The sequence below is a fragment of the Rhipicephalus microplus genome, chromosome 1, assembly GCF_043290135.1.
Source record: "Rhipicephalus microplus isolate Deutch F79 chromosome 1, USDA_Rmic, whole genome shotgun sequence".
Taxonomy (NCBI): domain Eukaryota; kingdom Metazoa; phylum Arthropoda; class Arachnida; order Ixodida; family Ixodidae; genus Rhipicephalus; species Rhipicephalus microplus.
Window position 1 is genome coordinate 265,541,180 of NC_134700.1, and position 72,089 is coordinate 265,613,268.

The window sequence follows — 72,089 nt, forward strand, 5'->3', positions numbered from 1 at the left end:
CGGCGACCGAAAAAGCAGAGTTGACGACGTCAGCAGCGACGATCACCTTTTTGGGTGAGCGAGGGAGATCTATGAATGTCGTACTGAATGAAAACAAAACGAGTTGAGCACGAGCGCAGTCGACAACCGCATGATTAGCGGAAAGAAAGTTCCATACCAGGATGATTTCATGAGACGCATGCGGAAGGACGACAAATTCAACGATGTAAAGCACTCCTTGAATCACAACACGAGCAGTGCATGTGGCGGAAGGTTGGAAGTGTTGCGAACTCGCTGTGCGTAAAGAAATTTCAACCAGCGGAGTCGTCACTTTGTTCAGTTTGCGGCATAACACTTCACTGATTACACAAATAGCGGCACCTTAGTCGACAAGAGCAGTTGTGGCGAAACCGTCCACAAACACAGCAATCTCGCTGGGGAGCGCAAGATGAGGCCTTGGAAATTTCGTCGGTGGCGCAGCTTTTGCCTCAGGAACTGCGACTGTTAGTTTTTTTCCTGGGCGTGGTTGGAACGGCGAAGCATGGGGGAAGGAGACCGAAGACGGGGTGAAGGAGATCGACGTCGGCTGAAGTCTGGTCAACGTGAATGGGGGTCATGTGCATCAGGTATCGCGTGCGATTTTGATTGCCGATTTATATTGCCGGAATGCTCAGCATCATTAAAATAGAACCCACGGTGACGACAGCAGCGCGCGACATGTCCTGGAATACCGCGGTTGTAGCAGACGGGCCGGTTATCTGGAGTATGCCAAGAGTGTACAGGTGCTCGAGGTGATGGAAGGGGCCGATTTACCGATAAACCGAAACTGGTGACCTGTAGTAGTTGGTGGCTGGACTGTATGAAGGGAGCGGCGGTTGGGCAGGAGGTCGGCGGACGGCTTCTGCATAAGTCATCGGTGCAGCAACTGATATTGGGGGCGCGGGCGAAGGGAGAGCCTCGGCAACTTGCGTCTGAATAGCACGGCGAAGTGAGTGGTCCAGTGTTGTGGGGGTCTCGTTGATGGTGGCGACAAGAGAGAGCTGTCGAGCAACTTCCTCCCGGATGTACTGTTGAATGTGAGGCATTAACACGCTGTAGTCGGGGCCCCTGCTTTTGCACTGCAAAGCCGAAATATCCGCTGTTTGCGTATCAGCGCGATGAGTAGAAATTCGCTGCTTGAGCAGCTAATCGAAACTTTGACATAGCTGAATCACGGCCGTGACGGTCTGTGGGTCTTTAGTCACAAGCATATGAAAAGCGTCGTCATCAATGCCGTTCAATATATATTTATTTTGTCAGCCTCCGGCATCCGCGCATCAACTCGCCTACAGAGGCTGACCACATCCTCGATGTAGCTCGTGAAGCTCTCACCATTTCGCTGAAATCGTCCCCGCAGGCCAAGTTCAGCACGAAGCTTGCGCATGGCTGGACGACCGAAAAACGAGGTCACGGCCTCTTTGAATACCAACCAGGTGGGGATGTCGGCTTGGTGGTCGGTGAACCATAGGTTGGCAATATATATATATATATATATATATATATATATATATATATATATATATATATATATATATATATAGGAAAGCACCCTTCGTCCCGCTCTCCACGCATAAGCACCGATACTCAAGGTCACAACTCCCTTCGCGGTAGACGAAATAAACACCGAAAAAAGTAAAACAGAGCCAAATGACTCTCAATCTCTGGCCAAAAGAAAATAAAAACGTAAAATACACATGAACACTTGAAGACGAAACACTGGCAGTAAATTGGGCGGGGTCAACTTCTTTACAAGAAAAGGTCCTAAAGAAGCTAACCTATACCGAAGCTAGACAGTAAACTGAGGGCCTCTGGTTACGGAGAAGTCCGCCGTCCGGGGCGAAATCACAAAGGTGACCGCTTCCTCATATTATACCGGTGCGGGGTCCGAATGCGCTCCGCCGCCCCGGGTGGGCCCCGTCGCTTGCGTGAAGTGCCGCAGGGCGCTGGCGCGAGCTCGTCAGACCATGACACAAGGGGTTTCAGGTCTGCGATATGGGCACGGCTGAGTTTTCCCGAATGGGGATCTTTCAGCAAGTACGCGAGTGGAGTGCAAGCTTTCTCCACTAGGTACGGACCAAGCCACTTAAGAGCGAGCGAGGTTTAGAATTCTTTACTGGCATCGCTAAGAGCGTGGTTATGCTTCAGGACAAGATCGCCCACCTCAAAAACTAGGTCGCAATGCTTGCGGTCATATAGGGCCTTCTGCTGAGCCCTGGCCGACGCCAAACTTTGCCTGGCTTTGCAGAAAGCTCGACAAAGCCTCCCCCGAAGTGTCGACGCGTATAGGCAGAGCGAGCAGTCTGCCGGCGTCTCCTCGTCCTCGAGCTGGCATTTATTGACGCTGGTCACCGGATTTGCCAACTCCCTTCCAAAATTTAAGAAGGCGGGCGAGAAACCAGTTTAGCGACTCTCGGATGTTCGAATAGCGAACGCGAGTTCACTCGAATGGTCTGCCCAGTCCCTTTGACTTTGGGCAAAGGCCGCCAACAAAGGTTTGAGCGTACGATTGACGCGCTCCGTCAAATTGCACTGGGGATGGTAGGGTGAAGTGGTGAAGTGATCGACTCCGAGGGAACGGCGCGTGACACCAAACACCCGAGCGGTGAAATACGAAGCATTGTCTGTGATGAGCCTTTCCGGGAAGCCGAACCGGCAAAACACTTCCTGCAGCTTCTCAAGCACCACACGCGCTGTCACCTTCCGAAAAGAGAAAAATTCCACTCATTTCGAAAAGTGATCAACGACTATCATCAACTGAATGTACCCCTGCTTATTTCTGGGAAATGGTCCCATTAGATCACAGGTGGCCACTTGCCACGGACGCTCACTGACAATCGGTTTCAGAAGACCGGTGGTTTGCCACCCCTTGATTTCACCATTTGACAGACATGGCAAGAACGGCAATTGTGAAAAATGTCACGCTTCATGCCGGGCCAGGTCTCAACGCGGCTCAGTTTTGCAAAAACTTTCGAGCCACTCAGGCGACCGGCCATGGGTTTGTCGTGAGACGATCGCAACCGTGTGGCTCTCGGGGTTTTGGGCATAACCAATTCAAACGGATCGATGGACTTGCGTCAGAGGCTATATACTTCAGCAGGAGCCTGTCATGGTCCAGCAAGTATGCATCCGCCGGGGACTCAGCGACATACGCTGGTTCGAGCCCCCTATTTGCGCCCGCTGTAGGGCAAGCAGCGTCACGGGCCTCCATCTCTCTGAGACTGTCGCACATTTCTCGACAAAACAGATCACTTTGCTGGGCCTTCAGAAGCTCTTCTTTGCTGAAAGCGATTCCCATTCTCCCAAAATGGGGGAGTCTGGTATCGCGCCCACTCAAAACCGCAGCAACTACCGCTTGCGTCGGCGTCACGGGTTCGCTCTCGGCATCGTGGCCTTCGAAAAACTCCCCCGCTCGGCCACTTCGCGGTGCGTTGCTTACCTGGTTAGCAGCCAAGGTTTGTCCGCATGGGAACTCACCCTTCTCGCCGAATGTCGGCAAAGCCGCTGTTTCGCCCCCGACGCTTTCATGTGCAAAGGCACTGCTAGCGGCTGTCGCACCGGGATCAAGGTCCTCGGCAGACAATGGGGCACGGGATAGCGCGTCAGCTACCACGTTGGTGCTCCCCTTTCGATACTGCACTCAAAAGTCATAGTGCTGTATTAGGAGAGCCCAGCGTGCCAGCCTGCCGGCAGGCTCATGGGGCCACATCAGCCAGCTGAGCGCACTGTGATTCGTTTGCACCATGAACTTCGTCCCATCAAGATATACGCCAAACTTCCGCAGTGCAAACACGATGGCGAGGCACTCCTTTTCGGTCACGGAATAATTTTTCTCCGCAGAGACCAAGGAGCGGCTGGCAAAGGCCAACGGCTGCAACACGCCGTCGTATTCCTATAGGAGAACAGCTCCTAAACTCAGATCGCTCGCATCAGTTTGTACAACGAACGGTCTGGTCAGGTCGGGGAGCTTGAGCTGCGCTGTCTCCGCTATGGTGTTAGACAGTCAGCAAAACGCCTCCTGCTGCTCAAGTCCCCATTGCCACTCAGCAGACTTACCCAAGAGCTTGCTCAAGAGAACCTGCAGTAGGGCACAGGACGGAACGAAGGAACGGTAAAAGTTGACCATTCCCTAAAAGCGGCGAAGGCCACGTACGTCCTTGGGCACGGAAAAATTGAGGATAGCTCGAAGTTTCCCCCGATCCGGCTCTATGCAGCCTTCACCCAGCGTAAACCCGAGTAACTGAATACGGGTCTGCGTTAATTGGACCTTAGCGGGATTTAATATCATCCCGGCGGTCCTCACCCTCTCGAGTACATCGACAACATGGGCCAAGTGCTCTTCGAAGGTTTGTGAATAAATCACGATGTCGTCGAGGTAGTACATGCAGTATGACCATTATGCTTCCCCGAGGACGCGGTCCATGAGTCTTTGAAACGTCGCAGTAGCACTGCAAAAACCAAAGGGCATACGAGTAAACTCGAACAACCCTCTGTGGGAGGTGAACGCAGTTTTACACTGGTCATGGTTACCCATCCGGATCTGTAGGTAACCTTTAAAGGCGTCAAGCATGGTAAAGTACCATGCATCACCCAGGTTTCCTACGGTGTAGTTCCTCGTGGGAAGCGGATAGGCATCCTTACGAGTCACTCCATTCAGACGGTGATAGTCTACGCAAATGCGATGACTGCCATCTTTCTTAGGCACCAACACAAATGGAGACGCCCAGGAGCTAGACGAGCGGCGAATAATGCCAGCCGCAAGCATGTCGTCTAGCAACCCATCGACAATCAGACTTTTGGCGAGACCGACGGGCCTGGGGTTTCACTTCAAAGGAAGCGCGTCACCAGTTTCGATCACATGGCTCACTAAATCGGTGCAGCCCGGTTGATCGGTGAATAGCTCGTCGCACTGACGTAACAGTGTCGACAGACGAGCCTTCTGTGCAACATCCAACTGAGTCGCGCAGGCGACCAAAGGATGTAGTGCCTGTTCGTGTCGTGTCGGTCGATCCACACAGGGGTTTCGAGCCGACGAGCGCGGAACGCCAGAATACGACCTCGAAGTTGGCGTGCGACATGGTTCGTGCCGCGCCTCTCGTTCCCGAAGGGGACCGTGAGAGGGTAAATGCGTTGAGCAGGGTCTTGGCCCGAGCTCTGCGCAGGGCACGTTTCCGACACTTCTGCGGGAAAGGCAACGGTAAACGCCGATGGGCTGATGAACGGCTTGAGTTGGCAAAATGGACCATCACGATAGCCGCCATTCGCAATGTCTACAACGATACCGGTTTTAAGAAGAAAGTCCCGACCGAGAATCACTGGAACATCGAGCCCTGGAAGATGAACAAGACGGAAGCGTCTCATTCGATCTCCCTATTTGACAGTCAACCTTGCAGCGCCTGCCGAATGGGCCACGCCTTTCGCAAGGGTGAATGTCGTTCAGCTGTCCCGCAAGCGCACTGAGTGCTTCTGCAAGTGGGACAACACCCGTTCGCCGAACAACGAGGCGCTAGCGCCCGTGTCCAGCAAAGCCGAAAATTCACGGCCGGCAATAGTGACCGGAATGAACGGCGCATGCGTATCAGCAAAAAAAGTGCTTGTCCTGCGCGCAGAGGGAAGAAGCAAAGGTTCGGTGGCTCGTGCATTCACGAACAAACCACGAACCCGTTTCCTTGCTTCGCAGGAGGCTTGGATCCGATGCACTCCCTTACTATGTGCCCTCGTTCACAGCAGCGGTAACAGCGCACTCCATCGCGGTCTGTTTTTCCAGACGGAGCAGCCTCTAGCTGTCGTGATGCCCCGCCGTGGTGGTCTAGTGGCTAAGGTACTTGGCTGCTGACCCGCAGGTCGCTGGTTCGAATCCCGGCTGCGGCGGCTGCATTTCCGATGGAGGCGGAAATGTTGTAGGCCCGTGTGCTCAGATTTGGGTGCACGTTAAAGAACCCCAGGTGGTCAAAATTTCCGGCGCCCTCCACTACGGCGTCTCTCATAATCATATGGTGGTTTTGGGACGTTAAACCCCACATATCAATCAATCAATCTAGCTGTCGTGATCGGCTTGCTACGTTATCGCAGGACACGTTTATGCGAGCATCATTTCCCACATTACATTGGGTCTGAAGGCGTCCCTGTGTGGAGGGTTTCTGAGCACATGGGCCTACAACGTTTCCCCCTCCATCAGAAATGCAGACGCCGCAGCCAGGATTTGATCCCGCGACCTGGGGGTTAGCAGCCCAGTAGCTTAGCCACTAGACCACCGCGGCGGGGCAGGATTCCATTTGGAATACATTACGTGTAGGTTTACAGGCAACGTTATCGAGCAGTTTTGTGCGGCACGTGCAGACGCTAAAGATGCATTCGACTTAGTTCACTTCATCTTTCTGGACGTCTACCAAAACTACAGAAAGTTTGATTTACTTTTTTTAGCCTCGTATTTGATTAGTGCTGAATGTCAGCCGGTGTAAAGGCATTTCATCTCCTAAGGTCTCACCACACGTGTTCCTGTCCGATCGATTTTACAGCTCCGCTGGTTCGATCCGAAAGGGACTACTTTTACATCATGGTATCGAAGCACTTTTTTCTTCGTTTTTCAAAGTTCAATTCGATTGAATACATCTCCGGCAGTGGTGCTCTATGCACTTTACCTGCACTATGGAAATGCGTTTCCCTTTCAGTAAATGCATTCCCGTTCTCGTACGTTTCGGGAACCCGCACACAGTGACAAATTTCATTTGTTCGTATCCTTCTTAGGCAGGCAAGGGGATGCCGGTCTTACCTCCGGTGACAAGGCATTTTCTATCACACAGTGCTGTAGTCATCCGTTCGTGTAGTCCATTCCGAGCCATTTGTATGAGGCTTACGGAAACCCGCTGTTTTGCAGCGACACGCAATTCGATCCTTGTATGTGTCTTTTTTGTCAGCATGGATGCGCATATTTTGGGCTCCCCGATTAAAAAAGAATGGGGGGGGGGGGGGGGTTCCGTTCCACCTTTTTCAATGGTCATGTCCAAAATACAACATGCTTCACAATCAACAGAAACGATGAAAGTAAAGCGACGATGGGTTCCCTACGATGGTCTGCCTTTGGACCCTGGCTAAACAGTTCTTGGATCGCGACATCAGGGTCCCCCGGCTGGCGTTGTCTTCAAAAATTTGAGTGGCCATAACATTGCTCTTTCACCAATGGTGGAACTGACTCGACTGAGTGACCAAAAACAAAGAAATGGGCTGATGTTGTATGCGTTACGAAAAAAAAAATGGCCGCGTGTTTGCGTGTTTCATTGCATTTGTCGTCAAAAGATGACATTTGGAGATTTAGAATACCGTTTGCAAGCGCTGCGGGCGTTGTGGGCGTAGCGGGCGCCATATGAGTTTTGGAAAAGCGTTTGCCCTACTGCGATCCACAATGCACGATCGCAGCGACACCGTAGCCTCGAAACCCGCACTTGAGGGCCACGTGCGGGCCGCCATCACCGCACGCAATTTCGGATTTTTCGCGTGCGGTCCACGAACGCGAACGCCGACTCATGTTACGACGCATGCGCAATGGCAGCGACCGCACCGCAAGGGCTCACGGTGCGCTATTCTAAAGCTCCCTATAGTCTTGTGGTGGTCTTCAGTGCATGGCGTCGCATTTAACGTTACATCCAGTGCTGTCTAAGAAGCACTATAGGGTTTTTAGAATTACGTGTCTATGCGTTTTCTAGTAAAGAAACACATCACACCGAATACGGTGAACGCAGACACTAGATCAAGATGGCTGGGGTGTGGCAGTTTCCGATGGAGGCGGAAATGTTGTAGGCCCGTGTACTCAGATTTGGGTGCACGTTAAAGAACCCCAGGTGGTCTAAATTTCCGGAGCCCTCCACTACGGCGTCTCTCATAATCATATAGTGGTTTTGGGACGTTCAAACCCCACATATCTATCTGGGGTGTGGCAGGCTGGCAGGCAGGCCTGCCTGCCTGCCATATTTATATTTTACATAAGGCTACTAGCCCAAACAACGAGTTTACCTGAATTACTGATAACACTAAAAACATTTCACATGTGTGCAATATTGTATTGGCACCATGTTTACCATAGAGATGCATGCGATTGCTTATAATTTTGTGGCACCTAGTAAAACTATTTCTCAAAGTGAAGGTGGACATAAAATAAAATTTAATCATCAACGGCCTCCAAAAAAGAAACGTAACTCAACTCTCAGCACATTTTCTCTAATTATACGCCACGGTTCCGCTAGCGTACGAAACATATGCGTATATCTTTTAGGAGGAATACAGAAATCTTTAATTTGCACAGTCTCAAAAAAAAAAAACCATTTGCAGCGCTAAATTACTTTAGTCTTTTAACTTCCATAATTGCGTGAAAATTGAGAGTGGTTATTCAAAGGCGTTCGAGGTCAGCCTCTCTGACTCAGAATTTCCGGAGCCCTCCACTACAGCGTCTCTCATAACCATATGGGGGTTTTGGGACAATAAACCCCACATATCAATCAATTGCTGACTCACAAATTCAACAACCAGAAACCTGCATTTAGAAGCAGATCGATGAGGGTTTTATTTTGAATGCAAAACTGATAAACAGTGCTATATATTGTACTGCAGCGAACAACTTTCTAACGACTACAACTTGTAGAGTTTAAGCACCAGCTTTACGTATATTTAAACTGTCATCGTAATGCATGTCTTGCTTTTTAAGGAATACGTCCACAGCCTACGGTAAATGGGTGCTCGACAAATGGATTAGATGATGCTCCTGTTACTAACTGGCTGGCCGATAGCAGTCCGCCGCCCCGACATAAGGCGAGCTCTAGGACAACAAGAGAGTGGAAAGAGAGAATAAAATGGGGGAAAGGCAGGGAAGTTAACCAGGAATTGGAGCATCCAGTTTTCTATCCTGCATTAAAAGAAGGGAGAATGGGGAAGAAAGTTGGGAAAGAAAGCGAGGAGTGAGATAGACGCGCGAAAGATGGCGGAGTTTTGTAAAAAGACAAGAGGGATAATTTGGAACAAAAATAACGAATAACGTGACACCTCACGTTACCGAAAAATGATAACGTCTGTTCCCATCACTGTTACGAGTGAAAATGAGTACGTTGCCAAATTGCCGAAAAATTACCGGTACGTTACTTGTAAAATGTCGCTGCCAACACTAATACGGGGAACTTTGCGCCTCTTTGGTGGTTAAGAAAAGGGATTGAGGGGGGGGGGGGAGGGAAGGTGCTTACCGACCACACGCCTATTTATTCGATGTACTCGCCAAGAAACTAGCGTAAGGCTGGATTGCATGCATCCTTGCTCACTATAGTCATCCAGTAACTACACCCTACCGATTTCTTCTAGCAAACATGAGCTGCCACAGAATCCAAAGTGTAAATGCGGTTTCTAAAGCACATACTCTCGCCGTCACCTGTCGGAATATTCCATATATACTAAGACAGCTGCCCTGTTTAATTCCTTTTTCTAGTGTATTTTTTTAAAATGCGAAGCAGCTTTTGGACTAGCCTGTATAGCGCTGTCCCTCTATGCGTCCATACGAACACGCCGCAACGCACTCCCTTCACCGCAGACGTTAGAGCGGTGCCAAGTAGGTCACACTGCAGCTGCACGTTGACGTCATGCTCCCCTCGCAGTGCGCGCTGACGTCACTTTTTCCCTCGCCTGCCGAGCAGTCATCGCACCACCCACAGCTGCCACCTGGTCCGTTCGCACGTAACACCTGGTGCTGCAGCTGCTCGCCATTATTTCAGCGTTCGCCGCAGCATCCCTGTTGGCGCCGTTCAACCCGTGACGCCACCCGTGCGCAACACTGCTGCTTCGCATCCCATCAGGGTTATCTTTGGGAAGATGGTGTGAATTTGTTTTTTGAGTGCATGCAAATAAAAAAAGCTCACTTGGCGCAAGTCAGCTCAAGAGTTTTGTTTAGACCTTGAAACCACCCACTTGCCTGAGAAACTGTTCAGAATATCCATAACTGTTTTTTTTGCGATATAATATCGTTCAATACCCACAGTGTCGATTTTCTAGTACTTATTATTGTATTCTAGGCGCATCTATATGAAAAGTTTATCAGGCTCCGGCAAGATGAAAGGCGTGCTGAAACCAAAAGTGACTTTCGTGTAAGTGGCACTCACTGACGGAGCAACTACAAACTAATTGCCACGTGTTTTTGATGATCGCAACGCACTATCTCTTGAGCAGCTGCTCTAGCAAACTGGCACTTCTGGTTAATTTTTAGCTTTATCCACGAATTTCCAGCGTGCTTTTGGGACCGTGCTGCAGATATGTTTCTATATTTTGCAAAAAAATTGCAAAGCTTATCAAGTCACGTCGATGTGGGCGAAAGCTCACGAATGCTATTTGCACATTACTAATCTAATCGAAGCCACTGATATTGGTTCCTCTTTTTTTTGCAGACCAACTGCTATCACGACGAGAACGTGTTGAATCTACGAGCGTCCAAGATTTGTGCGGTGCACTTTTGTTGGCGTCGAATTTACGAAGCTGATCGTTTTCGACGTATTACTGATAAAATGAACGCTTTTCTTTTGCGTTCTCCGGAGAAATTTTTAGCTTGTTTATTCAAGCGCTGGTAATTCAGGAAGTGTACCGAACATATATTCCACGGAATTCATGCTGCAAACGCGAAATTAAACAGGGCACGAAGGGCCATGAAATTTATTCGAAAAATGACCGAGTTCCTTGTTGCGCGGCGTTTATATTCCTGCCTTTATTGTGATCGAGGTACCAAAAGCCATGACACTAAATAAGAGGCTCGTTTGACTTATATATGACATAGGATATATTTATAATCGCATATGTTCATTTATAATCGCATTCATAGGCGTCCGCCACGGTGCATAAGTGGCTACGCTGCTTGGCTGCTGACCCCAAGGTCACGGGTTTGATTCCAGCCACGGCTATCGCATTTTAGTGGAGGCGAAATGGCGTGCGATTTCTGTGCACGGTAAAAAACACCAGGCACTCGACATTTCTGGAGCCCTCCACTACGGCGTCTCTAATAATAAAATCGTGGTTTTGGGACATAAAAATGTAGATATTATCTCATTTATCGGCTGGGAACAAGGCAACTTCATTCAGACCGACAATGCCTGGGACTTATTATCTGTTGATTTATTAAAGCGGAAGCGTCAGATGCTTCATCATACGCGAAAATTCATTGTCGCCCTCAATACGAGGTATGAAAAAAAAAATGGTACCAAATCTGCATGTTACACCGCAAATGTCGTCGAAAGACAATAGTCTTGCGTCTGGAGAGAGTGAACAACATTTATTTGACATTCTGCGCAAGAAAATTGGTGAGTGGTATTCTGGAGGCGCTGCGTTAGAGTGCCTCGAGCGTGTAGTGGAGGCGAACGAGCGCATCGAGGCACGTTAGACGCAAGCGCCATCTGGCAATTATCTTCGAAAACGAGGACGTGCAGCCGGCGGAGAAAGATGCGAGCCAGTCTCAGAGGTGATAAGGTGAAGAACGCAAAGCGATGGGCAGGTGCCACCGCCGTGACGTCGTAGCAAAGCGTTAGAAACAGCTTTCTGAGCATCGCATGCACTGTCAGCCAGCGCTATAAACGCTACATTCTTCAAAGTTACTTGTGTGTGCCTTTTCTAGTATGAAAGCAGACATATAAAACATAGACGTGTTGTTATGGCACCTCAAATATGCACAATATTTGCTTTTTTAATTGACAATCGCACAGCTATGAGCGCTAAACCTGGAGCAATATTGGTGGACGCTGCGGATGGGGTTGGCCCTTTGGTGCTGTTTGAGGTATCGTTAGGGCAGACAAACAGACTAATGTACAGATAGACAGACAGACCAAAATTTTTCCGTCAGAGGCCCCCAAGATAGACTATCGTCTTAAAAAAAATAGCGTGGTAAGGTAATGATGACTTCACAACGTAGTAAGGTCGTGATTACTTCACAATCAAGGATTGAGGCGTAATTATGACGCCAATCCATGACGTCATCGCAAGACATTGTCGCTTGATTTAAAGTCTGATCACGGGGTACAGTGCAAGACCAGCCGGGGGGTTGGAAAGCTCTATAGGAGGGGCATGGGAGAGGGGTGGAGAATCAGTACATCGACTGAGGAGTAAAGATGGTGGCTTTATTCTTCCAGTCGTGTTATAGGCGGATGCCTAAGAGATCCCATATATTTTATTTATGCTGTCCGAGCTGGAAGGCATAAGGTGATACGCACCCGCAGGCGAAGCTGCGGATGGCCGTCTTGGTGTCGGTGAAGATGGATGTGGCAGTGGTGAAAAAGACTGCCAGTGCCATGACGATGCGTGGTGAAAAGCTTTAAGGAGACCAATTTTCTGCAGGTACCGGTGAAGAAATGATTGACATTAGTACCGATTTTGCGTACCTGAAATAAGCGTACAAAATGCCTAAATTCGGTCGTACAACCAATTGGTCACGAACGCAATGCTTTGGAGCGAAGCCACGTGGAACGAACGGAATTCATTATTGGTGTATTTGTGTGGTTTACACCGGCTGTTACTTCCCCGTCACTATAGTGCATTCGTTAAAGGTACGGGCTCCTTAATTCGGTTTCTTCAAATATTGACAATAAAGGGATTAGTTAGAGACGCACCGGTGTGAGTATAATAAAAGAAAACAACTACCTTTTCTCGTGACCAGTCGGCGAAATGTTGTATAAGTATCTTTTAGGACTATCAATGTATACCACGTAAGACCGTCTAGTAAAAGCAATTGAATTATCGATTGTGTATTTGACAATGCTTTATATCATGAACAATTATGCGCGGGAAATGTTTTTCAACTTGCTATGCACCCACCATAAGGCAATACACGTAGCAACATGTGCGCCTTTTGGAGGCAATGGACGCTTGTACCATGCAATATCACTGCGAAATGAAGTTCACCAAGGTGGATATCTGGGCACGTTCGTATTCCGTGTTTAAGAACGGCAAAAGCGTGCTAAAAACGAAGACATACATACACAGCGCTATTTTCATTTTGCAATTCCAAGGCTACTTATAGGGCCAAAAAAATAAAATATGCGCACATCTATTGTAGAGTATAGAACCCGATTATTATTAGGCAGCAAAACGAACGCAAAGAAAATGAAATCCTTTACTTGTCACATCGATAAAGGGCATGCTAATACACTTGTCAACCATCACTCGAATCTCCCCTGCTTCTATGATTTCACGTGTAAGCTGATTTCTATTTCTTGCCCATATTCTGCATTTGCCTAACAGAGGAAAACAGCTACACCTCTTACAGTGGACTGCTAAGAAACCGCCTGCCACGCTTCTAACATTGTAATGATGTTCACTCTGCCGTTCATTTAGACAACGACAAGTTTGACCGAAGTAGCATCAGCCACAAAATAGCAGCCGGCAATACACGACACACATAACAGTCAACAAACTTGTTTCTGTGCTTTGTTTGGCACCCCCTTCCCTTTAGTTTTCATTTCCCACCGTGATCTTGCACAGCCTTTCCAATTTATTTGGTGCTGAAAAAAGCACACGCACTTTGGCCCGCTGCGCAATCTTTTTCGGATTATGGGAAACCACGTGTGCGTAAGGAAATTACCCTTGTGCGATTCTTTTGCTCAATTGTTCTCGTAGCAGGACGGCCTTCGTTTCTGCAGTCCTTCAGGATACATTCAGCTAGGGAGACTAGCAAAGGCTGGGAAAACCCTGCACTCAGCAGTTTCCTTCGTTGCTGGTGGAAACTGAATTAGACCCTATTGTGGCACGACTTCTTTAGAGCACTCTCAAAATAAAGATTGGCAATCCCTCTTTTCACTAGTTTGAAATTCGCTGAGTCGTAGGAGAGTAGAGGTTTACTTGCACGTTGGTCAAACTGGTATTTGCTTAAATGAACGGCTGCTTGAACATCATCACAATGTTAGAAGCGTGGCAGGCGGTTTCTTAGCAGTCCACGGTAAGACGTGTGCTTGTTTTCTCTGTTTGAAATGCAGAATTTTGGCACGAAATAGAAGTCAGCTTACACGTGAAATCACAGAAGCAGGGGAGATTAAGCAGGGGTGACAAGTGTATTAGCATGCCCTTTATCGCGCTGAAAAAAAAATTGGCGTCGATTTTGGAGTATTTAGTAATAACCTTGTTCTACAACGCAATAGAAGTGCGCATATTTATTTTTTGACCCTATAAGTAGCCTTGGAATCGCAAAATAAATCTGTTGAAAGTAGCTCTAGTGTGTCTCTGCGCCTTCTTTGTGCCCTCGTTTTTATTGTGCTTTTACCGTCCATAAATATTACTGGGATATTACACGTTATATGGAAGGACGGTAAGTATCGCAAATTGTGATGCGCTAAAGTTAAGAATCGCCAGAACACTGGGAAGGCAATGACCGGTTCTATTTTAACATGTTCGTGGGAGGAAGAAATCTGGCAGCTCCGTGTACTCTAAAAAAAGTCATTTTACAATTTATGGAGTTCTGGCTTTCCACATACGTGACTGTGTTTTAAAGAAAGAAAATTGTACAATTTACAGCTAAATTTTTTTGTTAGACACAACATTAATGAAATCTGACAGACAATCATGCTAAGGAATGTATAAATGATGTGATATGAGGTAATTGCAGTGTAAATGTGAAGAAAGAAAAGTGGATGAAAAGATAACTGAGCGTGGGTAGGAATCGAAACTAGGATCTTCGGAAACGCGTTCGGTGCTCTACCAACTGAGCTACCATGGCGGCTATGCCCCATTCCCACTATTGGGATATATATGTGAATCAAACGTGGGAGCGTCAGTAAGCGCCACCTGTTGCCTTGGCGGCGAGGGTGAAACGCTCTTCTTGCCTGTTTGGTGACATGTCAAAGAGTGTTTCCCATTCCTCCTGCACGCGGTGTTATTTCTCTGTACGCGATTATTTTTCTGTTCACGATGTTATTTCTCCAGCGTGTCAATATAAATGGACAACTAAGATGCGCATTTTATCGGGGTCTATGGTGAGCAAATAACACAAACTGAGTTCATGACTGCTCAGTAGAAATAGTGCTTTACGAGACGCACAAAATTTCTTTTATTCGTAAAATACGTGTACGATACATTGCACGGCCCAGGGCTAAAATAATGAGCAGTGTACAGGTACAACTCGATGGTGCTTAGGCTCTGCTACCGACAGACGTAAAAAAAAAAAAGACTGCAAGCGAGTCATTTGGAAAGAACGTTAAACTATTTCATTACATAAGCACGCGGTGAACATCAATAATCACACGATTTTCATTCAGCATTCAATGCCTGAACCCGTAAATGATGACAGTTCTTTGACTGCGCACTAGAACGCTATGACCACTGGCACGGAAACTCGGTCGTGGATTCTGAAACGCATAGCATTATGCGATACTGCGCAAGTGTTTCATGCAGGCGTACCCAATAAAGTGAAGCTGTGCCGGGAACCCTGGCACAGATTAGGGTTTGTCTGAAACAAAATTCGCGTGTATCAACAAAACTGTCTCAGAAAACAGCGGCTGTATAGAGCACACTGGTGGTGCGCTTTTGCTCATTTTGTATTACTTTTGATTTCAAGGCTGGTTTCGAGAATTCCGTCATTACGCCTAAAACTCAATGAAAAGCGAGGCGCCACATATTGAGTATGTCGGATTGGTATTGTCGGGAGTCCGCTGAAAAAAGAAATGTTATTGATTAGGCCACTATATGATTCATTTGGAGATTTTGAATTAAGCTCCCCCCTGCGTCGACGCATCACTTTCAGAAATATTTCTAGGTGTCAAACGCGTCGCGCTTATAGACCTCCTCCGAAATGTCCTCCAGAGCCGAATCTATGCAGGCCCCTTCTGTCAATTGTCCCGAAGTGGTGTATTTTCATGGAATGTTAGGCATCCCGATAAACCACCAACTCCATAGGACTTATTTATGATAGGACGATTTGACACCCCAATCTTGCAGAAGTTTCACATAAAGGCTCGTTGCAGTCCTTTCGCAAACTTAGTTCGAACGCGGCTACGTGTGAAGCTTGCACGGCAAATAAAAAAACGAGTTCTACGCGAAAACCTGTGCATATTCGTCAGATGGTAGCATGCCACCGAGCGACTGTGCATGCACAAGTGACTATCATCTTCAACTAATCCTAACCATCCCTGCCGTGCTATGATGTACAGCCATTTTGCAATATAATCATTGGAATTTCTTTTTGGACATAATCTGTAGGTGGCCTCCATGAGAAGTAAGTCACTGGTAATTAAGAATTTGTGTAATGTAAGGCTACACATTGTACGCTAAACATGTTCAACTGGTCTATATTTCAGGCTCTGAGAAACAGGCTTTGGTGGCTAGGGTACTACTGGCGACGCTTAATTTCACTGGTTTAAAATCGGCAAATGCGGGAAATTTGCACTGGATTTTCGAGCTTACCTGAAGACAGCTAGTATTTCATTGGGTTCTTTGACACCATCTCTCAATAGGTCGGTGAAGCTGTATTCTTGAACCTTTAATATATACCTATATCGCAAAACATCTCAGTAGAACGACCAGATAAAAATTTTGACTAGGCTAAAAGCCGATAAGTGTAAACCAAAAACTTTCAGTTTACCCCATAAAACTTTCGTTCACTCATTTATTGAGCACGAGATATACGTCTATCAAAGTTTCGCATTTCATCTCTGTAGAATTGTTTTTACAACTAGGTGATAACCAGAAGACTTCATGAACACTTGCGCATAGACTCCGATCTGCATGTACTTCGCTACCATGCATGTACGCAGCGCGATTGTGAATTGTGAAGTTCTGTAAGGCTGAATATCTACAAATAGGCCACTGTTGGCTCTTACTGTGCACTAACTATAACCGTTGATGTGCTGAATCTGACGATTATAGATTCACTTGATGATGTGGCTTTTAGTTAAGTTTGCCTCACAAATAGTGGTGACCTTCTCATCTCCCTGCTGCCAGTGAAAGAACAACCAAACACGTACTACGAGTAAGTAGCTAAAGGCATTCTCCCAGTGGCGCCATCCCGTCTATTTCTGGGACTTTTCGCTGCGATTCGCCGCACTCGTTTTTGTCGGGTGAGGGAAACATTTTGACCGTCGGCGAGCGCCTTCTGTTGCGAGTCTGCAATGTCGACCAGGCAGTGCGAAAAGTGCCAGTGGTTCGTTTTGAGCCCGAAGAACACGCCAGGCGGCGCCACAAGATGCGCACGTGGGCGTCACACCCGAAGACGGTGGCGCCACCGTTGAAGGCCAGAAAGACGTACGGGTTGATGGCGCTGTTCGATGCTGAGATGACGCCAAACACGGCGACTATGTGAGGTCCGAGCGAGACGTTCGGTGCGAAGGCGAGCAGCATTTCCTGCACCATGTAGGGAAGGTTCGTCACGAGAAACGCGACAAATATAATCACCGCCATCTTGAAAGTTCGCAGTCGCGCTTTGGGCAGAGTGGTACCGGCAACCTCTACGCAACCAGTACACGACACAGCGGCGGCATCCCCTCGCTGCCCGTTAGAAGCGGTGCTGCTTATCTTCCACATTCTGAACAAGATGCAAGAGTACAGCGCCACTAGAACCACCAACGGTAATATGAACACCAGCGTGAAGATGAAAGCCATGTAGGCTTGACGTAGAACCACGGAGTCCTGGTATATGTAGAAGATAGAGGCACAGTAGCACTCGCTCCGTATCACAACTATCCTGAACATGAACGCGTTCGGAAGGGACGGAAGGAGAGACAGCAGCCAGCAGACTGCGACCAGCGATCGTGGTTTGGGAGCCGGCGCCAGCGGCTTGCAGATGGCGTAGTGGCGGTCCACCGCGATGCCGACCAGCATGTACGTAGATGAGACGAGTGCGAACGTCTGCAGCACCTTGAACAATCTGCAGGCGGCGTCTCCTGCGACCCAGACGCGGCCCAGGACCTCCCACACCAATTGGGAACTCATGGTGACCAGAGTGACGAGAAGGTCGGCGAGGGCAAGGTTCAGAAAGAGCATCTGCGCCTTGAACATTCTGTGCCGCCGCGATGTCAGCAGACGGTGACACACGATCGAATTGCCGATAAGCGACAGCACAAGCATGACACTGATAAGTGCAATGCGCAACGTCTTGGCGTAATGCGGGCCAAACAGATCTCCGGCTGTCACGGGTACATCTCCGGCTGTCACGGGTACATCTCCGGCTGTCACGGGCACTTCCCACGCCGTCTCGTTGTCGGGCGGTGTGTCGAGTACGGACGACATTGTGGTGCGATCAGCACAGTTGTTTGGCATAGAATTTGGTCTCGCCCCATGCCCACCGAGACGGGCCACAATAATGGCGATGAGGTGCGCTGATGAAGAACACCCGTTGAACACACTGGAGACTTTAAGGCTCCACTGGTGCCTTCAGTTACTTGCCCCGTGGCTTTGTTGAAGTGCTGTCATCAAATGGGACCCCACGCTGTATAGTCGCTACCTGCATGTCCTCCGCGAATTCGATGGAAACCAGGCTCCGCCGCTTCATACGATGAACAGACGAAGTCGTCTTTGGTATTCCCGCACTTCTACTAGTGGTCGATTTCAGAACTTCATACATGTACCTGCAATAAGAGGATAGAAAGCAAATTAGCACTGGTGAATATAATGTGTTAAGGCAAATAGTACCATTGTGGACGAACAACATTGCAATGCCTAATCAGCAATACTCATTGAATTACTTAATTGGTTTATTTACGGTGTAGCGTAAAATATAGCATAAGTTTAACGACAAGGCCCATAACTTCGTTATGAAAAGAACAATTCCTCTATTTTTTAGCGATTAGGCTGCGTCAGTACTTATCGTATACTGATACGGTCACTTTCTCTGATGTTCATGTTAATTTTTTTCTTTGTTGATTTGTACGGTTCTAGTCCGATATATGTGAAAAAATGTTACTGCCGAAAAATTGTTTGCAAAGGCGAACTTCAGGCCATCGTGATCGTAGACTCTTAATTAGCGAATATAAGCGCACAACGATATGGAACACATGCAAACGGAAACCATCATGAATGCGGGCTCTTATAGCACAAATTCTCAGCAACTCGCTTTCGTAAATACTTACTGTCACTGGCCGGCTGCTCTCTTCAATAACACGTTCCACATGATTATTGTCAAATATTGTAAAACAGACCAATTTTTGCTCGAATAAACAAAAACACTCACAAAAAGAGCGGGAAATGCGATATATGCCGAACGCTTGGAACCATGTCCTTTCCTATAACAATTATTTTCGCGTAGTATATATATATATATATATATATATATATATATATATATATATATATATATATATATATATATATATATATATATATAGGCAGGCATGGTGGTTGAGTGGCCGTGGCATTGCAGTTGCATATAGTCAAGTAGATCCTCCGTGAGCGGTCACAACGTGGTTTATTTCGACGTTTCGGCCTAGAGTCGGGCCTTCATATATATATATATATATATATATATATATATATATATATATATATATATATATATATATATATATATATATATATATATATATATATATATATGTCGCGTGCATAGCTGCATTTAGCGGCGAGATAGCGACGACAACGAAGAACGCGGATTTGCTCGAGAGGCGCAGCGCAGCAGAGTGAAGAAGACGACAATCTTAGTGGCCTTCTCTGAGAGCGTCTCTACAAGTCCCACTGTCCGTGTTTTTAAATACACCCCCTGTAATTAGGGAGCCTACATGAACGGCCGTTTTTAGGGTAATGTCAGCCTTTGACCCACTACATGCCGCCAACGCACCGCCGCCCACCAAAACACAATGTTGCCAGACAGCAACGCCGCGCTGTCGCCCCATCTTGGTGCCCGCACTGCGTCTAAGCCCGGTTGCGTTTAGTTCTGAAATAATACGGCGTCGAACGTTGCGGTAGCGTGTTAAACGCTGCCGGTGAAGCCTTAGAATGCCTGGATGCTGCGTACTGCTCTGCACTAACCACAACAGAAAGGGGGTGCGAATGTTCCGCTTCCCAGCGAGCCCTGGCCGACGACAACTATGGCTGGCTCAGGTGAAGCGAGACGGCTGGGAGCCCACCAGTGCGTCTCGTATTTGCTCTGTGAGTACTGCGTATTTCGTTCACTGTTTTTTCCTGCAGCACACGTATATGTGTTTCGCGGTGTTCGCGAATGAGTAGATAACCGAAGTTGTCGTTGCTGCGTCCACGCATTGCGAGTAGGAAGCCCACAAACGGGACGCGTCCGCGCGTTCGTACGGAGACGCGCTCGCTAGTCTGAGCTGTTGCCACGCTTGCGTTCGTGTCAGCGTAACCTCAGTATTATGTCGCAAGTGTTTGTGTGTGGGCTGCGAATTTCTTCGTGCGCTCACTTTGACAACTGCGTCGCTTACACGACCCTGAGAACCGCCGCTGTCAAAAGCCCAGGCTCCTTTTTGTTGCACCGTACTTCGCGTAGCTGGAGGGAGCGGCGGCTGGCTCCAAAATGGTGGCGCACAGAAAACTATACTGAATTTGGTAGAAGCTGGCAACAGCGTGCCCCCTTTCCCGCTGGTTTTGGCTGAGTTTCTTGAAGGCACTTATTAAGATGTCTCCACCCTAAAAACGGCCATTCATGTAGGCTCGCTACCTGTAATTTATAACCCGCGACACTGGTGGAGAAGCTGGGTACTACCACCTCATGATCAGCACCCCTGTGAGAAACCCCAAGTCCAGCCCTACGAGACAGCCACGCGTGGAGACGCCTGTACACCGCTCAAGCCGTCGCCTTCAAGGTCGTGAACCAGAATTTGGCCTTCTAAAGGGAGCAACACTTCCGACAACCACCCCTACTCAAGAAATGGCAAGGAGTCCTGCACAGGTGACGGTCCAGAATATGCGCATTCCTGAACCATTTCATGGCCGGCCGAACGAAGATGCGCAAGACTGGCTTGAGCAGTTCGCACGGGTAGCTAAATCGAACTACTGGAGTCTCGATGTAAAGCTCTTCCACGTATACTTCGCCCTTGAAGACGGCGCGAAGACGTTTATAAACCGGGACGCAACATTGACAACATGGGAGGAGTTTTGTCGTCGGTTTCTTGACACCCTCGGTAACGCGGACCGACGCGAAAACGCACAACGCCTTCTTGAAGGACGCACCCAACAGCTGCATGAAAGCGTCGCCATGTTTGCTGAGGATATGGTGCGCCTGTGCCACCGCGCGGACCCCAACATGCCCGAGGCTCGAAAGCTAAGCCATCTCATGAGGGGCGTCAAAGAGGAGCTATTTGTTGGTCTTGTGCGCAATCCGCTGACAACAGTGGACGAGTTCACCAGGGAGGCCACCGCAATAGAGCATGCGCTGCAGCAACGGTACCGACAGTCTGATCACCCGGCCACCGGCGCAGCTGCAGGCGCTACTGCACTTACCGAAAACGACGAGTTTTCTCTACGCCACCTGATTAGACAGATCGTGCGTGAGGAGATCGCGAAGAAGAACGCAAAATACACATTGCAGTCACAGGCGCCCCCGCAGCAGGAGTCCACGGTAGCCTCCGTCACTGAAGTCGTTCGCCATGAACTTCGACAAGCGTTTGCCTATTCTCAGCAATATTCCGCTCCACCGCACCGTCCAAACTCGTGTACTTATGCAGACGCTGTGCGTCATCCATTGGCTCCAGAAGTATCATACGAGCCGAACAAATACAGCTATGCAGACGCTGTTCGTCAACCCACGCCCATGCCAGATCCGCAGTACCTCGAACCGTATCCTGTGGCAGCCTGGGCTCAGCAGGATTCTGTCAGGCGACTCTATATGCGGAAGACCGACATATGGCGCACTGCAGATCGCCGACCACTCTGCTACAACTGTGGAGAGCCAGGGCACATTTACCGTTTTTGCCCACATCGCCGAGCTGAATACCGCGGTAGTGCACCTACAGCTACGCGCCGACAGTTCGACGAAAGCCGTGCCCCCATCGACGACGACCAGGCTGGCAGGCGAAAAGGCTCTTCTACCTTCCGGACGCGCTCACCATCCCCGGCTCGCTTTGGTTCACCAAGCCGCCGTAGTTTTGCTGACGCGGTCAGAGGTCGGTCTTCCAGCCCATGGCGGGGAAACTGAAAGCAGCGACCTCTGGGGGGAAAGTTGCAAGCCATCGAATTGCCGAAAATCCCCCACTGCTGCTGAAACACGTGAGAGACGAAGATGAAGACTTCGCCGAGAAAACTGTGACTGCCGACCTCGCTGTGACGATTGACGGCGTTGAAGTGACGGCCTTAGTCGATACGGGTGCAGACTTCTCCATAATGAGTGAACGATTAGCAGACGAACTCGAGAAAGTCAGGATGGAATGGACGGGCTCTTATATTCGAAATGCTGGAGGCCAGACAATGACTCCCACGGGAAAATGTACAGCAAGACTCACTATTGAGAATGTGGTTTTTGTAGCCACATTTCCGATCTTACCAGAGTGCTGCAAACCTATGATACTGGGAATGGACTTCTTAAGAGAGTACGGTGCCGTGGTCAACATACGCGATGGTGTGATCACATTCGCCGCTGACAAGTCTGTGACCAATAATCCAGACCAAGAACCCAGGGTGTTACGTGTGGTCGACGACGACGTCTGCGTGCCACCACTGTCATGTACTCTTGTTTCCGTGTGTTGCGCCGTGCACTGTAATGAAGACGCCATAGCCGAACGCATCACTGACCTTCTTTTTCACCAAGGCATCGCCATCGCTCGCGGTATCGTCAGCTTAGTGGATGGGCGCGCAGAGGTGCTTCTGACCAACTTCACGAATGAACGCCGGTACATCGGTAAAGGCACGGCTGTGGCGTACCTCGAAGAGCTAGACTACTCTCACGACTGTCTTCTAAGCAAGGGGAAGCCACAGCTCAATCACCTCCACATACACCCCCAGTTGATATCGGTCCGAGTCTAACACCGACTGAAAGATGCCGTCTTATGGAGCTGCTCGACCAGTTCAAGGACTGCTTCTCATCGACATCACGAGTGGGGTGAACGCCTCTGACTAAGCATCGCATAATTACGGAAGACACTGCAAGACCGATCCGACAGAACCCATATCGCGTCGCTCAGAAAGAACGTGAGGTAATCCAGCAGCAAGTCAAGAAGATGCTAGAGGATGATGTAATCCAACCATCAAAGAGTCCTTGGGCATCGCCAGTGGTACTCGTGAAAAAGAAAGATGGCAGCTTGCGTTTCTGCATCGATTATCGTAAGCTGAACCATGTTACAAAAAAAGACGTTTACCCATTACCACGGATCGATGACTCTTTGAACAGGCTACGGCATGCGCGCTACGTCTCGTCAATGGACCTTAAAAGTGGATACTGGCAAATAGAAGTAGATGAGCGCGACCGAGAAAAGACCACCTTCGTGACGCCAGACGGACTTCATGAATTCAAAGTCCTCCCTTTCGATCAATTCTCAGCCCCAGCCACGTTTCAGAGACTAATGAATACCATTCTGTCCGGCCTGAAATGGAAAACATGCCTTGTGTACCTCGACGACGTGATCGTTTTTTCGGCAACGTTTGAAGAGCATCTAAAGCGGCTACTGTCAGTCCTTCAAGCCATACGGTCCGCTGGACTCACACTCAAACCGCAAAAGTGCCACTTCGGCTTCGATGAACTCCAGTTATTGGGACACGTGATCAGTCGCGAAGGTGTGAAGCCTGACCCAGATAAAACAGCAGCTGTCGCAAAGTTCGCAAGGCCTGTTGATAAGAAAATGGTCAGGCGTTTTCTGGGTCTCTGCGCCTACTACCGGCAATTTACAGCAGGCTTTGCACACATCGCCTCTCCACTCACCCACCTTACAAGAAAAGGCATTGCATTTGTATGGGGTGAAGAGCAAGAAGCTTCGTTCAACGAGCTGCGACAGCGTCTACAAACTCCACCTGTCCTCGCTCACTTCGACGAGAATGTACCAACAGCCATCCATACAGACACCAGCAATGTGGGCCTAGGTGCTGTTCTTGTCCAATGCCAAGATGGTGTGGAGAGAGTGGTTGCCTACGCTAGCAGAACGTTGACACGTGCCGAGTCCAACTACTCAACAACGGAGAAGGAGTGTCTGGCCGTCGTTTGGGCAGTTGCGAAGTTCCGCCCGTACTTATATGGCCGCGCTTTCCAAGTCGTAAGCAACCATCACTCTCTTTGTTGGTTGACCAACATGAAAGACCCATCTGGACGTTTAAAAAGATGGAGCTTACGGCTCCAAGAGTACGACATGGCCGTAGTTTACAAGTCCGGAAGGCAACACTTAGACGCCGACTGTTTGTCGAGGTCACCGATTGAATCACCGGCTATAGAGGATGATGATTTCCCAGGTTTTTTAGGAGTTGTTGATGCAGCTATCATTTCTCGGCAACAACAAGATGATAGGGAGCTGAACTCGCTTATAGAATTCTTGAACGGACGAGCCGCCAATGCACCAAGAGTGTTTTCGAAGAACTTATCGTCATTCTGTTTACGGGACGGAATTCTGTACAAAAAGAACTTTTCATCAACAGGTAGAAGCTATCTGCTGGTAGTTCCTGGATCTCTCCGCAGCGAAATTTTACAAGCCTGCCATGACGAAGCCACTGCGGGCCACCTCGGTTACACAAGAACACTGGCACGCATCAAAGAAAAATATTACTGGCCAAGAATCGCAGCAGAGGTTAAACATTACGCCCGAACAGGCATTGACTGTCAGCGGCGCAAGGTACCACCTGTCAAACCCGCTGGGCTATTACATCCTGTGCCCGTGCCAGAAACCCCGTTTTCTCAAATCGGAATGGATCTGCTGGGCCCATTCCCAACATCGGACAGCGGCAACAAATGGGTTATAGTGGCGACGGACTACCTCACCCGATACGTGGAGACCAAGGCAATCGCGAGTGGCACTGCAGCTGAAGCGGCTCAGTTCTTCATTGAGAACATTGTTCTGAGACATGGTGCTCCAGCTGTCGTCATAACAGACAAAGGTACCGCGTTTACAGCCGAGATTTTGCGCACTGTGCTTACGCTCAGTGGCACAGCGCATAGGAAGACGACAGCTTACCACCCACAAACGAATGGGCTTACAGAAAGACTTAACAAGACAATCGCTGACATGCTTTGCATGTATGTCGACGTAGAACATAAGAATTGGGACCGAATATTGCCGTACATCACATTCGCGTATAATATGGCGCGCCAGGAAACAACAAAAATGACGCCGTTTGCACTAATTCATGGCAGAGAAGTTACGACAATGCTTGACGTCATGCTGCCTTACGATTGCAATGATTCAGAGACAGACGCCGCAGACTTCACTTAGCGCGCCGAGAAAGCAAGGCAGCTTTCCCGCGTCAGAATAATGAACCAGCAGCAACTTGACGCCCAACGGCACAACTTTCGCCATCGATTCGTCATTTATCAACCAGGAGATAGAGTCTGGGATTGGTTTCCTGTACGACGACGAGGCCTCTCAGAGAAACTTCTACGCCGATACTTCGGACCCTACAAGGTTTTGCACCGTCTTAGCGACGTGACGTATGAAGTCGTGCTCGACGCCTTTTCCTGTTCGAAACGTCGCCATCTTCTGCCCGAGACAGTGCACGTGGTCCGCATGAAACCTTACCACTCTCAGTGATGTAAACACTCGCTGGCCGCATCTCTACCTGTTGAGCGTCGGGACGGCGCTTACTCTGGCGGGAGGGTAATGCCGCGTGCATAGCTGCATTTAGCGGCGAGATAGCGACGACAACGCTGTTATCGTCGGACACGGGCGCACTTGTTATGCGCTTTCTTTGTACGCATCGTCCATAATTCCATTTGTGTCGAGTAAAAACCACGTGGCACCCCTGCAAAGAACTGGGATTTTCACAGCTGAACGCGTGATTGACGCTTTAGAAAGCAGCACCAGCAGGATAATATAATGGAACCGCTTCAATCTCGACAGGGTTTTCGTTTAGCACGTTTGCTGGTGGCTCTCTGTTCTGTACGTGCGCGCGTGATACAGCAGGTGCCGCTCCCGACAGGTGTGAAACGCACCTATAACGCAGGCACACGCAGAAAGAATACACTGCATTCCTCCACAGAGCGCCGGAGTGCTGCGTTAGAAGTTATTCAAGTAGCAAAGTTCTGCCACAGTGTTTGACGATTATAGATCTGCCCACTCGAATTCAACGCAATGACATGGCGCTCCAGTCTTCTGCAGAATTGAAAGAGTGTCTGACGCTGTTTTCAAATACTAAGTTGACATCACTTAATATGCAGACTGATCCAGGCACGCGCGTACTATTGCCAGGGTAGCATCACTTCTTTTTGAAACAAACATCAAAACGGTGCTGTAAGTGAATTTAGAACAACGGAGAGTTCTTCAAATACTCTATATTTCTATTCTTGTTGTTCAAGCAAGTGAGAAACTGCAACGGGAAGAAATTAGGACAATCTTTCAATCCTGTGTCGAGGACTCGGAAGTTACAGCATGAGAGACATTTCATAGTTTTTTTTAGCCATCTCAGAGAAGAATAGCATCTTTAAACTTTCGTTGCATGGCAAAGTCTTACTTACTTTGGTATTGCAATGTAGTAACAGTAAATGAGCTAGCCAGCTCAGAATTTTAACGTCTCCTGGATAGAACCAAAGCGGAAAGTTTAAGTGGTTTAACCTCGTGAAATTTCCACTCCACAGAAACAGTGGCATGCCTCGGATTGATCGTCTTGCTTTAAAAACACTTACAACACGCCAGGCCTGCGCGGTAGGCGCAGCACAGTCACGGCGAAAGCTAGAAGAGCGGCCTTTCATACCCTTTTCAAAACACTCATTGGGTAACTACTGCAAGCACACTTGCTTGGTACCCACTAGGGCATTAATAATAAACTTTTGGGTAGTGGGCCGGCATTCGCTATGCCATTTTTCGTCATTCTTCTGAGAAGCGTGGTATCCGCTTAACACTTGCAAGGAATTTTGTGTCAATTGTCTATGCAGTGGCTGACGACGATGAGCAAATATGACTGTAGTGGGCATGCGTCACAGTTAATAGGGAAACAAGAAAAAGCTTTTGTAATCGGTTGGAGCATTGGACGGCCCACTCGTTATGCTAGTCACATTGTGCGACAACTGGTTGCTCTTTCGCTGCTTTAAAACACTTTATAAGTCGTATTAACGCGATTGCTTTCCCGACATCAAGCCTGCCTAAATCCAGTTTGACAACAGATCACAAACACAGGTGTATAGCTGAGTTAAATAAATAACCAAAAACGGTGTAGTTCAGTGGTAAAATACTGAGCTGGTACCCAGTGGACCCGGGTTAGAGCCCCACTATGCCATTGGTGTTAGGTCATGCCGGCCTAAGGCAAGGTTTTTTTTTTTCTAATTTCGCGCGATGTGGTTACGAACCCAGCGGCAGCGGCTCTAGTGGCGGTGCTGGCGGCGGACAACATGCAACTGCGCGTGACCCGAAAAGTGACCTCATAACCATTTTCGCTGTATTAAAGTCGTTCGGTGTGACGGTCGGGAAAGCGTAAAACATGTTTTTTACTTCCACGCTGCATGTACCAGTAGATCTGACACTGTAATGAATAATCGTTAATATGGTGATGTAATGACAAACATCACAAAGAGAAACTGAATGTTCTAGATCTAAAAAAAAGAAAAACTTCTCAGAAAGAAAACGAGACATTGGGGAAGAGCAATTCTAAGAAAAAAAAAACCCAGGGCATATGCATTAATGATGCGCGGAATACACAAGAAACAACAAATTTAGGACTAAAACTTTATAAAAGTGTGCGAGGTTACCGAGTGGCGGGCCAAATGCGCAGGAACTGTGTTATGTTTTCCTCGTGCACCACGAGAAATTTACTGAAAGACTCATGCTTGCATGAATACCAAAATCAGCACTTGAGAGCAGTAATCTGAGTATTCGCAATATTTTGCTTCAGCACGTTCCAGTCATTTACACATGCACTGATGCTAGCCTCCGGCTTATGGTTTGTGTGCCGGGTGCTAGGTTGCGTGTTCAAACGTTGAACGATAATTATGGAAAAGTACAAGGACATAGGCAGGTACCAGCAAATTCTCTGGCGCTACGCAATTAAGCTTACGATTTCATTTGACCTGCATATCAATCAATTTACTTCTAGCTGCGGATTCTGCAGCTCATAAAAATTGTAACTCAGACCCTCATTAACTCCTTCTCAACAAAACAACGGAACATGACAAGCAATGTCAGTATAGGAAAGAAGATAAAAGAGAATATTGAAGAACAGGTGGGACAGAAAACGACAGAATAAACCAGAACACGACAGAACTGAGAAGAAAGAGGGCAGGAACAGCGAGGACAAGAACAAAGAATCAGCTGCAATACCACAAATTTGTCATTCATTGAGACCTGATATTTGCTGGTAATATCACCGCCAGATAACCAACGATCCACCAGAGTGCGTAAGCGCCACCAGTAAAAAAACTAAAGGAAATTCTGAAACAGCCTACTGATCGCGGGGTGCATAGTGAGTGATGCACCGTTATTACATGCAGGGACGTATCCAGGGGGGGGGGAGGTTGGGGGGGGGGAGGTTGGGGGGGGGGCGTCCGGATGGATGGAAGGACAGAGGCACTGACGCACGGACGGACTGAAGGAAGCATAGATGGACGCACAGACGGATGGACGGGCGGAAGCAAGAACGAATGGTTGGACGGATGGACTCACGAACGGAAGCGCGAACGGATGGACGGAAGCACGGACGAACGGACGGGTGCGCAGACGGACGGACGGAAGCATGCATGGGCAGACAGACGGACGGTTGGACACACGAATGGACGGACGGATGCTTCGCCCCACTAATCATCATTCACTCCGTGGATATGCTGTGAAAACCACTGACGCCATCTAATAACATAAATCCCAAGGACATATACACACAACGCCATCTATTGAGCAAGTAATAAACTAGAGGCGCCTACATACTACATACGGAGGAGGGAACGACCCACGGCCAAATGAGCCTCGTCCCCAACAATACTGCAATATCCGTTTTGCTGCCCTATTCACTACGGGAGCAATGGTTGTCCCGAAACCGCCACCTCGGTGTCGCGTATCGCCGAGTTTTCTTCGTTGTCCCGACACTGGGAAGCAGAACTGCTAAGCGGGGCCACGCTCACCAGAGACTATATAGGTGTCCTGTCGTGTTCGTATCACGTCTCACCCACCGCATTGATTCAGCGCACGTCGCTGCAGCGGTTGCAGCTTCCTCAATGTATACCGACCTGTAGGCGTGCGCAGCAAGCGTTCTCGCTCACCCATCGTGCCCATTGTTTACGAACCCGGAGATGCGGAACAATGCACTCCAAGGATACATTTCGGACAGCATGCTGGGAGGATTGTATGAGAGCGACCACGAAGGTATGAATAATGTGGATATCCTATAGTAACCGAAGTAGTAAGTTAATGCGCCTACTTTGTCTAAATAGATATGTTGCAACTCCCCCCCCCCTTTCCTTATTTCCAATATGCTCTAGTTAACTCGGATCGAGTTTGGATATCTGTGCGGCACCTTATACAATAATTAAAAAAAGCGCAGAAAACTAAGGTTTTCATGGAGCTTACGTTTCTGAATTCGTTCGTAGAGTGACCTTTTTTTTTTCTCTGTTATCATACATCGCAGCTACCACTTGCCTGTCAGCAACACTGAATGACGCGTTGATAATGCATGTCATTTATGCTTGAAAAGTGCCGGGCGATAGAGAAAGACACGAAAGGATAGCAATGATAGTTGGAATACACGATGTGCTCGAGATGGTGCAAGTTAATATTAGCTATTTAGGTAGGCAGCATGCAAGCTCCCAACCTAGAGAATAGATAACAGAGAAAGCCCTCATGTACGCGCCTCTGGAGGCGCGCACATGAATGCTTTGTAAGGTTGCAGCCTTTTGAGCGCTTCTTGTCTCCCAACAATAGTTTCTACCTTCGCGAGCCTTTCTTTAAATTTGTGCGGAACAAGGGCTCTCGACCTCTCTATCCTGACGACCCATGTATGTCCCAAGGAATCAGTCCCAAACTGATTCCTTGGGACATACATGAAGTTGTTCGTACCATACATTCTGCTGGCTTAGCTCACACTTGCATTTATTCTTCACGCTGTATTCGAATGATGCCCTAACACAAAACCAATGAGGTCCACAACTGGAGATTGTCCATTCCCGTCTCTTCCCCTACATGCTATTTCTTAAACGTAAATATTTCTTTAAAAAGGCACTGCAGCAATTTTCCGACGAGATCAGAACACGCTTTCGATTTGTCGGTACAAGCAGCTCCTGAGATAATGTGAACTATACATTATAGCGTGACACGCGACCTGTAGTTCACAACAAATTCTCAAAGTGAGCTAACAATTGCTCGTTCTTCTATCTACAAGTGATGCCATAAACCAAATGTTTGTGGTCATTCGTGGTTTGCGTATCGTGAGCTGAATAGTTATCATGGTCGCCGCGGGATGCCGCAACGTGCCCTCGTGCTCATTCGCGATTGCACTAAAGGCAAAAAAAAGGAAAAATAAAGAGCAGATCCCACGTACAGTTGGAATCCCTGATATGCAAAGCACGAATGAGAAAAGTTGATATGTCATTTTAAAATCAGCACAACGTTATGACGTGGAGGTAAATCATGCCGTACATGACTTCCGTGTCCTGATTATCATGTTTCGATGTGTCGTTTACTTTCGTCATATATTCACGTCACGTGATACCAAATTTAGTCCATGTGGAGCAAGCGAAACGACCGCGAGCGCGCTGTGAGCATGGTATGTTGTCATGTTCTTACATGACACGCGTGTCAGGATTATCATGTTTGCACCAGTCATATAATTTTGTCATCCATTGACGTCAACACTGAATTCGGTATATGTGGAGCTAGGAAAACGGCTGCGAGCGCATCATGAAAGGCCCAATATACTCCCATGTAGCGTTGACGCGCGCGCACGCTGGGCACAGCGATGCTGCATCAGCAAAACGAGAGCACTCTTAATAGTCTGACACCAGGCGCGACTAGCGTCCGTCGGCGCGGTTCTACGGCAACCGCCGCAAAATTCGACATGCTGCATTTTGCGCCAATGCGTTACCCAGACAACACTGCGTCTCCCTCTTTTCGCGACGGAGGAACGCCGGACGCGCTGAAACGCGCATGCGTCAAAACAACACAGCGCGGCACGCACCGCGTCACGTCGAAATATATTCGCGCCTTGACTGTGGCATGTAGTCATGTTCTCAAATGACACGCATCTCATGATTTTCAAGTTTGCACCAGTTGCATACCTTTGTCATTCATTGGCGTCACGTAATAGGAAATTTGGCACATGTGAAGCTAGCGAAACTGCCGCGAGCGCATCATCAGTGTGGCATGCATAGTCATGTTGTTACACGACACGCATGTCGCGATTATCATGTTTGGATATGTCATTTACCTCTGTCGTCCGTTCGCATCGCGTAATACCGAGTTTGGTACATGTGAAGCTAGCGAAACGACTGAGAGCGCATCATGAGCGTAGCACGTAGTCAAGTTGTTACATGACACACATCTCATGTTTATCATGTTTGCACCAGTATCATACCTTCGTCATCCATTCACGTCCCGTAAAACCAAATTTGGTATATGTGACGCTAGCAAAACGGCCGCGAGAGCATCATGAGCGTGGCATGTAGTCATGTTGTTACATGACACGCATGATATGATTTTTATGTTAGGATTTATCGCTTGTGTTCGCCATGCGATCATGCCATACCATACCAGTTTTGCAACATGCCATGTGAACGAAACTATCGCAAGAGCTGCAGGTTTATGATATGTAAATTATGGCATTCTTAACATACATGTCATGATTTTTATGTTACAACTAGTCAAATATACAGTCATGTTATGCCATACCAAGTTTGGTGTCGATAACATTATTGAAACGGCTAGGAGAGCTAAATGTCGTAGGCGGATAGATAGATAGATAGATAGATAGATAGATAGATAGATAGATAGATAGATAGATAGATAGATAGATAGATAGATAGATAGATAGATAGATAGATACGCTAAAAGTCGCCGAAGTTTGCTAAGAAATGCTTCCCGTTTAAAACTGTGTTCAAGCTTACGACGTGCACTAATAAATGGACGTTGCGTATAGCCTCCTTTACACCACCCTTGCTTATGCTAAGCTTTCATCGTGCTCGTTAGTACAAAACAAAAGCGCCTAAATAGTCCGACAAAGCCCTGCAACTACGCTCGTACTTGACGGGTTTCAAAAATTCGTATGGCAATAAACTCCTTTAAAGAAAGCCATTCGATGATTACTAGAAAAACTGTTACAGGGCTCTTTGGATGCGACGCTTCTTATGGTCGAGCTCAATCCGGTGTGCTGCGTGACTAGCCTTACTGCGCATGCGCTCCCTCCCCCTCTCTCCTCTCCTGTGCTTACTCCCCCATCTCTCTCCTATGCATTCCTGCCAGCGACGTTTCCACCTCTATTACGCATGCGTGTCCTCTCCCTCTATGTCTCTCTCCGGCAATCCCCACTCCCTCGCCTCGCAAGGCCAGCGCAGGCAGCGTCTGCTAGCGAGTGATTATTTATGCGCACGTGATTTCGTCTCTGTGCAGTTTTATGTGAAATATTTTGTGCATCAAATTTCCCTTTTTATTTGAGTTACTTACAGAGCTCGCATGCTGACTGCACTGTTTTTGTTTGTATCTTCTTGGCATCGATGATGAAGTGGTATGAAAAGTTGTTGTTGTTGTTCTCCTATTGTTAGTGGCGCATACCCACTGTGGGGGATTGGCAAAGAATCAAGTGGCTCTAAAATTTACTGTTCAGATTTAGAATGATGGAGGTGTAACAGAAAGATTACCGATAGCCTATAGGCAAGTGTGGTGCTTAATGTATTGCATACAAATGTTTACATAAGCAAATTTATTCTTAGAATAGAGCAATAATCTGATTTTATACGTATATAATTATGTTGACATGTTAAGATAATGAAACTGGTTAATTAGTCAACCTATTAGTTTCATCAATATAGTCCCGGACGGCCGCGCATACTGTGCCATTAGAGAAACCAGAAATGGAAGCTCCAAAAGACAAAATGACAGGCAGAGATAAGTCCATACCAATGCCACGCAAAGGTATTTCTAATAGGGTTTTTCGTAATGTGTTAAACCGCCTGCAGGTGAAAAAGAAATGGTCTATTGTTTCCTGTTCATCACAGAATGCGCACAGTGGCGAAGGTGCCTGAGCAGACCTGTGTTTATAGAAATTTAGATTTGGTACCCGGCAACGCAGCCTTGTGATAGCTACTTCTTGTTTTCGAGTGCGGCAAAAGTCTCTTCGCCAGGGATATAATAAATGGCGATATTCTGTAGAGTTTGTTACTGCTGAACCTTTAAAGACTTGCATAAGCGTACGTCTGCGGAATCGAGCAGCAGTCACATAAGCGGATGATGGACAGAGCGGTAGAATTGGTTCGCTGATTGACGACTTAGCCAAGGAACCGGCTATTTCATTCCGAAACAAACCTTTATGTCCAGGCACCCAAACTAATCGCACTTTTCTGAAATGTACAGGTACTAGTGCACGGAACGCCCTTGTTACGTGGTTATCAGCACCAACAGAAAGTGCTGCACAGAGAGATAGAGAATCTGTTATTATGACAGCTGATGTAATTGCTGTATCTAACTTACGTAAGGCGAGCACTACTGCCAGAAACTCAGCCACAAAAACGGGTATAAAATCGGGTAGACGAAGGGAATAAATCCAATTTAAAATCGGGCTGAAAATACCAATCCCTGACTTTTCGTCGTATTGCGATGCGTCTGTGGCAATAATAACGTTCGTTGTAATACGGCGCAGGTGATCTTGTAGTAAACCATCCAAAATATTATGGTGAAGTAATATGACATTATTAGGAAAAATGTCGTCGAATTGAATTTCCACCAGGGCTGAATTATAACGACTCGGCATGATGTCGCATATACGTACGTTTAGAGGCTCCAGTAAATTTTGCACAAATAAAATTTGTGGCGCGTGAAATCGCGGCCATCTAGCAGCAAAAAATGATTCCGGGGTGGAAATAAACGCTGTTTCTGAATGTCGTAATGGTGATTCACAAATTCTTAAGAATGTCTGAACAGTCAGAAGGCGAATTCTACAAGAAAGCGGAGGGACCCTCGATTCAAGATACAACACATTGTTGGCAACTGTTTTGGGAAGGCCAAGGCATAAGCGCAAAGCTTCTCTTTCCAGAAGAATTAGAGGCCACAACTTGTAAGCTGAACTTCATAGAAAAGTACACAACCAAATTCCAAAATGGGACGAACATACATGCGATATATCATTAATAATGTGTCTCTTCTCATACTTGTATGAAAAGTTAGTGAAAACATTAAGAAAACTTATCATACGTTTTCAAGCAAATACAATAAAAACAATGTTCGATAGTTTGCCGTTCTTTTGCTCAATCTCAGCGCACGCAGTCGAAGTCAGAAGGATATATAACTAACACCATAAGATCATAAGATTACCGTATGTTTGCAACGACACTTGGAAATGTCTAACTTTGGTGTTTCCTCACACCACAATTTCAATAACGGCCATACTAACATTGAATTATTTTTGTCAGACACTGAAAAACTAAGATTCTATCGCGACAAACCTTTCTTTCAATATATTTAAACAAAAAAAGACGATGCCAAGACTCACTACAATATCTTCTTCTTTCTTCAATGCCATTCGAAAATGACATTACTATTCCGAGTTCACGTACAAATGCGTGACTTCCATTTGTAAGATAAGTGTGCAAACGACACACATCTATATCGTCAGTCACCCTATCCGACACGCTGGTGGTCGAATCATTTATGTATGCCGGAATTTTCAGCAAAGCAGTCTCAGTGACACGAAGTTGAGGAAAATGTAATCCCCCCCTTCCTCATATTTGTGCCCGCTGCTGACACGAAGGAAGTCGTCTGGTGAAATTTCTTTCTAGAGGACATGACATCCTCATTCTTCTGCGTGTCTTTGAGGAAACGGTGTACGCGCGAGAAGCCTGGTGATGACATATAGAAGAACTTTTGTAGAGAAAGATGGTGTTTGAATTTACATTACAATAACTACTAAATAACAATAACATCCCCTATACGTTTTTCGCCATCATTTTTTGTTAGTTTACAATAATTACGGGTAAATAAAAAGCAAAAAAAAAACGATCACTTCAGTTTACAACCATTGACCGCTGGTAGTACTTAGAGATCGTTGACTTCAGCGTGTTATTGTTATCACTCGGCAAGATGGCGCGATGGTTCCCCAGGGCGCGCTTTAAAAGTTGTTGCACCGCGCATCGCGAAACACGCGCGTCTCTATCACTCTTGTGCCAACGATTCTCTCGTAATCGCGGCGGTTTGTATATGTCCTGGGCATTCATCGCAAGTTCGCGTCGAAGTTATAGAGAGCACAGAGGTCACTTCGCCCGCTGGAGCGGCCGCGCTTGAGAAAGGAGAACGGTGCTCACACACAATTGCGAAAGTTGTTAGTTCGCGCTCGATCTGTGTGTGTTCTTTTCGTGCGTCCTTTTTTTTTCTCTTGAAAGACACGATGCAACTTTCGAGATGCTTGCCGTTCTCTGCGTTACATTACAATTCGTTGCTTTAGCGATTAATTCCTTCTAACTTGTGGGAGAACAATGCATAATAAACACTCAATTACCTCTTTGAATACACGTCTCACTTTCGTGTTATACCTATTCTTATGGCAGAGGGAACAGTCATGTTTTTGTTTTCGTTTTGTTAAACGTAACAATGCTGAGAACAAAGAGAAAAATGATGCCAAGGGAGGTATGTGGGATCGATGTTATCAGCAGTTTTGTAATGTAAATGTGAAGAAAAGAAAGGTGGACGAAAAGGTATGCCGCTGGCGGGGACGGAACATGTGACCTTCGAATAACGCGTCCGCTGCTAAACCAACTGAGTAGAGCGGCAGTCATACCTCCGTACTTTATAAGGTGTATATGTGCATCTTTGAAACGTGGGAGTAGAATCACTGTATGCGCTACCCAGCTGCACCACTGTTTTTCGGGCGCCACTCGCTCCGCCTACAGCGATTTCAGCGCCACTATTCATCGAGCGCCATCAGGTACCCAGAAGTGGCTACTCTGCGCTGCAGAGTAGCCAACCTTTCGCAGGCAATGCCAAGACTTGGCAGATTCACGCAGTCCGAGCGTAATGACATCGGCACTGTTATTATTCTCGCAGCTTCTTTGTCCAAGATACGTGTAATCCCAGGTGCATTACTTGGAGAAGTGTAAAACCAATGGTTTGTTTTGGGTTCTAGCGTCTCAGAGTGCCTCAAAAAGACGCCGTAGTGGAGGGCTTCAGATAATTTTGATCGCGGTTTTGTGCGCTTTACCATGCGCTTCAGTCGCACCAATGTGATACCACAGCAGCAGCTATCTAACTATATGACTGGATATTGTGCGCTGAATGGTGATAGCCCCAGTGAAAATGGTAAGACGGTGCCTATAGAGCAAAACCTTCTAAAAGCCGCCGACTCCAGTGCTTTCTGGCTGTCATAAGCGTGATAAAGCCCGATAGAAATTTTCTTGGGCATATCCTCTAAATATTGGGAATTAGTTCTAGAGCACCAGCTCGACTTTTTTTTTGCTGCATAATGACTCGGTCACCGCATCCTTTGCCACAGGCGTGACCAGAGAGTTAAAGATTACAGTGTCTTCAATAAGCAAAAAACAAAATTAATTCACTGCAGAACAAGCACAATTTATTGCACGCACAATAACGCTATGGTACATATAAAATAAATGTGAAATACATGTATCCTTAGTCTGTGTCGGCTGCTTGACACGTAAAACAAATCTTAATTTGTCCATGACGCGTGATATGCGATCGCGAAGCTTTACTGGAATCATTCGAATAAACAACGTGGTGCAGCTGGTGCACTAGCATCAGCGTAATATTGTGACTCGTAATAATGAGCCGAACAATCTAGGTTTACTATATATATCATACAAAAAAATGTAAAGAACGCCAGCAAACCAACAGACAAACGAATAAAGAGTTTAAGTGTGATCGATATTGATTGTGGGGTTTCACGTGCCAAAACCACGATATGATTATGAGAGACACCGTAGTGGATGGCTCCGGAAATTCCGACCACCTAGAATTCTTTAACGCGCACCCTAATCTGAGCACACGGGCCTACAACATTTCCGCCTGCATCGCAAAAGCAGCCGCCGCAGTCGGGATTAAGTGTGCGTGTTTAAGTGTGCGTGTAATCGCTCAATTCAGTTAGTTCATTTGAATTCATGTTTCAGGTCTTAAGTACAAGCAGTGTTAGACGCGACAGCGTACTTGAATCTCACATTCACTCATTCCGGAGCTTCCAGCCGTGATCGCGTATGCATATGCACGCCAAGTATAAGCATGCTTATGGCTGTCGAGGCCGATTGCACTATATCTCAACGGCTTCGCAGTCACTTGTTGGGCTGTTTTCTTCATTTTTGGTTGATTCGTGATGAGTAGTGAGACCTTCCTGATTTTTGCGGTGCATACTCGTTTGTGAAGTTGATAGCTTCGTGATAGGGCATACAAGGAACGATTACTGAACAGCTTCGCAGTTAGAAGAAGCTCCGCAAAAGATGCAGAAAACGAAACAGCCGTGGTCCCCAGTCACCATTAGCGTCAATAAATGAGCGTAGCCATAACCATCCACAATTAAAAAAAGTGATAAAAATCGATAAAATCTCTGCGCCGTAAAAAAGTGACGCCCGTCTTTGGGTGACCGCAATAATTGCCCCTCCTCCCCCTAACCCCCATGCGCATGTCCGTAAAGTGCACGAGTGAGGTGAGAATTTCAATACACCTTTATTTATCAACGTGGCCAGCACTCTGTCCACTTCACATGAAGAATGTTGCAGCGATATGCCAATAACTATCAGTAACATGCCTTCGTAAGCTAAAGAAGAAAGGAAAACAGGATCTGAGGAACATCGATTGTCGCAACAAAGCTTCTGTAAATTGATGCCTCCCTCCCACTCAACACGCGAACATGAAAAAGAAAGTGATCTTTAAGTGTTCACGAACGCCCAAGGAAATAGAAGAGCTTATCTTGATCGCCGAGCAAAATGCAGCAGTGTAGATGTAAATTTGATCTCAAAGTTATCTTTAAGTGTGTCCTCGCGTTAAATTTTGAAGCGCTTTCTGTCTGTCAACATTATTTAACCTGATACGGACATGTAATCATGAGATACGCTGGCAGTGCTTGCTCTCTAGTGCTTATATTTTTAAGCTTTATTTAATGTAACTCACGGCACCAAGATAGTCACCACCGAAAACGCTACATCAAGAAAGCCTGAACCGGATCAGCAACGCTACGGTGGAAAATAGCTTTTGGTTCTCGTGAGTAAAACAGGGTTCACCCAGGCTGCACAAGACACAGGCGTGTGCGTCAATGCACAACTGGTATGAAGGCGAAAAGAACAAGATTAATATCATCAACCGCAAGACATACAAAGTCGTTCTTGGCCTACCAGAATCTACCAGCGCTGAGAGGTTACTCCATTAGGCATTCATAACACTTTGGATGAAATAGCGAAAGCACAGCGAATCTTATACCTCGAAAGGCTTATACTCTCACCAACACGGGAAGACATATAGTACAAGAGTTGGGCATCACATATCACCGACAGCATTGTAGAAGGTAGACATATCTCAGCAAATTAGAGAGAAAATACATGTTGCCCCGATTCCAAAAGCATGAACCCGTTGTACAACCCAGGTCGCAGAAAAGCCAGAGCTACACTTGTACTGAAAACTTATTGCAACGATAAAAACACGCGTTTCACTGACGCCGCGTGCTATTCGGACAGGGGGTGGTTTGCTATCGTTGTGATTAACACCGAAAAAACGACAACGCACGCAGCTCAAGACCCGACACCCGGATATAGCTGAAGAAATGGCCGTTGCTCTGGCTATAACTGACCCTGAAACTCAAACTATGCTCAGTGACTCACGCTCAGCAGTTCGGAATTTCATTAAAGGCCGGATTTAAACTGAAGCCTTTCATGTACTGGCAGATTTCATGTACTGGCATGCCGGCCCGATTTCCCAGGCTACCTAGATCTGGATCCCCGCCCATATGGGGGACGTCTCCCCGCGCTTCCCCAACCTTAACGAGGTAGCGCACACCGATGCACGCGACGCAACAAACCGTGCAAAAGGTGATGGTCTTGTTGAAGAGTATGCGGACCGGGATCGACTTACGGGATACAATGAACTGACCAAGGCGTTCTACTTGGACTGTCGATGCTATCCTCCGCCTCATGGTAATTTATGCAGGGCCCAAGCAGTTACCTCGCGACAGTTGCAAACGAGCACTTACCCTAATCTCCTGATATGTCACCGAATATACTCCGAGATCTATAGTACCAACATCTGTAGGGTCTGCCAGACAGACACAGCTACGCTAACACACATGCTCTGGGAATGCGAGGCCAAGGCGGAGCGTATTATTCCCGATGATCTTTCGGCGAGGTGGCAAGCCGCTCTGCGGAGCTTCAAGCTCGCCGACTAACTCTGGGCCATCCAGCAGGCCCGTGAAGTGGCGGAGAGGCAAGGCCTTGACGTCCCGACATGGGAGACCTGAACCCGGGTCACTAATTTGCCGGACAATAAATAAAGTTTTTCCACTACCACCACCACCATCTCTGGAGCCACAAGAGTAGATGGATCATTTTCCTCTCTAGATAAATCCTTCGTTTGTTCTAAAAGCTGCGTGTTCACGCACTCGCGTTATCGCCTCGTGGACATGTGCTCATAATTGAATCGCTTCACTTTTCATCCTCGTTAAACACTGACACCAATGGTCATAGCATGTAAGAAGCAGCTACTTTTTTTTTCAGGAGCTGTTGGTCATATGCAATCGACTACAATGACGTTTAGCTAGCCCTCACTGAATGCTTGTCGCCAGAGTTCCCCTTTCCTCCCGCTGTACGTAACCACACCCGCAGTATCTGTGCTGGGCGCGCCAAAAGGTGACAACTGGTATCAAGATTATGCACACTTGCCCTGAACATTATTGCGAGAGTAAAATGACGTGGTCTGTGGGAGCATTAGAATACTATAGGAGTAGGCTAACTTCTACTATATCATTAAAAAAGTCTGTCCTTATTTTCTTCTTCTTTTTCTTCCTGCACAATTTTTATCTCTACTTTCCTTTCAAACCTTGCTTTGTATTTATTGTAGCTTTCTTTATTGCCTTTTAAAAAACTCCTGTTTATTTGATTCTAAATGTATTTTTCTTCATTTATGCAATACAACCGTGTTTTTTTTTCTCATTATATGCTTGAAAATGAATGCTGTGAGACTGTTCGGCATTTTGGCGGATTTAATATTAAATTTTATAACACTGAAGAAACCCAGTAGGTGCGACTTTTTTTTTTTGGTAGAGCATGGGTTGAGAAGAGCGATCGGTTGATTACGTACCGCACGCTCGCAAAATGAATGAATGAATGAATCAATCAATCAATCAATCAATCAACCAATCTACTAAATAATTAATAATTTAACTAACCATTTTTGCGTAGCTGAAAGAAATGAATCTTTCGCGGCCATGTCTATTCCCTCTTCCCATCTCGCTCTTCACTGAAAGGCCTGCGAAGTGAACAAAGTTTCCTCCCTGATTGTCGCTATTCATGCCTTCTCTCTTTCTTTCTTTCTTTTGCATTGCGCTTTCCATGGGAGCCGGTCACCGCCCTTGAAGGTTGTCAGCATAAAGGCATGCGCTGCGAAAACAGAATGTGCGGTATGGCCTCATCGACCAGCGTCGGCTCCACGAAAAGGCAAGAAAAACGCCGCTGTTGCTTCACCCCGAGCCATGGTATGTGCGTCGGTCATTCGCTTCAGTTTTTCCAGAACGTTATGCGCAAACTCAGACGTGGAAAAAAAATAAAAATAAAGAAAACTTCCCCTACAACTGGGGGGGTTACATTGCTAAACTGAGAATGAAATGAAAACGCGTCATCCCGAGCGACTCACTCGAACAGCATTGAAGGAGTCAAATCATATTTTTATTTTTGACGAGTGCTAACAGCTGTTCAAAAAGCCTTGCCATCCGTCCGTCCGTCCTTCCGTCCGTCCGTCCGTCCGTCCATCCATCCGTCCATCCGTCCGTCCATCCGTCCGTCCATCCGTCCGTCCATCCGTCCATCCGTCCGTCCATCCATCCATCCATCCATCCATCCATCCATCCATCCATCCATCCATCCATCCATCCATCCATCCATCACAAACTGTTCTTAAAATGCAGTCCATGTTTACAGCGGGTGTCCTGGTTTGAAGGAGTCGCAGACATAATGAGCAGATAAACAAACCAAGGATGTTATTAAACATCACTCCGCTTGAAAGCGCGAACTGCCGTGGTTGTATGAAAAACAAAAACAAAACAAAAAAAGAAACGCACGTGCCACGATTCTTCGTTATTATGCGCGCCATATATAAAATAAATGTGTAGGTTCCTCTAGCTGCCTCGTTGCCTCTGAGGTTGTTGTGATAGCACCATCAGAACGAAATTATACAGAAGTCTCTGACGTCAATGACGGCCCCAACTAACTTCAGCTGTTATGGGCGTCATCCCATGCAAATGAATGTGAAGCCCTCTAATCGAGACCGTAAAGGTCAGGTATGCTTTTTGCATGGCTTGATGCTTTATAGGACGGCGATGAATTCGTATACACGAATGAAAGCGAATAAGAGAAGGAGTTTCGTGGGAAAAAGTTTGTTTCGCACAAAGAACGCTTAATAGGACGGTTTGAAACGCGGAAGTAGACCGTAAATAACGTCAAAAGTGAGGTGCAAGCTTAGTCCTTGTCTTTTATTGTCGTGTACGTACAGCGTTCTTGCTGTAAACATATCATTTATTACTAACTAGTTCCATCAGCCACTTCGATAAATTGCAATAACATATTTCATTTAAGTTATCCTGCACAGTTTTCTTTTGAATTCGTCCGCCTGTCTCTCCCCACCCCCCTTTTTTGTTGTGGGTTTAATATTTAAGTTTGTAAACCTTGCTGCAATAATAAACATCTTTTTGGTTTTCCTTTTTTAAGCTTTTCCATGGCAGCATGCGATGACGTCTGTATATTTTTTTCTCAATCAACATCCTGTTGATTTATTGGATACGGCCTTCCTTTACCGTTGTTTGTGGTAACTCTATTATTAAATTTCGTTTCAGGTTGTCGTTGCCGCCAAGAATAGTACTTCGTGTATGCATGCACAATGCAACCCGCATTGTACCTGCTTTTTTTTGTCGTGCAATATTAGCATTACAATAGCCACATTCTGTGTGAGGTTGAGCTTTTGTAGCATACGCCACGTTTTTGAAGCCCAGCGCCTAATGAGGCACTTGAAGTTTTCGTATGAATTAATCATTCACTGAAGAGTAGTATTTGAACGATTCTGTGACTTCGGCAGGGGAAACATGGGCGAATCATTATGCAGACCCCCAGATTTAGTTTTCCGGCGCCGTGCACAAGAGTCAAGCATAGTGCGGGACACTTGCCAGAATTTGTCACACAGCAAATAACAAAAAAAAAATACGGAAGAGTTAATTCAGTTCCGAGCAGTGATGTGACCTATGGAGAGGACACATGTTTAAGAGCTCTAGCGATCAGGTATAAATAGGCGTATATATTCACCATGTTCTTTCTGGTAACGATGCCGTACCACTGCGGGCTGATAATTGATTCCTATCCACAGCTTCAAGTTCACGAACCTCAGATGACTGAAACTAATTTGAAGTCGACAAATGTTGAAGACTGAACGAATTCGTTTGTCGTACGTGAACTGGTACAACACATCACAAAAATTAAAAAAAAACCGTCGAGTCATTTCTTTCGACATTAAAGTGATATCGAGTCGATACTACCAACCTGTGGTGAGAGGTACAGAGGCGAAATGAAGCTCTGCCTTAATGAAAGGCTAAAATAGCGATGTCACAATGTGTGCAAATCAATACACGGTTGCATTGTCACGACTGATGATGTTTGCCAAGTTTGAGGGGCTGAAAGAACGCCTATTTACAAATTACGCGAAGAATTATAAAAGCGCCACATTTTATCGAAATTGCAATGGTAGGAATCACGTGTATCAGCGATGCCCTCTTTAATGTTCTTATCTGCACCTGATACCTTTTCCCTAAATCAGGTGAATCGCTTCTGAAACTCTGTTCCGTGGCATGGCGATTGTGCTGTCTACTTTCAGAGTGACGCTTGGGTCCACGATTTTAAGCCCTTGCGCTAGCTACGTATCTGATACACATTGTCAGTAGAACCTGCTGGACGTTATCGCTCGTATGATCGGGCCGGCCGTTTCTTCTGTTTCTTTAATGCACTGTACCAGTTTAAGTTACTTGCAGTCTCCCTTCACAGCACGTATTTTAATCATATTCAAATAAAAATTCCCGGAATCTAATAAATATGCCAAAATCTATCTCAAACTGAGCAGCCGCGTTATTCTGTCGTTTTTGTCATATAGATTTCTTTCCTTTTCGCATGCTTATGGCATTGCTGAACCAATAGCAAAGCAGATACATATCTTGCCTCACAATTTTGCTAGAACCATAGATTTATGTGGAGGAGGAAACATTACAGTGGGCCAAAACGATTGTAAACAGATTGCTGTGTGTCGCATGCAATGCGACCAATTCTTATGTTTTTAGCACTTCACATATCGAGCTGATTCTAAGTTCACACAGGGTCTTTATCACTGTTTGCTGTAATTTTACGGGCCGGGGTTTTACCACATTATCAAGAGGCACGCTGTAGTTGAGGGCTCCGGTTCGAAAATTCGGCTAGCTGAGGTTGCTTAGCGGGCGCTCAAATCGGGTACACGTGTGTTTTTCGCAATCTCGCGCCCATCCAAATATGCAGCAGCTGGGACCGGCAGTTGAGCCCATGTCCTCGAGCTTAACAACGCGACATTTCACGTGTCGAGTCACGAATGCTTGTTCGCACGCGGTTTCTTTCGATTGATTAAAAGAAGCTTCATATACATATCAGATTACTTATATGTTGAACTGAACGTTTCCAAGGGAAAGCTATACAAGCTAAGATGGTGGCAGTTCTCAATGCCTCGTCTCGCGCCAAATAGTTACGTGTGTCTAAGTAAACGTTCCCGTTTACCTTTCTTGACCAAATGAGAGCATGTATTTTTACTTTGCATACCCTTAACAAGCGCGAGGAACAAGCTCATTCGAATAAGAATTTAGTAACAACTATTTTCACGTTTTGTTGTTTCCTTGCCTTATGAGGTATTTTCGCGAGACGCCGCACTGCCATCACCACAGGTATCAAAACACTCACAAACGTATAGACGCGACCATCAAGTACATTGGTCCTACAAGACCACATTAAACAAGTCAATGATGTAATCATAAAGTAAATTGGTGCCCAAATATCATGCGCATGAACATCGCAAGACAAACTTCACAATTAGAGTATACCAACACGCCCAACCTTTACCAACACGCCCAGCTGGCAGTCATCCTAATGAGTTATAGCATTTGGTAGTCTGTGCTTAGAAGGCTTCAGTGAGTCGCATTGCGTTATCTCTCTTCCTATAATCATCAAACCAATTAAGAACTAATTATACGTCCGTGAGCACGAACTTTCTGCGACTCACCAGAGGGGACTGCTTCCGTCGTGAAGACCTGCGGGGGACGCAGTTGCCGAGGAAGCGCTGTCCTCTTCTCCGATCTCACCGATCGGTGGCGACGACGACCCTGCCGACAACTTTTTCCTCGCCGCTCCTCGGCTAGCGTTCCCGCGGCGACTGAAGGCTCGCCGTCCGAAGCCGTCAACAGCCAACAGCTGGGTAGCGCATGACCCGCGGCCGGTCGGTCGCACGCTCCGGCCTCTTGGCCCGGGCTGCGCATGCGCACGGCACCCCTCCCGTTTTCCCGGCGCTGTCCCGAGCCTCCTCTTCTTGCTTCCCGTTCCGAAATCCCTCCTCTCCCGATTAGTCTTCGGTCCGAGCACGTCGATTCAAGCGAAGCTTGTTATGAGTCACGGTGGTGGCGTCGTACGTGAAAAACGCGGCGCCGGCGAGCGTGCGGAGACGCGCCTCTCTGAAAGCGTGAAGGCCGCGTGCCGCGTATTCGTGTGCGCCGATTTCCACATAGTGATGCCCTCTCGTCCGCGGGCTTGTCGGCGATGAGCCGTTTCAAATAAGGCAGTCTGACCTGTTATCGAGGTGACTAGTGATTTCACGCTGTCAAGTTTCACTCTTGCCACACGTGACGGTGGTTGACAGAGGTGTTGTGCTGGTGAGCACGTGGATGATTACTTGCGAAGCAGCGCACGGAGACAAATCACAAAAAAAAAAACGAAAAAAAATACACCACTGCCCAGCTCGGCTAAAGTTCTACGTTACTGAACGTGGATGATGGTGGAATTCCTAACATGGAAGGAGAAAACAATGGTGAGCATTGCGCGATGAGAAAGAAAGAAAAAAGAAAGGAAGGCAACAGAAAAAGAAAGAAAGAAAGAAAGAAAGAAAGAAAGAAAGAAAGAAAGAAAGAAAGAAAGAAAGAAAGAAAGAAAGAAAGAAAGAAAGAAAGAAAGAAAGAAAGAAGGTTGGTAAATGCCACACCACCCTACAGCGAAGCGTCGCTTGAGTGCCGTTTTCCCGTTAGGAAAGGGGCTCCGGAATTTTTTCTTCCTCATTGGTTTTAACAGGCTATTTTTTTATTAGTTTCGCACCTTTACGCCCTTTACCTGAGTTCCAAAATTTCCCTATAATACCACACTTGCTCATGTCTTTGGGAAGGTAGTATGCAGAAACATTTTTTTTTGGGGAGGGGGGGGGGGGCTTTTTGATCTACACTGGAGGCTGGGCATGCAAAGGGCCATTTTGCGTTATGTATGCACGGCGACAAAGGTTTCTGGTGAGAGGGGGGGGGGGCACGGGCCCGGTATGTTATGCCTGGCTACGCCACTGTCTTTAGTTTATAGTTTTCAGTGAATAAGAACTCCTTTATTATCGCTGCTCAACGCCAGACGCGTATTTATGCACCGGATCGTTCTCGAAGGTTATCGGCGATCCACCAGCAAAGTAATAATTGCAAGTAGGGATACCATGAGCGACGTGAAAAGAGGCAATTTTTTGCAAAGTTTGCTGAGTGTACCATGGCTAATGCACAAAACGCCACGTTTCATCCGTAGGTTACACACACACACACACACACACACACACACACACACACACACACACACACACACACACACACACACACACACACACACACACACACACACACACACACACACACACACACACACACACACACACGCACACACACACACACGCACACGCACACACACACGCATGCACGCACACACACACGCACGCACACACACACGCACGCACGCGCACGCACACACACACTGAGACATCCAGTACAATTCTTTGGTCCTTTCGTAAATCTAAGCTAAAAAAACTTCGTGTTGTGCTTTCATATGAGCTTGCAGAAAATATGAAGGGACACCGGCCTGTATATAGCTGCGTTACCGACAATGTTATTTTTCGTGAACGGGTGGGGAGGAGGACCTTCGTTTGAGCCAATTCAAGAGGATCACTTCAAAGGAGTTTAGTTCGCCCGTGTGGCACACGTTTTACTGCACCGGCGCAATGAAGGACTGCGCTTTGCGAGCGCCGATAGCGAAATGCTTTGCATTGTTTTTTGTTGTGACGCTGCTGGCTGAACGTACAGCCTGACTTATGGTTGTCTCTAAGGCTTCGCCAGCTGCCTTTGCATTCCGCATCGAAATACATGTAAGAATGAAATTGCCAGAGAAACCGCGCATTTGAGGGCTGTGTTTGCATATGAAGAAATGTATTCGCTCAAGTCTCAAGGCCTCTTTTTGGTTCTAACATATTGCTGCATTATCTCCGTCTGAACCAAATCCTCCGTCGACGCTTCCTACGAACAAGAATCTTATCAATGTGCATGTGTACGGTATTTTTTTGATGGTACAAGTCGATACTGGCGCCCACGTGTTTATAATCAGTGTTCTTCTTTGTCGCCTCTTGAAGAAGTACTCACGCCTCCTGCTAGAGAAGCTGTACGTGTCGCCGATGGCGGAACTTTGCCGATGGCGACAAAGGCGCCGTCTCGGTGCCTTTGCCGACGGGGATTATGCCTATGGTTATGCTGCACGTAGGCTACCGAATGTATATTGTCGACGCGCGTGTGTGCCCGACGAAAAGCACGAAGGTCGCTTGCTGCTCGAGCTCGGAGCCGGACTGGCCAGCGCTGCAACTGCTCTTGCAAATGTATTTTGTGAATAGTCGGCAGTGAAAGCAACTCGTTACTCGATCACGTTACAATATAACCAGAGGCAGTTTCTTGACATAGGGCTGCAGTAAATATTGTGGAGGCTTCGAAGAATATACAGTTTCTCTGATTGTTTCCACTCTCCTAAATACTTATTATTTCAGCAGCGTAGCTGTCTAAGCCGGTCGTGAAAGCTGTGGTGGAGGCAGTAAACCACGGGTTTTGTGCCACAGGAATTTGGCAGGCCCCACTATCGAGTACAGCAGCGGCGAGTGTTAAACGAAAACTGCTCGGTGAGGCTGAGCACGTGAAACACGTGAAAGAAAGAAGTAGAAAAAAGAAGAAAGAGAAAATGGAAAAAGTTAGAAAGCGACAAAAAGAGAGAGAAATAATCCGAGTAGGTACGTAAAAAATAAACAAAGACATAACAAGAGAGAAAAAGATAAATCAAGGTACAGATGCGATAAGGAGATAGGGAAAACAAAACAAGAGAGCAAAAATTAAAAAGAAGGAAAGAATGAAACAAGTAAATTCAAAGATAGAGATAGATTTATAGTAAAGAAGAAACATAAAGCAACACAAAAAGTATCCTTCACTTTTCTGTGTGCTTTATCTAACTGTTTGTGTAGAACAATTGGTTCCGTTGTCGTTATCGTTGAGTTTATCGATGCTGCGTTCTGGCACTGCAGGACAATGAATGAATAATGTATAGAAGAGCCAGGTCTGTTGGAGTAGAGTTTCTGCCACGTGGCCAACCAACAAAGACATTAGCAGAATGATGTTCAACGATTTGTGTGACTCGGCCAGTGAAATAGCATATTGACGTGTGGGGAAGCGATTGAGGACGACAATCGGAAAATGTAAACAAATATTTCACTGTGTTTTATTCGGCCGTGCGATGAACTCGCCCTAAACCCTGCCTCACTTGAACGAGCATCAGGTTAGAAAGTTATTGCAGTTGATTTTTTTTACTAAACGTTCCTCACGTTTCATTAGCATGGGAAAGACTTTGATGCTTAATAAAACGCGAAAGTTGAGCATCCGCGTCGGCGACGTCAACAAGAGTGATGCAATAAATTATCACGTGTTCACGTCACCACATGACGTGATGACGTCACGCATAAAAAGGGTGGGATCATGATGACGTCATCAAGACGTGATATGACGTCACTTGAAGACGCCATTGCCTAACGCCATCGCTTGGTCAATTTTGGGCCGATCACGGAGGCCATGCAGTACCAGACGAGGTGCACAAAGCATTCGAGAGATGGCGGGGCTGCATGAATACGTCTAAAGTAACTGTATATGAACCAGAGTTACTCTAAATACATCAACCAAGAAGCAAGATAACGCAGTTTTCGTCGCCGTCGAACCGACTCAAGTGAATGCATAGGCAACCATGTGCGTTTTCTCAATGCTTGCTTGCTGAACTTAAAGGAAATAAAAGATTGTTTAGTGGCGCATTTTGAAAGGTATCTGATTCCCCGGCGCACTCGGAATTTTGTCGTTTCTGCTTTACAACTATATATATATGTGAACAGGGTGCTACACCGCCACGGTTTAACTCTTTCTTTGTTTACTGAAGCTCAATATTCAAAAACCATCTAGCAATCAGCTAGCTAACAACTCGAAAAGCGTAGACTTCATTGGTTTGCTTAACATGGATGAACGCGTCGTCGGCTTAGTATTTGTCAACAACCGTTTATATGCGCATTGGAAAAGTGGTCGGCGTTCAGTCAAGTGACACATTTCTTTATTCTTACGTCGTCTCAGTGGTGTGAACTTTCCTAATAATTGTTTAACTAAACCGGGGGAGACGGCCGCGATTGGAGCAACGTGCTTTCCTTTTCTCTGTTTTATTCTTTTCTTTTTTTTCTTTTTTACAGTGCTACTTCTAGGGGCTCGTTCCTGGGTTGAGTGGGGCCGCCGTCGACGTTGGCGTTGTTGGCGTCATTGAGAGAGTGAACAATACGAAAGAGAGTGAACGAGGACGAAAGAGAGCGATCGCAGATTACGTCGGTATCACGAGCCCCGCCCCGCCGCTGTAATCCAGTGGCTAAGGTACTCGGCTGCTAACCCGCACGTCGCGGGATCGAATCCCGGCGGCGGCGGTGGCTGCATTTTCGATGGAGGAGAAAGTGCTGTAGGCCCGTGTGCTCGTATTTGGGTGCACGTTAAAGAAACCCAGGAGGTCGAAATTTCCGGGGTCTTCCACCACGGCGTCTCTCATAATCATATGGTGGTTCTGGCACGTTAAACCCCGCATATAAATAAATCAATCAGTCAATCAATCAGTCAATCAGACAGCCAATCAATTACGAGCCACTGGCCTCTAACCTAACTTTCTTGCTACGTCATGCGCGCTCGGTCGGAGCTCGTGCGCATGCAGAGCTGGCCCGTGCGCTGCGGCTGACTTCGCTTATCCTAACGGGGCTGTCGGCGTCTAGCTTTGTTCGCGACGCCGTCAATGCATGAATGGCGTGCGTAGCACTCAAACGCTGGCTGTTTTCGCGGCATTATTTAAAGAATGTTACATTGCTACAATTGCGGACAGCTAGAACTTCAAACCCAGTTGGCGTTGGCCCAACACAAAGGTTACATACATAAGGGAGTATCGTATTGTTAATGCATTTGTTTATCGCTGTGCCGACATTGTCATCAGGCGCTCTATATTCATCTCGTTGAAGCAGACCGCGAAGTTTTAAGGCGCAGAATGGTGCGTAGCCCCGCCGCGGTGGTCTAGTGGCTAAGGTACTCGGCTGCTGACCCGCAGGGCGCGGGTTCGAATCCCGGCTGCGGCGGCTGCATTTCCGATGGAGGCGGAAATGTTGTAGGCCCGTGTGCTCAGATTTGGGTGCACGTTAAAGAACCCCAGGTGGTCTAAATTTCCGGAGCCCTCCACTACGGCGTCTCTCATAATCATATAGTGGTTTTGGGACGTTAAACCCCACATATCAATCAATCAATCAGAATGGTGCGTAGAAAGCGATATCTTGTGTCATGTGCTCCAGAGTATTTGTCTGAAGAAATCGTCACCTATTTCTCAAGCACAGATCTTACAACTTTACCTGATAGCTTGAAATACGAGCGCGTAAGGTAGACAAGGACAGCTAAGACACGAACAAGCACCTACTGCCAACTGAAAGTTTAATCGAGAGCGAAGACAAATACACTAACAGCTGTGGTTGATAAACACGAAGATGGGCGTGCAAGGATTGTCACTGAGGCTGCAAACATATATAGCGCGTAACAGCTCGATATGCGTGATGTAAGCCGTCAATAGCTCTGCCCTATAAGGAGCTCGAGTCTTTGAACAGGGGCAGATGCCGAAAGCGTTAAAGAATTTGCTGTAAGGTAAAGTGGGCTTTGGCAAGGTGGAGCTGACGTATACCTTTTATCGGTGTTGATACCTTTGGTTTGTGGTGTGCTCTTATCGTATACGTGCTTACAAAAATTTCACCTCTCAGTATTCATTTTTTGTCACCGCTCTCCGATTAAATTTTCAGCTGGTATAAGCTCTTGTCCATGTCTTAGCTGTTATTTTTCTACCTTACGTGCTCGAATTTCAAGCAATCATGAGTCACCAATTCACCCAATCAGCCATTTCGACCCAACTAATAATAGGAATAGGCAGACAAACTGATTTAGCATCGTGTTCACCTCGCATGACTGATTTTTTAAGAGTGTTACGGTGTCACCTCGGTACAGTCGACGTTTGACTCGCATTTGTGTTTTACCGCCACGGATGTTACCGCAAAATCGTGTCCCTACGATAACCAAGAACGCGGGTCCATTAATGTAATCTGCGCGCTTTGGAAAGCTTTCAGTGTAACGAAGCAAAGCGACTACAAACTCAAAGAGCGCAATCTCTGATTAAAACAGCGGGGGTCACTGATTTTTTTCTTTCTCTTTTTTTCCTTTTTGCAAACCTCCGATGTACCACCTAGCTCTCCGACCTGGTCCGGGCGCGTGCATCGAAAGTAGGCTACGCTGTCAGCGACGTGACCTCCATCAATATATCGAGCAGCTGCAGCGGACGGCACGCCAATCGGTTCCCAACCCGAAAACCTAGTTTCCTGGTCAAACACACGAAGCGGAGCCCCGTCTAAAGTGGAAGCAGGAGTCGGTGAAGTGGGCGGGGATCTCTGGGGCCTGCCTGCCGTCTACGGCGCACGCACCAAAGATTCCCGGCAGTAGGTCAGCCGACCGATGCGCCCATGGCGAGTGGCGTTCGCGTCTGCTTTGCGGTGTCACGTCATAGTTTGGCTTCCGTGTTTTTGTCGCGATGTTATGAGTGTGAAGATCCTCCCCCCGCCTTCCTTTCCTTCCTTCTCAGTTAGCCCATTTGCCAGATTCTTACTCACACCTTGCTTAACTAGTATAAGATAGTTTGAGTCTCAATCGGTCAATTACAACTGCTACTATCCAACAGACATCACGGAATGGCTGTGTTGCCTGACTCGATGTCACCGTAACACTCGCCAAGTTTAGCTGTTACACTGAAATGGCCGATTCGGCAGTGTGCGCCAACTGCAGGGGCGAAGAAGTCATCGCGTGTCACTTGCACGTACCGCTGTTACCGCTATGAGCGCCAGCACCAGACTCTGCAGTGTATCTTGAAAATACTCGAATAATAGTCTCTACAGGAAGAAAGAAAAAACTCTCGTGGCTGGTCTTACTGCTCATTGGGCTTAGAAAGCCACACGAAACGTTCAGCAAAACTTGAAGGCCGGATTCGTATAGGCTTGTTTGTATGCGCGCGGTACTACGCATACGAATTGTAAATTACCTGAAGCCACGCGTCTCACTGCTTTTCTATTTATCTTTTATGACCCCCGTTGGCTGGCTCAGTTAATTCAACTTCCCTCACTGAAATTGATTTCATCCTTTTTTGTCAAAAGACCACATCTGAAAGTGTTACCTTAGCAAAGTTGAATTTCTGGCCTATCGTAAATAATAACGCCACCTTGTGTCTAGTGGTGATACTAATACCGTACGTTTAGCATCAGTTGGTACAGCTTGTAGACCATGCAGTGCAGCAACTAGCATAAACAAATACCTTGTGCTCAAGTCGAGGAACTACATGCCTAGTTTTTCTGACTTAAGGGTGGTGGACAGGCTGCATACTTAGGCTATTCTATATGCAGAACACCGTGGAATCATTGCTGTCGAAATGTATACGCGCGATGGAGTAAGTGAAGTTGGCGATAATCGATTCCCTGTGTTATCGAAGCTCTGCAAGAGCATCGATCACTGCCCACGTTCCTTCGTATTTCGGTCACATTGATCGACAATATCTGAATGGCTCGTAAGACTTCTGCATCTAGACGGGTGCGAATAAGACGAGCTTCAGAGAATGTGGAGGGTGGTGCGCCAGTTTATGTAAGCGCAAAGCAAGATCATGGCATATACGGCATGTTACGAAGAACTTTATTCAAGGCATCTTGAGAAGCGTCATATGGGGTGAGAGTGTAGGGCGCTGCCACTTGGGGACAGTTAGACATAACCTCGGCCCTAATGAGAGTGAAGTATCAACATAAACTTTGGGCTATCCAGAGATTATGGCATAGAAAAAAAATTCAATATTGTATGTTAACATGACTGATCTACTGCAGCGAGGACAAACGTGCAACAAATTTTGATGGTCTTCCTGCGAGACACGAGGCTATTAAACACATGGCGACAGACAAGACTCCAACAAATCAGGAGATGCTCAGGCGCAACCATTGCCGGCCATGTAGCCCAGGCTAAGCCCGCGTATCGCAAAATCTCCTATGACACGTATGACACATATCCAAATATCTCGTATGAACGCATACAAATCTATTGTGTTCTTGTGCGATAATACGAGATTATTGGATTTGTGTCATACGCGTCATATGAATTTTGTTGGTAGAGGTAACATGAGGAACACCACCACCACTTCACCAAGTTCGTGACGCTCGATGACCAAATATTTGCACCCTTATTGCACTCAGCAGACCCTGTATGAATAAAACTGAAACTGGCATTCCATTTATCAGTATTAAAATATTGAATACGTATTGGGTTCCGACTGGAGATTGCTGCTTGTCAAGACTTAATAAAACGATTTGCCTGGAAGGAGCCCGCTTGGATGTCGGTCTCATCTGATAGAGAAACAAATGACCAGTATGAAAAAAAAAAGTAATGAGAAACGAGATGTATGCCATGCCTCGCTCAATAGTTCAGATAACATACTCTGACAGTTTTACACGTAAGCGTAGCGCTGCAAAGCTCAGGGGTGCGGATTTTATTTTCAGCCACGGAGTTCCAAAGGGGACATGCAAAAAAAAAAAGTTGTCAGATCCCACGTGCAGTGGGAATCGATGATATGCGAAGCACGAATGAGGAAGGTTGATATGTAACTTTCAAATCACCGCAACGTTACGAGGTTGAGGTAAATTATGCCATACACGACTTCCATGTCATGATTATCATGTTTGGATGTGTTGTTTACCTTCGTCATCCATTGACGTCACGTAATACCAAATTTAGTATATGTGAAACGGCCGCGAGCACGCTATGAGCGTGGTGAGTTGTTATGTTCTTACATGACACGCGTCTCATGATTATCATGTTTGCACCAGTCATATACCTTCGTCATCCATTGACGTCACGTAATACCAAATTTAGCAGATGTGAAGCTAGCGAAACGGCCACGAGCGCATCATGAGTGTGACACGTATAGTCCTGTTGTTACATGACACGCATGTCATCATTACCATATTTGGATGTGTCATTTACCTATCTCGTTCGTTCGTGTCCCATAATACCAAATTTGGTATATGTGAAGCTAGCGAAACAGCCGCGAGCGCATCATGAGCGTAGCATGTAGTCATGTTGTTACATGACACGCATCTCCTGTTTACCATGTCTGCACCAGTCTCATAACTTTGTCATCTATCCTCGGCCCGTAATACCGAATTCGGTATAAGTGAAGCTATCGAAACGACTGCCAGCGCATCATGACCGTGGCATGTAGTCATGCTGTTACATGGTACGCATGTCGTGATTATCATGTTTGCATCAGTCAGATACCTTCGTCATCCATTCACGTACCGTAATACCATATTTGGTATATGTGACGCTAGCGAAATGGCCGAGGGCACATCATGAGTGTGGCATGTAGTCATGTTGTTACATGACACGCATGTCATCATTTTCATGTTAGGGTCTGTCGCTTGTGTTCGCCATGCAATCATGTCATACCATACCAGTTTTGCAACATGTCATGTGAACGAAACTGCTGCAAGAGCAGCAAGACCATGAAATGCAAATTATGACATTCATGACACACACGTCATGATTTTCATATTATGACTTGTCAAACATGCTCGTCATACAGTCACGTTACGTCATACCAAGTATGGTATTGATACCATTACCGAAATGGCCAGGAGAGCTAAATGTCGTAGGTGGTAAATAGATAGATAGATAGATAGATAGATAGATAGATAGATAGATAGATAGATAGATAGATAAGTAGATAGATAGACAGACAGACAGATAGATAGATAGATAGATAGATAGATAGATAGATAGATAGATAGATAGATAGATAGATAGATAGATAGATAGATAGATAGATAGATAGATAGATAGATAGATAGATAGATAGATAGATAGATAGATAGATAGATAGATAGATGTACTCAAAGTCGCCGAAGTTCTCTAAGAAATGCTTGGCATTCAAGAAAACCCGTGCACTTCAATTTATATGCGTGTTAAAGAGCCTCATGCGATCGAAATTCATATTGAGATCCCCAGAACGGTATGCCTTTCAGTGATATCTGGCAATATAGTAAAATCCAATAAATTCTGATAATTAATGACAGAATGATTATGATCATAACATTAGTTTTGACACGTTAAAAAGCAGCAATTATTGAGAATAGTTCAGGGAAAACACACATAGGCGTCGAGTCATGGAAGCCCCGCACATCAATGGCTAAAGCACATGCGAGGCTGACGAGTCACTTCAAACCTGTTACGGCAATAATGCGTCCGTGTCCCTGCACACATATGTGAAACAGCAATTACTTTAACAATCCAATGTTCTCGGTTTATGACGACCAGTCGTTGCCGAAGAAAAATTACATTACACACCATTCCACGATGACTTTCAAAGCCAGATCGTCAAGCACAGTCCTTAATAAACTACTTATTTGTTTCCACATTTGACTGAACTGCGAATCTATGACACTTTGCTTTTGTTTAGAAAAAATTTGTTGCCACAAACGTCAATAACACTCAACAGAATTTTTCCTTCTTAGACATACTCTAACGATGATGACAAAACAGACGTCATTTACATGAACATGGATATGAGATGACGTTGAAAGAACATGTACATTCGATGGTTCACACAAACACAACCACAAAAAACACTTCAAGGTAAATGAGAGACAGAAATAAAACATGAATATGTACATTTTGCATATTTACATGTTGGCATGCCATTTCTGCCGGCGCATCGACAGATCAGCCTACTAATACCAGGCCGGCCGAAAGACAAGTTTCTCTCGTCCGTCACAGACCGACACAAAGGGGCAAGATCAGTGCCGAAGAAATTCCTCTTCACCGAGGTAGCAGAGCTCATCCGACAAAACAGACAGCAGCTCCGAGTACAATCGTTCTAGGATCGGGTAGAGCGCGTGGCGGCGGTGGCCCGCTGCAACCACCTCGCAGCGGTTGCGCCTGAGGCAGAAAGAGCCGGAAACAATGAGAAGACAAGCAAAGCGGCCTCGAGAACAACGCCCAGAAGAAACGAAGCGATTTACTCTGAGGCAGCGAAATCCGCATGTACGGCTCTCCAAAAAACGCGAGCAATGACAAAATGCCTCAGAAAATGCTAATTGGTTTCCCGAAGGGAGCAGTTCGGACATGTTGCTGACTGGACCACTCTCCACCTTTCGAGGCGGTCGAGAGTGGGAAGCACACCCCAACACAGGCGACACATGAAGTCTCGGAAGTATCCAGGCAGAAAAAAAGTCGTTAACGTGCTCCAAGACACCCGTCTGGAGTGAGCACGGCGGGCTGGCGGGACCAACGGAAGCAACAAAGCAGCAGTTGTCTCAACTATGTGGTTGTTCGAGACATCTATGCCAGGACAGCTCGACTTGACATGACGAAAAAATGCAACGGTTGTTGCATAAAACGCAGGAAGTGTTATTGACTGCGGCCCCCTGTTAAGTTGCACATTAGGCATCAAATGACGAAGGTGAGTACCCAGAAAGTAATATGCAAGCGTTCGTGCGGGAGATTCCTCCCCCTGAAATAGGCGCAAAAGGAAGCGCAGTGCCAGCAGCCGACAGCGTATGGACACTGAAGGGAAAGCAAACCCTCCCTGAGAACACTGCTGTCCCAGTGCCGCGCGAGAGACCAACTCAGTGCCGCCTGACCAAAAAAAGGAACACAAAGCAGACTGCAGTGATCACACGATACGTAAAGATGGTTGCACGACGTGAAAAAGGTACCAAATGTGACCGCAAAATACAGTCTGCGCAAGGTACCTCTGCTCAAGAAGCGGGAAGTCAAAATCCCGTGCATCCTGAATTTTCAGTCTTACTTCTTCGAGAGCGTTTAACCAAACGGATTCGCAAATGCCGTAGTGGTTGTATAAAATACCTAAAATGCGAAGGGACGCGGCCGGCTGAATAGGAAAACCGGCGCTAAGCCTGGAGCTTGGAGAGCCAATGAAGAAATACCGGGATTTGGAGATGTTCAACGCTGCACCTGAAATGTCGCCATACTGGGAAAATACACGAAGGCTGCGTGAAAGGCTATCTTCATCGGAAAGGTACAAGGTTATATCATCAGCGAGAGCTGTGACTTTCACGACACCGCTACCAGGAAGCGCAAGACCCCGGACACGTGAATCCGCGGCAAGAGCACGCAAGTATGGCTCAAGGCTGAGGACAAATAGCACAGGAGACAATGGACATCCCTGACGGACCCCACGTGTTATGGAAAAGGCGGCACTTTCCCAGCCATCCAGAACTAGTGTGCTTTTCAGGCCAGTGTATGTGCTTTTAATCATTTCCACAAACGAATGAGAAAAGCCGAAGGCTGTGAGCACATTAAGGATATACGCGTGCTCTAGTCGGTCAAACGCTTTTTCCTGGTCCAAAGATACAAAGATACCACGCGCAGATCGCGACAGAGTATAGGCTATGATATCCCGTGTGGTAAATGACAAGCTGTGTATTTCTCGTCCAAGCACTGATGAAGTCTGGTGATGACCTACCAGGGTGTTCAACAGACCCCTCAAACGTTGAATGGCTACCGCCGCGAATATCTTATAGTCAACGTTGAGGAGCCTGATAGGTCTCCAATCTTCAGGATTAACAGAGGAAGCATCACCCTTTGGAATAAGCACAATGCGTCCTTCCCAAAAACTTGATGGAAAGACACCGTCCTCGTAGCATCGCCGGACAACCGTGGTAAAAGTAGCACCAATCTCATCCCAAAATATCAAGTAAAACTCAACAGGAAAACCGTCTGGCCCAGGGGCCGTTCCACGTTTTACAGATTTCAGTGCCGCTTTTACCTCTTCAGCCGACCGAGGGATGTGCAGACAATCTGCAGCTTCTTGAGGAATACGGGGCAAACTTCGAAGCATTGGCGGTGTTTCATCACAGTTAGTCCGCATGGCCGAACACGACATTGCTTCAAAATGCACCAAGAAAACAGATCGATCACGCGTAGGAAGCCGTTGTGCAGGTGGTATTTGTGCTGTCATAGAGACAGATGGCTGTGATTGCCCAAAAACGAATGTCTCGCGTAGCGCAGCACCTCGGGATGTGCACATGGGTTGTGTCTACAGCACCATGCTGCTACCGCTTTTCACGCTGTCACACTCACATCAGAGGAGAAGGCGTCTCGGCGCGCAAAGCAATGCGTAACTTCATCGCAGTATCAGCAAGCTCTCAAGAAACGCGTCGACGAAGCGAACGCCCCTCCACTGCGCAGTGCAAGCGCCACTGTGTTTTAAGCGCATCCCAATCTTCAGGGCCAGACGCCATGAGTGACACACGTATTGCGCGTGACAAATCTGATCTTGAGCGCGCGTCCTGCAGGACGCCAACATCAAGACGCATTGCTTTTCCGAAAATGAAAATGGAACTTCGAGCTTGAAGACAATAGGCCGATGATCAGATACGTACACAGGAGAAGGTGGGAAGGACGGAACGCATAAATCGGAGACAAACGCCTCTAACGCTCGTGGGATTTAAGCCCGGTCGAGCCTGCTGGCGGATCGTCCACGTCGCCATGTCCAAACAAAGGTATTTCGGTGCACTACATTGTGCGCGTCCAGTAATGAAAAGTGGTGGACAAGGCGTCGCAGCTCGCATGAATTCCAAGCAGATCGGCCCCAGCCAGGACCTTGTACATCGGTTCGCGTATTTAGAACGCAGTTGAAGTCGCCAATCAGAATGAAACCACGACCGTCAAGAAAAAAACACATCCAGGTCTCTAAAAAAGTCATTAGACTGTCCAGCTTGTGCTGGCCCATACACACACAGTATCCTTAATCTAAAAGAAAAGTAGCTACAGTCTAAAGCCAAAACCCTGCCCATGCCACCGTAAAAAGCATGATGATCCCGCAATAGAGCTTGATTAAAAATAATAATACCGACTCCCGTAAAACAAGATGTAGCAAAAGAGAAATAACAATATAAGTTGAACTTTCGTTTAAAAGCAAGCACGTCGGATAGCGAGAAGAAATTTGTTTCCTGGAGGCACAAAACATCACAATTTAAAGTGTGGGCGACACTAATCACTTCAGCCTGCTTTGCCGGACTGCGAAAACCCTGAACGTTCAATGAAATAATATGCAGTGTAGTAGCCATAATAAAAAGTAAAGACTAACCTGGACGCATAGTTCTAGATGGTGTCCTGGAAAGTGTCCAGGGGACACTTGCTCAACCAAATTACAACGCACTGTTTGACCCCCCAGAAGAGAGTCGAGGTTTTTTGGACCATTGGGATTTACCACGGCCATCACTGCGTTCATCGAAGCAAGAGCTGGAAGTGTGCCTTCGCTTTGCTTCCCGTGGAGCTTCCATGTCGACGTCAAAATCGGCAAGGCTAGACAGTCCGATGCTACTATCCAGTCCCAGGCTGAAGCCGTCTTCCAAAGACGTGTCCTGTGGAGGTAGGGACTGAGCCACCGGCAAGCTTGGATCCACATCCTTGATGCTGGCAGCACTGTCCACGTCTCGGCAGGCCGGTGTAGGCACCCTTTGTTTGGGCGATTTTTACGTGTACGACGCGATGTCGAAATGGTCGGAGCGGCCGCAACACAAGAGGCTGTGGTATTTTCGCCACTGTTTTCCGAAACAACAGGGGTCGTAGGGTCCACTCCAACAGCCGCAGCCTGAGAACTGGGGTCATTTGCTCACTGAACATCAAGTGGCGCCAGGGGAGAGACGCCGACGCCGTTTGCAGGGCAGTGCGTTACGTCTTTCGAAGCGCACGGTTCCCGCACCAACGGGGAGGCCGACACGCCAAGCGTCGCATCGACAATCGCGCTTTCGTTGTGCGCTTCGTTTGAAGGAACTTGTAGGGGTGAGGCCAGCACAGCGTCGGTGACCTCCTCTGCATCCCCCGAGTCGGTAGTTGGTTCCGTTGCCGGTGTCAGTGGTGGAAAGGCACCAGCGGCAGCGTCTGAGTAATAGCGGCGGACAGGGCAAACCACAGTTGGGTGGCCGTCCCCGCAGCGTTGACACGGGCGGTCACATCCTTCACTAACGTGACCGTGCACACCGCAGCAACCACAATACGGTGTTGTGCACTGGGCTCGTAGATGGTCCCCTGAGCCGCATCTTCGACATGCACGCTGGAGACCACCGTAGTCGAACGTAGCACGGTGACCGGAGATGCGCAGGTAGTTCGGCACAGAATTAGCGGCGTTCATCTCAATTCGAACATACCGCGTTCCAGTGAGTACGCCGCGTCGCCCGCTCATCAAACCACTGGTGGCAGTGAGCACCTTGCCATATGGGGATAACGCTTGGACGAGAACTTCGTTTGAGACGAACGATGGCAGGAACAGGCAGGCGACGTTGGTCACTTGTGGGCCAACGGGAACGACTTGAACACGCTCGCCGCCAATAACCAGGCAGCCAGCATTGACGATTAGAGACATGGAGGCCATGCTCTTCACGGTGACTTGGAAGTTTCAAGCTCCCTGATGCTGCACGCAGTATACCTCTGAGAGGCCGACTATTGAGGCCATCGCATCAATGACGGTTTCGGCAATAGTCCCCGTAGGGACAACAACGTCGAAGACAAGCGCCTTCGAAGGCGTCCAAGACGCGACGGGCACCATAACTCCTACTGACTGACGCCCCTGACGTAGAACGATCAGGGACGTCCTTAGCACTTGTAAACCGGGCGAAAAAGGGAAGTTTATTGTACACTTAACTTGTACGTACACAAACGAAACATCGAAAACAAGTAAAGACAGTGTATACATCTTACAAATGAGCACCAAAATCTAATTGATCACCGAGTATCCAAATGTTACAAGTGAAAGGAAAATTAAAAAGACTCAAGTTAATCACTTTTAACAGCATAACACTTATGCATGCGTAATAGAGTGGGCGCATGGCTAGTACGGGACAACAGGAAACCTCAGCTGTCCCTCTCTTACTGTGAAGAAACGTGTGTGCCATCGTCGAAGGAAGGCCTCTTCGCCGTGCGTTTCCAGCTGCTGTTCTAGGTAATTCCACACAATGAGCCGAATTTTCTGTAGTGCGGGATAGGCGCCTCTATGCGGCTTGTGCCGTACTTCCGCTAAACAGCGTCGCCGCCACAGTACGTACGAGGTTATCGTAAAGACCAGTCTTGCAAACAGCCCACGTTCTGTTCCCATGCGCGCCGTGCGAAAGCCAAAGAGGCGTTGTACCATGTGCCAGACGCCCCTCGCCACCGAGCACTGAAACAGAGCATGTTGGGTCGTCTCTCTTTTGCCACAGTTTGGGCAGCGGTCATTTGGAACGACTCCCCAATGTGCTAACCGGTCACGCGTAGGCGATGCCCTCCATCTTCTCAACCAATCAAATTCACGCACCTGATTAGGTACGTGATTGCAACGCCATCGTTTCCATTTTCTCGTGCAGGATGCTGTTTCTTCCTCTTTGCTCAGTGTGCTACTTGTCACTATTTCGCTTATTTCTTGCGATGAAACATCTTCCTGACTGCATGAACCTATTGATTCCACTGTTCTTTTTAAGCCACTGGCAGCTCTGTAAAACTTAAGCGGAATTTCTGCTCGTGGTCTGATGCACGGATTGGCCGTAAAAGTACCTTTTAGTGTACTGCTCCAGTACATCACGAGCCTGTACCCGGGGTAGTTGCTGTCATCGAACAGCTTCTGTGTTGTTTTTGCAGCCAGCGCTCTCGTGAACGTTGGTATATCTGGGAGGCTCAAGCCTCCACGGTTTGTGGGAAGCTGTAAAAATTTCCTCCGTACCTTTGCTAGTTTTCCTCCCCGGAGGAAGGTCCCCGCCATAGCGGCGAGGCGTCCTGTAACACGGCGAGGTAGCAGGGCGATGTGTGCTATGTAAAACGCAAAAGCGCATGCCTGTGTCTTGATGACTGTTGCTTTTGCCGTTAGTGACAGGTTAAAATGAGTGGCTGCTGCTATGACACCGGTAGATCTCCTAAGCACGTAATCCCAGGTCTTTTTTGATACATCTCCTTCCTCAAAGTAAACGCCTAACACCTTAATAGCTTGAACGTATTCTAAGTCTCCTGGCAATAGTTCTCTGAAGCCTCCAAAGCGCAATGCCTTACATTTGGTGGTATTTAAAAGAGAACCAGACAGATAGGAATACTCAGCAAAAATGTCAAGGAATGTACTATAGCTAGACAAGTTACGAAAAAATACCGAAATATCATCGGCGTATGCGACAATTTTGAAGGTTTCCTTGCCTGGCATCGGGAAAACCACTATGCGCTCGCAGTTTGCAACCTTTCTAATCAAAGGCTCTAGAGACAAAATGAATAATACCGGAGACAACAGACAGCCTTGCCTCACCCCTTTCTGAATTGCAAAGCTTCTGGTCACTTCATTGTTGAAATAAAGACAGCTTGAGAGGTCCTGATAAAGCATTTCTACCAGTCGCACATACTGCTCTGGGAGGCCAAACATGCGCAAAATAGCAAAAAGATACCCATGTTCAGCTCAATCAAATGCTTTGGCCTGATCAAGAGAAATATATACTCCTGAAATTTGTTTTTTTTTATTGGAATATGCAAAGAGGTCTCTGATGATTGTAAGAGGTACGAAGACGAAACGTCCTGGTACTGCACATGACTGCAAGGGGGACGCAATCTCTTCCAAGAAAGGCCGCAGACGCCGTGATAGCAGCGTGGCTACTAACTTATGGTCTGTGTTTAGTAGGGTAATGGGCCTCCACGATTTAGGATATGACGGCTCCATACCCTCTTTCAGTAATAGAATCACCCTTCCTTCGCTCAAAGACTGTGGTTTATGGCCATCACGCAACAAATTATTCACGAGATTGGTGATCGCATCTCCCAAGATATCAAAGAAACGGAGATAAAATCCCGTGAGTATTCCGTCTGGGCCTGGTGACGTGGACATATTCATTGATTTTAGGGCGTACCATACTTCTTCTTTATCAGTTTCTGCATATAATACTAAACAGTCTTCCAAGCCTAGCGATGGCAAACCTTCGCAAAAGGCTGAGATTTTAGCAGTAAACTCGTCGCCTGTGCGTCATGGTTTGCAGTAAACAGTTTTGCAAAGTAGTCTCGGAAAACTTTTTGAACTTCGTCCGGGTCATTAACAATGGTACCATCCTCTTTTAGTGCCTCATCGATGTAGCGGGGCTGGCATCGACGATCTCGGTTTCTTTGCGCATATGTAAATTTTTCAATTTTATCTGTCGATAATTGCATTTCTCTTGCGAGCCTTGTAGCCTGGAACCTCTGCTTTAGAAGATTTTGATACTTAATTTTTTGTGCTTCGAGGTATTCGAGCATAGCGAACGTAGTTGACTCACCTCTTTAAATAATTTGAATGCGTCGGAGAATCTCATTCATCTTGGCCGTGAGGTGAGCGTGGCGCGCTTTTCCTGCCTGTTGAGCTATGAGGCGCCAACGAGATTTTAAGTGGTCCCATGTAGTCGGAGTTATGCAACCCACTTCTGCCAGTGAGGCCGCCAGCTCAGTTTGAAGTACGGAAATGCTTTCGTCATCATGAAGAATAGTTGGGTCCATCCTCCATGGTTTGTGGATTCTAGTTGTTGTGCTCAGGTTAATCGTGAAGAGTAATGGAGCATGATCGCTGAGTTTCTGCTGGCTTGGCAAAAGCTGGACCACCACATGCTTGTAGGTTCGCTATAAAGTCTTCGGGCACATAAACTCTATCAATTCGGCTTTGTTGAATGCCACAAGCGCGAGTTGCGACGAACACGACTCCATGTAGATTTGACCACCCATCTGATAGCTTGAGATCTTGAACTAATTGCTGTATTTCTCTGGCGTAATAATTGTTGGCGCCTTGGCCGGGACCTCTGACGTCTCGTGTAGTATCGAGCACGGAGTTGAAATCTCCGACAAGCACATATAATATCGGCTCGATCAAAAAGTTTCTGGCACCTTTATAGAACCCGTTCATTTCTGACCTCGTTACGGGCGCATATACGTTGACAAATCTGACTCGTTTGCAGTTAAGTACCACATCTGCTGTTATGATGCGGCCTTCGGTGTCAACAAGACAGTGAGCACCCCTCCTCAGCGTTGCGTTGATGAAAACAACTCCTGTGCCACGTGCACGCGGATCTGTGAGTGAGAAGGCCTCTACATGAAACCTTTCCTGAAACTCTGCAACGTCAAGCTTAGTACGAAAGTTTGTCTCCTGCAAAAAGAGCATGTCTACGCGATGCGCCCGCGCGAGGTCAAGTATTGTCTGCTGCTTCACCAGATTTGAAAAACCGCGAAAATTGAACGACATAAAAGAAAGTGATGACATTGTTGAAATAAAGGCGGGGAAGTTGCTTAAAGTAAAGAAAAGGTAAGAGAGAGGAGAGCCAAATGCTTAAAGTACATTTCGTCGTCGCTCAGAGTTGGTGACGTTTGCCGTGGTGGTGATCCCACGCGGGGTTTCTTAAATGTTCCCTGTTTAGCAGAGTCGCTGCCGCTGCTCCCACTGCCTGGCTTGGATCGGCGTTGTGAACTCGAAGGACTCGATGCATCTGCAGATCGTGCGGGTTTGGGTAGAAATCTCAGTGTCCGCCGGTTTGCTCCGCGTTGGTGGTCGGCTTTTTAGCTGCTTCATCGATGTAGAAGGCGTAGCGTTCATGTTCTTCAAGGTTGTCGACATTCCAAGGTTAGCGTTGGTGTGCTGTCACTGGCGTTTGTCGCTGTCGTGGCAGAGGAGGAGGAGGAGAAAAACTTTATTCACCCCAAGAGGGAAAGTTGCGGTGGTGGAGTGTCAGAGGAGCCTACCCAGCGTAGGTCTTCGCTACCCTCTTGGCCCAATCCAAGATCTGGTCCTGCACCTCGGGCACTGAGCTGCACATAGCAGCCTCGCACTGCTCCTAATGTGTAGAGGATTGGGTGGTGGGTTTCGAGTACACCCCCACATGATATGGTCTAGGTTAGCTCTCTGTTGACAAAAAATGCACAAAGGGGAGGGGTATATCGCAGGGTGTGGCAGAGTAAATCAAAGCAGTGCTTTCTGCGATGCCTCTTACTTGGTCGCCCGGCGTTTGGCGCTTTTCGGACGCCATTGATGCGCTGCTGTTAAGTCGAGTTTTGATGCTGCCTACAAGTGAAGAAAAATCACTGGGCGTTTCCGTGGAACTCCCATTTGGGTGTTCATGTTGCGTCTGAGCAGGCTGTTCATCTGATGTGGCCCCGTCTGGCGTACTGGCCGGCTGGACGCGAGTAGTGTCTTCCGACAGCGTGTCTACGAAATTATCGGACAGGCTCTCTTCTTCCCAGTGGTCTGGTGTCTTGACTCGTGTCATTTTCTTTTGAGGACGCAATACTTCATAGGTTCTAGATTGCATGGCCACACTTGAGGAGCTTGAAGAGGATTCTTTAATTGTTGGGAAGTCTTGGACACTCGGTGACGGCGTCTTCTGAGCTGCATCTGCGTATGATCTGCGCTTGAAACATTCTTTGGTCGGGTGATCACCTCCACACCTTCTGCGGGCTTCAGTGCACTCTTCCACAGCGTGTCCGTACGTGCTGCACCTATAACAAAAAGGTGTTGCACAGGCCACGGCCATGTGGCCTTCGTTGTGGCAAGGCACACAGACGCGACGCATGCCACGGTACTCCAACATAACGCGGTGTCCATGGATTGAAATGAAGTTCGGTACCGGCATTGCCATTTCCATCTTCACCACTCGTGTACCGGTAAGTGTAGACTGACGTCGTCGCAGAGTAACATATGTTATACTACGTACTTTGCCGAAAGGCTGCAAAGCAGAGACGACCGCGTCATCGGGTACGTACGGCGGCAACCTGTACACACACGAACACACTTGGTGGGCCGACGACTTCCACTTGAACTTTTTTCTTCTGAAGGACAAAACCTTCATTCACCATGAGCTTGGTGGCTTGTTCCGCTGTCCTCGTCGCTACCAAGAACTTCAAAGCACCGAGGTGTTGCAGGAACAACACCCCTTCGCTACCGGTTGTCTCTTCGAGACACTCGATGATCTCATCGACGGAGACCGCGCCTTCAGGAACGGTAAACGTGAAACAATGTTCTTTTGGCGTGGGGCATACTGGTCTCGACGCCATCTTCCCAGGAGCCCCAGGGGTCGGCGACTTCTGGGGCTCCTGGGAAGATGAATGCCCCAGGGAACCTGAATGCGGGTGAGACGCCGAAGAGACGCCACCGAAACACTGGACGCGCGCGTCGGCGAGAGCCGCACACATAGGGGGGGCGCTGCGAGCGCTCGATGGTGACGGACGCACTCCACATCGCCTCCGTAGATTTTATGCTATTTCTGCGGACATCCACCTTGGTACCCCTGAAACTTGGATTTATCGTCACCGCCAAGTTCTCCGCTTCGCCTAGACAACACCTTCGTCCAGGTGGGTCCAGTTTTGACAACTTGAGGGACGTCCTTCACTCCCGGCTACAACGCCGCCTCGCTAAGGGCTCTCAGCCCGGCGATGGCGGCCGCTAACGTGGTTACGGGCTATGATCCTACCTCGAGCCAAATGCTGTCTATGGAGATTTCATCCTCCGAAAACACCATGCCATCAGAAGATGAATACCTCGACGACATGGTGAGACTGTGGCAACGCAAGCAAGCGAAATCGAAGCCTGCGTCTCAACAACAACGAGACGCCACGGCGGGCCACCATTCCCCAGCCTTGCAAGGAACGCCGGCGCGCCATCCCTCCGGTGGTGTGCCTACCTCTGCTCCGTCCTCGCAGCCAGCGAAGCAACGCAAGTGGCGTCCGCGTCAAACTCCTCGCCTCTCTCGCGACGACTACATCGTAGTAGTTAAACCTCGCGTTCCCTGCGAGCTACGCACATTTGTCCCGGCCGATCGCGCGGGCGACGCCATCCGCAGCTACCTCGGCGACCGGACTACCACGCAAATTCAAGTGTGGCCAATCTGGGAACAGAACATCTTGGTCTGTAGCACCACCATTTTGCCTATGGCACAGCGACTCCTCGGGGACTTCCAGCTGCAAGTGGGGGATCAGCAGCTGCCCGTTCGAGGCCACGCCAAGGCACCAGGGGATACATGCAGGGGCGTCATCAACGTAAACCCTGCTGAAAGCCCAGAAAAGATAAAGTCTGAACTGTATTGGCCTCGAGGTACTATCCTTGCGGTCCGAAAACTCGGAGATTCCGCGGCGGCGGTGGTGACTTTCGAGGGCACGAAGTTACCCCGCTTCCTCTTCTACCACTGCGTGGCGACGTACATCCGCGCCTACAAGAAAACGGTCCCGGTTTGCACCAAGTGCGGTACCATCGGCCATCGACCACCTCAGTGTCCTCACCCCGCTCCAACGCAGTGTGCCAAATGTGGAACCCCCGCACCTGCAGGCCTCAATGCCCACGACTGCCACCCCAAGTGCCTCCTCTGCCACGGCGCCCATGAGACTGGGACCAGTGGCTGCACGGCAAAATATCGAAAATATCGGAAACGCAAGCAGCCCTCAACATCTGCTCGAGGGACCACCTCATGTTCGTCACAGCCAGACAGCGGCACCAACCTGCATCAGTCGGCTCCACCACTCCACGCCGACACTCAGGCATTCCCACCGCTCGAAGCACCAGCGGTGGTACCTCAGGTGAGCAGTTGGGCAGGGAAAGCTGCTTCTAAGCCTCTCTCACCCCCTTCTGTCGATCCTCCTTCTCCCGAACTTGCGGCCCTTCGCCAGCAAGTTGCGGCACTTCAAAAGCAAAATTCTCTTTTAACTAAACAACTCGAACTCTTAAATAAGCGACTTCAACCCCAACAACAGTGCACTGCAAGGCCATCCGGTATTGCCTCCTCTGTCCAGGCGGCTACGCCAGCTACATCCAAGCTTAGTCCTGGCGCTAAGCCCACTTCCATTAAACCGCCGATTCAAGCAACCATTTGTACTCCAGCACTCGGAACCGGTGCCACATCTACTCCAGAAGCTCTTGAGGCTCCTGGGACACCTCAGGTTATCTTGCCCGCTAACCAAACTCTCCCTAGCGAAGAGCGCACCCCGCGCGTAGAGGAACGCCTCACGCGCGTCGAAGCTTCGATTAATCACCTCCTCACCAGCTTCTCGGTCCAACGCATAGTAGTAGAGGTTACCCAGGCTATTCAAGCCTGGGCAATCACCCAGTTTCAACCCAAGGCATCGCGTTCCCGCTCCTGCTCGGTGAGCAGTGAGGGTACAGCTCCACGGCGTCGTCGTAAGGTGGCTACCACCACCCCGCCGTCGGACAATCCGGCCTCCGTGCCCCTCCCTGCCTCTGAGGATTCCGAGCGGGACATGGAGGACCAAATATAAAACCTAGGACAGTCACGATGGCTACCAATCGTACGTCCCGTTCAAACATTGCGTCTAAATTCGAGATCATACAGTGGAACCCTGGAGGCTTCGGGAACAGGCGAAAGCGTTCACATCTTTCCCTTTTCCTCAGCTCACTTGGCTCTCAGCCGGCCGTCTTGGCGCTCCAAGAATCTGGCCCTGCTCCATCCCTTTCTGGATACTGCTCCTATGTAGGCGGCACCACCACATGCCTCCTCGTGCATAAAGCTTACACGGCGGTACAGATTGACCTCGATCTGGATCTTCCTTACGACTACTGCATGATATCAGTGCTATCTCAGCGGAGGGGACAACCGTCAATACATATATTAAACGTGTACTGTCCCCCTCGCCTTGCAAGGGCTTCGTTTGCGCATCTCTTCCACCGGGCGCTGCGTATAGCGGCCCGACAACCACTGGTGATTGTCGGGGACTTTAATGCCCCCAGCCCTCACTGGGGTTACCACTACGAGAAGGCCCGGGGCAGAGAGCTCAAGGAGCTCATTTCCTCGCTGAGCCTGACGCTTCTTACCGATCCGGCACAACCCACACGTTCCGGCAACTCGGTCACGCGAGACACATGCCCCGACCTCTCCCTCACCCGTCACATCCGCGATGCTACATGGGAGAATTTAGGCGAAACCCTAGGCAGCGATCACTTTTTACTCCGCATTTCGTTCACACCACGGCAGAAAATGCGCCAACACTGGGGCCAAGCCCGTGTCACCGATTGGACTCGGTTCAGAATGCAACCATTCCCCGCCGGCCTCTCCTCGACCGAATATGCAGCGTGGGCATCATACGCTCTTCATATGAAACAAGCGAACACTCGCACCCTTGCAACCTCTAATTTGACTCCTGCAATCGATCCACACCTCCTACATCTTTGGCATGCTCGCCGCGGGCTCATAAGGCGCTGGAAACGCAACAAACTTAATCGGAAACTTCGCGCTCGCATTGAGGCGCTCACTGCAGAGGCGGCCGCATACTCCGCACAACTTTCCGATGCTAACTGGGCAGACACCTGTTCGAAAGCTGCAAAGCAGATGAGCTCTAAGAGTGCGTGGCGACTCTTTAGAAGCCTTCTCGATCCCTCCACCACCAGGGGAGAAACGCAACGCCAGCTCCACCGTGTTCTGCATGCCTTTCAGGGCACTACGGATGAACTCGCGCGAGAACTTTGTGACCGCTACATCTGCCGCACAATTGATCCCGCAGGCCCAGCATATACGTATTCCGGCACCCCGAACACCGACCTCGACGCCCCATACACACTTTCTGATTTACGATTTGCACTCACGAAAATGCGACGGGGCACGGCCCCTGGACGCGACGGAATCACAGTATCGCTCCTGGCAAATCTTCCCGACCAAGCACACCTCTCGCTACTCCACCTTATAAATTCGATATGGGACGGTTCTCCGCTTCCAACGGAATGGACCACATCGGTCGTGACATTCATTCCCAAATCGGCAAAGTCCATTAGTATTGAGGCACTGAGACCCATCTCACTTACGTCTTGCGCAGGCAAACTCATGGAAACCATGGTTCGTGAACGCCTTTCCGCCTACTTGGAGGCCAGGAGGACCTTTGCCGACACGATGTTTGGCTTTCGCCCACATCTGTCGGCGCAGGACTTCCTGCTCCAGCTTCAACACGATATCATAGAGCCGACTACTATGCGCCATAACGATAAAGCCGTGCTCGCTCTCGATCTCCGCGGGGCGTTCGACAACGTCAAACACAGCACTATACTCACTAACCTGTCTACCACAAACTGCGGGCAGAAGACTTTCAACTACATTCGCGCCTTTCTATCACATCGCACCGCCTTCATTCGCCTTAATTCTACCGAACACGGCCCTTACTTATTAGGCACGCGGGGTACACCTCAAGGGGCAGTCCTGTCTCCTCTCCTTTTTAACCTGGCGATGATGAACCTCCCCTCTCTTCTAAGCGAGGTCGAGGGAATACAACACGCACTATATGCGGACGATATCACAATCTGGACCAACACCGGCTCCTTAGCGCAAATCGAAGAACGCCTGCAAAAGGCTGCCCTTCTGGTGGACACCTACGCAGGTTCATGCGGCCTGGAGTGCTCTCCAGCTAAATCGGCTCTTCTTTCAGTCTCTCCGCTACCGCCGCCTCAAATTTTTCTTCCGTCCGGGCCCGTCCCGTCAGTGCAAAATATTCGGGTTCTTGGCCTTCACCTCACATCGTCTTTGGATCCAAAGGGCACAATAGCAGGCCTCAGACGCACCAGCGAACAGGTGAGCCGCATGATACGGCGAGTGTCTACCAAGCGCGGCGGCCTCCGCGGGTCTCAGTCCCTCCGATTGGCCCACGCGTTTGTGACCAGTCGCGTCCTCTACGCCTTACCTTACCTTCGCCTGCGTCGTCGACACGAGCACCAGCTGGACGTCCTTCTTCGTTCAGTATACAAACGCGCTCTGGACCTACCTATTGCAACTTCCAACAGCCGATTCACGGCTCTGGGGGTACACAACACCTTTGCAGAGATGCGCGAAGCTCATCGCGTTAACCAAATCAATCGACTGTCGCAGACGCCTTCAGGGCGCCGTCTTCTACACAGACTTGGCCTTAACGCGATATCTGACCAAGACCCTCTGGAGCCGGTACCAGAGCTCTGGCGTCAAAAGCTATGGGTGGAACCTCTACCCCGTAATATGAACCCCGACCTCCATCCTGGCCGTAGACTAGCACGCGCCGCGGCCCTTCATACGCGACACTCCGATCGTCCTGGTGTTTTCTACGTGGACGTCTCGGGTCCCTCCCCCTCGGGTCACTTCACGGCTGCCGTGATTACAGAGGGCAAACACGTAGATGGCCTCTCCTTTCGAGCAGACACAGTAACGCACGCTGAAGAGGTAGCCATAGCTTTGGCCGCCTCTCACCCTGCTTCACGCACCATCCTGACGGACTCGCGCTCGGCCTGTTCTCAGTACCTTCAGGGTTCCATTGCCCCGCTGGCGGCTAGCCTACTACAGGCAGCCTCTTGGCGCTTTAACCCTCATCCCATTCGTATAGTCTGGACCCCAGGCCACTCGGGCCTGCCCGGCAACGAGGCGGCAAATGCCGCTGCCCACGCTTCTCCTGTCCGGGCCGTTGCCCCTCCATGTCCCGAGACGGAATCTGGCAATACCAACCTGACGCGCTTTCGCGAAATTTTGGCTTATTACCGGGCTTCGCGCCGCCTCTACCCGGACCCCGCACGCGGTTTGGAGAAAGCGGACGAACGACTGCTACGCCGCCTGCAGACGAACACCTTTATCAGTCCGGCGGTCGCCAGGCACTTTTTGCCGGAAATCAGTGGCACCTGCTCGACCTGTCATGTCCTCGCCGACACATATCACGTCGTAGCATCGTGCCCAGTTAATCCCGCCCCTTTCTCATCCCCTTTTCCTATCCCAACAAGAGAGGCTTGGGAGGAGCACCTGCTCGGCTGCTCTACCTTGGCTGCACAACGCTCCTTGGTGGAGCGCGCGCGGGCAGCTTCCAGCTCCACTGGCGTCCCGGAATAGGGTCTTGCCACTCTAGCACGCCGATGGGCCACGTCGGCACTCTCTAGTAGACTTTTTCTGAAATAAATGTTTTTTACCACCACCACCACACACACACAATAAAACACGAACGCTGATGGCGAAGCTCTTTATAGCGGCACCCGTTCGTCCCTCGTAGCCATT

At 48.0% G+C, this 72,089-nt stretch overlaps 1 protein-coding gene across 1 annotated transcript; it reads right to left on the reverse strand.

Moving 5' to 3' along the window:
- Positions 1-16,843: 16,843 nt before the first annotated feature.
- LOC119187885 (oxytocin receptor) lies at positions 16,844-44,822 on the reverse strand. The gene is made up of 2 exons (XM_037435995.2): positions 44,685-44,822; positions 16,844-18,572 (listed from the first exon to the last, which is right to left on the reverse strand). The coding sequence occupies exon 2, from the start codon at positions 18,262-18,264 to the stop codon at positions 16,987-16,989; it is 1,278 nt and encodes a 425-aa protein (XP_037291892.2). The 5' UTR covers positions 18,265-18,572; positions 44,685-44,822; the 3' UTR covers positions 16,844-16,986.
- Positions 44,823-72,089: the final 27,267 nt, after the last annotated feature.

Excerpts from the sequence above, each read along its gene's own strand:
- LOC119187885 (XM_037435995.2), bottom strand. The coding sequence starts at position 18,264 with ATGCCAAACAACTGTGCTGATCGCACCACAATGTCGTCCGTACTCGAC.